Source organism: Drosophila persimilis, unplaced genomic scaffold, assembly GCF_003286085.1.
Source record: "Drosophila persimilis strain 14011-0111.01,24,50 unplaced genomic scaffold, DperRS2 tig00000985-arrow-arrow-pilon, whole genome shotgun sequence".
Classification (NCBI taxonomy): Eukaryota; Metazoa; Arthropoda; class Insecta; order Diptera; family Drosophilidae; genus Drosophila; species Drosophila persimilis.
In genome coordinates, this window is record NW_020825390.1 from 21,794 (window position 1) to 93,882 (window position 72,089).

At 45.5% G+C, this 72,089-nt stretch overlaps 2 protein-coding genes and 2 long non-coding RNA genes across 4 annotated transcripts; all 4 read right to left on the minus strand.

Moving 5' to 3' along the window:
* Nucleotides 1-7,418: 7,418 nt before the first annotated feature.
* LOC113566804 lies at nucleotides 7,419-7,578 on the minus strand. Its single transcript, XR_003409234.1, has 2 exons — nucleotides 7,525-7,578; nucleotides 7,419-7,458 (listed from the first exon to the last, which is right to left on the minus strand). It is a non-coding gene; the product is annotated as an uncharacterized LOC113566804 (long non-coding RNA).
* Nucleotides 7,579-8,083: 505 nt separating this feature from the next.
* Nucleotides 8,084-9,048, minus strand: LOC113566806. Its single transcript, XR_003409235.1, has 3 exons — nucleotides 8,986-9,048; nucleotides 8,278-8,778; nucleotides 8,084-8,210 (listed from the first exon to the last, which is right to left on the minus strand). It is a non-coding gene; the product is annotated as an uncharacterized LOC113566806 (long non-coding RNA).
* A 17,959-nt stretch (nucleotides 9,049-27,007) lies between these two features.
* Nucleotides 27,008-27,574, minus strand: LOC113566807. Its single transcript, XM_026993969.1, has 3 exons — nucleotides 27,378-27,574; nucleotides 27,114-27,296; nucleotides 27,008-27,047 (listed from the first exon to the last, which is right to left on the minus strand). Coding segments are annotated over exons 1-3 (303 nt in total). The 5' UTR covers nucleotides 27,497-27,574; the 3' UTR covers nucleotides 27,008-27,046.
* A 1,255-nt stretch (nucleotides 27,575-28,829) lies between these two features.
* Nucleotides 28,830-29,588, minus strand: LOC113566808. The gene is made up of 2 exons (XM_026993970.1): nucleotides 29,372-29,588; nucleotides 28,830-29,256 (listed from the first exon to the last, which is right to left on the minus strand). Exons 1-2 carry the CDS (start codon nucleotides 29,581-29,583, stop codon nucleotides 29,088-29,090), a joined length of 381 nt encoding a protein of 126 aa, XP_026849771.1. The 5' UTR covers nucleotides 29,584-29,588; the 3' UTR covers nucleotides 28,830-29,087.
* Between the last annotated feature and the right edge of the window lie 42,501 nt (nucleotides 29,589-72,089).

Here is a 72,089-nt window from a genome sequence, read left to right on the forward strand (position 1 = left end):
ATAACGAAATAAGTAAAATGTTAGATGAATCAGACCTAGTAAAAGCCCATATAATTCACCGGTAATAGTAGTACCAAAGAAGGGAGTAAATGAGGACGGAACTCCTAAGCATAGATTAGTAATAGACTTTAAGAAACTTAATGAAAACACCATACCGGATAGATACCCTATGCAAGATCCTTCAGTAATCCTTGCCAATTTAGGTAAGGCAAAGTATTTCTCGGCCATTGATTTAGAGTCAGGTTTCTATCAGATTTTAATGAGGGAATCAGATATTGAAAAAACATCTTTTTCCATAAATAACGGCAAATATGAATTTCTAAGAATGCCTATGGGATTGACGAACGCTCCCAGAATTTTCCAAAGGGCAATGGACGATATACTTAGAGAACAAGTTGGGAAAACTTGTCACGTCTATATGGACGATATAATAATATTTTCAAAAACTATAGAACAACATTATAAAGATCTAATTCATATAATACAGATATTGCAAAACGCTAACATGAAAATTTTCCTAGAAAAGTCTAAATTCTTTCAATTGGAAACCAAATTTCTGGGATACATTGTTTCCCAAAATATCATTAAAACAGATCCAGACAAAATCTACACAATACAAAACTATCCATTCCTAAAAATATCAGAGAGCTACGTAGCTTCTTAGGACTAACAGGGTATTACAGAAAATTTGTCCGAAATTATGCCACAATTGCCAAACCATTAACAAAATATCTGAGTGGAGTAAATGGGAAAGTTTCACGAAGGGCATCCAAGAAAACATTAATACAGCTGGATGAACCAGCAATTGGAGCATTTAATAATTTAAAGGACAGTTTAATAGCACATATTGAATTAGTACAACCAGATTACAATAAAAAATTCACATTAAACACAGATGCATCGGACATAGCAATAGGAGCAGTTTTGTCGCAAGATGGGAATCCCATAACATTTATTTCTAAAACTTTAAGAAAAACCGAGCAAGTATATGCTACTAATAAAAAGGAATTATTAGCTATTGTATGGGCATTAAAAAATTTGCGAAATTATTTATACGGAGTGAGTGGAGTTGAAATACATACAGATCACCAACCTTTGTCCTTTGCAATGTCGCAAAAAATCCAAATGTTGAAATGAAACGTTGGTATTACTTCATAGAAAGTTTCACACCAAAAATCATTTATAAGCCAGGTTCAACTAACGTAGTAGCGGACGCTTTATCTCGGATTAAAATAAATCATATGACAGATAGTGATGTCGACCAGACAGAATCAGAATCAGACATAAATACTCAGCATTCAGCAGAGAGTAGTTTTGAAAACGTCATTCAAGAGACTAGCAAGCCTCTAAACCAATTTAAACAGCAGCTACTATTAGCGCAAGGGAGATTCACAGTTCATGAGTTAGTAAGAGTTTATGAAAATACCCGACATATTATTGAATTTGATACGGTTGACAATCTGCTAATCATTTTAAAAGAATTTATTCAGCCTCAGTTAACCACAGGAATACACTGCACTTTAGAAGATTTATACCTTATCCAAAATAAGCTAAAGGAAAACTTCATAAATAAATTTCTCTTCACGAGAAAGTTCCTCCAAGATGTAGTAAATTCAGAAGATAAAGCTATAATTATAGAAGAAATACATTGCAGAGCCCATAGAGGACTAGACGAAAATTACAAACAAATTACTAAGCTGTATTATTGGCCAAACCTGCACAAAAAATTAAAAGAATATATAAAAAATTGTGAGATCTGTAACAAAAACAAATATCACAGACACCCTGTAAAATTTCCAATTGGGGAAGCTCCCATTCCAGCAAAAGAAGGAGATCAATTACACTTAGACATATACTATGCCCAAAACCTAACATTCATAGCTTGTATAGATTCTTATTCCAAATACTTGGTGGTCAAGGAAATTCAAAGTAACTTAAACATTGAAAATAAGGTAATGGAAATTTTGCAACACTTTCCGTTAGCAACATCATTAATGACTGACAACGAACCAAGCTTTACTTCAGCACAATTTAGATCATTCATACAAAGAAGTAACTTAACTATTTATTATGCTGATCCCAGACACAGCACCTCAAATGGTCAGGTAGAAAGGGTACATTCCACACTAACAGAAATAGCGCGGTGCATCAAGGATGAACTAAATCTAACAGATTATTCAGAAATAATAATAAGGGCGGCACTGAAATATAACCTGACGATACATTCAACGACCAATCAAATGCCATATGACATATTGTATAACAAAATAGAACACAGACATAATCCAATGTTACTTAAGGAAGCTCAGACCAAAATGCTTAGGCTACATAACAAAGATAGAAGAGAAAAAGATTATAAAATAGGAGAAGTAGTTTATGAAAAGAAATTCGGGGAAAGAAATTAACTTCAATCCCGATACAAAAGGCAGGTAGTTAAGGAAAATCGACCGAATAAAATTATAATCAACAATAGAAACAGAATTATACATAAAGATAACATCAAATATTCAATATTTTTTCCAGAAAATGTGTGCGAATATACTTATACTGACTTTTGTTATATTGACGACTTCGGAAGGAATTGACTATACGCATAGTGACTATCTATTGCTCAAAGACGACAGAGACGTTTACACTTATGAAAAATACGCTGAACTTTTCCATATTACTAATTTGAGTTTTTATAGAGAGATAATTGATAAAGAATCCAAATATGTCAACAAATCAATTAATTCAGACGATGAGTGGGAAATATCAATGGACTTAAGTCTATTAAAATTAATGATTTCAGAATTAGTTCCGAAACGGAATGAAAGGGTAATTATATAGCAGGCCGCCCTGATCATGACGACTTTTTGAAAATACAAAATAAAGTAAATGAATTAACTGAAAATAATAATAAACAATTTGTAATAAATTCCAAATTTTTCAAAGAAATTGAATTGCTATCAAATTCATTAAAAAATGTCATCTTCAATGAAGAAACGATACTGAGAAAGCATCGTTGAAAATTAATAACTTTTGACCTACTAAATTTAGTTGATACCATAACCCTCTTAAAAGTAAACATTTTCAATACAAAAATTTTAAATAAAAACGAAATAGAGGACGTTTATAAGCATGAAAAACATCCTGTTGAACTGTCTGATCTGCTGGACATTGCAACGGTTAAAATAATTCGAAATGCAGATTTAATAATCATTTACATAAAATATCCTCAAATTAAAGATATTTGCAAGTTTTACCATGCAAGAGCCATCTCACAAAATGATGGATGTTAGTTATAAGTGAAAAAGTTTGTGAATGTAAGGAGAAATACTATTTAATGAATAATTTTAAAAGTGAAACTTTTAACAATTACGCACAAATAAATTTAAAGAATACCTGTTTCACCAATTTACTTAATGGCTTTAAAGCCACCAATTTACTTAATGGCTTTAAAGCCAACTGCACTAAAAAAAGGGAAAAAAACAAAGAAATAGACATCATTCAGGATGGTGCCATATTAGTTTCAGGCAAAAATATCGTAGACAATACTACTTTGTTAGGATCCTATCTCCTTATATTCAACAACACAATTGTAATAAATAATATAACCCACATAAATGATAAGGGTAAAATTCTAAGATATATATCGCATCATAGATATAGCGATTTTGAATTAGTTGATTATATACAATCAAATGATAAGCAATTTTCTTTTGATAATGTTAATATTTTAAATCCCCTTATAACATTAGGTAATACGGCCTTACCATTAACAACATTATTTTTAATCATTTTGATATTGTTAATGTTATTTTACTTCGGCTATAAATTAACCAAATTTGTACTTATTAAATCAATAAGAATACCGTCAGAAGAAATAGTGGAAAGCAACATTCAAATACTGTCAGAAGAAATTAGAGCTCTATCAGAACTTCAAAATGTATCGGGACGAAACATTTAAGAATGGGGGGAGTTAACGTACCCAATTCCATTGAGCTCTTATACGAGTTGTAAACAATCTTTGGTTTTCCAAAACGAAAACAATTTCAATCTTGGGCCTCCGCCTAATTGATTTCTAAGATGTACAATCTCAAGCGCCCCCGCCGCAATCCCAATCTTTGACACTCGCCTAAATGGAAAACCAATGTTTGCCCACACCCGGCTTCTCATAAACAATCTCACTCCCGGCTTTCTGCAGATCCTGCACTTTAGGCCTTTTACAGTTCTCTCTTTGGTTGACGAAATCCAATACTCGGGATGGCGAAATCAATTGAAATGTTTATAGAAAAACGATTCCCGAAAGGGATCAACGATGCAAAGATCAGAAAGTTCAAATCAGTCTTGATCCAGCAGCGACACCGCAAAGTCTAGCTAAATATTAAGATCGCGCAATCCCTTGGCCCGGAATTCCTTTGTGACCCTCTACTTAAATCTATATCAGTGAAGTTCGAAGTAAAATAAAAACTTTTTAAAAACACAATCCGCTACCGCAGTTGTTTAATTTGCACGCGCATCTAATTACATCGAAAAAAAAAGTGACTTGTGTTTTTTGTTGTTTTATGTGGAACTTTAAATGTTTTTAAATACATGTTTAAACCGGGAAAATGAACTAAATAAACAATATGTGCCAAATAATTGCAAATAATGCAATATAATCATCTGTGATCGCGCTGTAATAGTGAAGCCAATAAACCCAACTGGAGGAAAGAGGAAGGAAAAGCAAGCTACTGAGTACCTGGACCAGGCCACCAAATGGACGCACTTGCTCCAAAACAGACGACCAACAAAATGGATGTTATGGATGCTATGGACAACTCGGCAAGAGCCGAAGCGGGTGGTGAGTGCGTTACTCAAAATAGTGCTACCTACATATCGACCAGGCCCCTGGGAGGGAACCCCTCCGCAAATGCTTCCCTCTTCGAACCAATGTTCGACTCAGAGGGGGATGCGGATCTGGCTGAGTTGGAGACGGACTCGCCAGAGTCCTCCTTGGGAGCTACGGTGCTGGAGTTCGAGCGTCGTTTCGTGGACAGGGGTTTATATGTTAGAAAATACCCGCCAATCCCACCAAAAACAGACGCCAACATACAAGAAAAACCGCCATCAAATACACGTACAAACACGCAGACAAAAAAAGCTCCCAGCGAAAGTGCAACGGGTTCCAAAAATAGCGGCGCTTTCGCACTAACAAAAGAGCATTTAAGTGCACATAAACAAAACAAGAACAAATGTTATGCCCATATGTTTTCGCGCCAAAACATTAGCGAAAACAAAAACAAGCAAACAACTCACACAAGCATCAGAGAGAGCGACGCTTGCGCTCTCTCAGCGTCCGAACCCTTGGCGCACAATCAAAACGGAGGCGCGTCACATCAAGCCCCAAAGCGTTTGCCGCCAAACTTGCACTCACACACTTATGACAAAAAGAGAGATGCTTGCTCTCTCCCGCCGAACCAATACTCAAACACAAACACGAACAATAAACCCCTGACCTACGCCAATAACAAAACAAAAACAAACACATTGACATATGCCGAAACCATAAACGGCATACAGAAAAACAATGACCAGCAACAGCAACAACGTTTGACGACAGCTGAAAGCAATAATACTAGCAGCTGCAGAAAATGCTTGCTGCCTACTCTGACTCAGGCGGACGAGCATAATACTCAGACAAGGCCTAGTACCAGAACACAGCTGGTAAAGGAATGGCTTAATAGCGTTCCCCCGCTACTGGCCAATGAAATGCCCTCGCCCCTGCCCCTTACCCCTATAGCAAAGGATATCCTGACAACAAATTCGTTTCGCTCGCCGCTCAAAAGAAGATGCGCGGCGATCGAAACGGATTCAGATGACGACCACTTTGCCTGCCTGGCACTTGACACGCCCATGTTCAAGAGTCAGTTTGCGAAAAGATTGCATCACGAGACCCGGCAGATGGAGTCAGATGTTGGCCAAATATGCTCACCGCTAAATAGTGAGGTTCCGGTTCCACCAAGTGAGGTTCAACATAGGGAGCCACAAAGTAAGGGGTCTGAAAGTCAACAGATGGAGACGGAAAACCATCAGCCTCAACACCAGCCAGACATCAATATAAATATAACGCCCGTCCAACCGTCATTACGCAGCACCAAGGTCCCTACAATCTTCCTGCCCCTGGTGCCTGCAATTGTACCCCTAATCAATAAATTGACAATAAATCCGAACGTGCGGAAATTCACGACGAAATCGATGGCCAACAGTGGACTCAGAGTCCAGTGCGACGACATGACAACATACAACGCCATACAGAACGCCCTTGCTGAAGATAGCACTCAACTGCACACACACCAGCCGCGCAGTGAAAGGGGCTACCGTGTAATAGTGCGGCATTTACACCACACTACGCCCAGCAGCTGGATAACGGAGGAGCTGGAACGACTCGGATACACTGCCCGGTTTATCCGAGGATTAAAACACCGTTTTAATGGGAGGCCTCTAAACATTTTTGAGGTTGAAATTCAGCCCAAGGCGGATGGCGGCCATGAGGCAATACTTGACGTTAAACAACTGGCCAACCAGTGCGTCTCGATAGTGAGACAAGCCAAGCCACGCGATCGTGGGCGTTTGGGCATACTAAAAATTATTGCAGACGGCCATTCAAGTGCATGAAATGCGCAGGAGATCACACCACAACAGCATGCAGGAAACACAGGCAGGAGGATCCTAAATGCGCCAATTGTAGCGGCATGCACGTGAGCTGCGACAAGGGATGTGCCGCCTACAAAAAGGCTCGTAGCCATCTAAGGGCAAACCGGCTCATCGGTGAGCAGCAGTATTAACAGCAACGCCAGCAGCCACAGCAGCAAACCGAGAAGCAACGCCCACAACAGAAACACAACAAACATCAGCGTACGCAGCAGCAGCAGCATCAGCAGCAGTCACAGCAGACGCAACGACAGGGCCGCCAACAACAACAACAGCAGCTAGCAACAATCAGCGGCAGCGGTAGGCCGTCGTACAGCCGGGTAGTACGTAGCGGAATTACTGAGCAGGAGCAGCAGCAGCAACAGCCACGAGCGGACAATCATCAACAGCAGCATCGCCGACCACAGCAACAGCAGCAGCCATATGTCCGTACTGTTGAGCAGCAACAGCCATCACAAAGGAAGCGGCCACAGCAGCAGCAGCATCAGCGGCAGCAGCGCGCAAGAGTTGTACAAGGGGCCAAAGCAGCACCAGCACCAACTCCAATAGCAGCAGCAACGCCCAACACCCGCAGGCCCTTGTATAGCCGAGGTGCTCAAGCCAATCCGGCCGAAAATCATTTGGCCAAGTTCCAACAGAAGTTGAGGGATGAGCAGCAGCAGCAACACCACCAGCAGCAACAAGAACAGCAAAAAACTCTCCCCGCAAATTTCCAGTCCCATGCCCATAAAGAAAATGCAGAATTTCTCTCAAGACTTGAGGCCAAAATCGATAGTCTATTTTCTGCAATAGTCAAATGAATAAATATCAATACAAATAAAACAAGCAAAACAACAAATAGCAGTTCACCAAACTCTTTGGACATGGTCCTGTCCTCCGCCAATGATGCCTTCTATGTTTAGTCCAGTCCCGAATAGCCAGTCAAACCAAAAAGTCAATCCAGTACAGACTATTTCCACCCACAGCGTCAGCCAGAACGGCAACTCTTTTAAAATTGCCTTCTGGAACGCGTGTGGTGTGACAAACAAGTTGAACGAGGTCGAAGTTTTCCTGAAAAGGGAAAAAATACAATTAATGATGGTCATCGAAACACGCACAAGGGCCGTCTCTGTGAGCGGATTCCACACTTACACTGCACAAAATCCGGCAAACGATCGCAGAGGGGGAGTAGCCATCCTGGTCCGGGACGATGTCACCCACTCTGCACTGCAGCCAATTTCAAAGCCATTCATCCAGAGTGCACCTGTCATCGTCTTCACTGAAAAGGAAAATAAAAAGGGAATTATTTTTGCGCCGATCTACTGTCCGCCTGTATTCAAGTGGGCGCCTGCCCATTTTACTGGATTAATAAGACATTTTGAAGAACTCTGCGTCGAAGAAACAGCATCCGGCTTTCTTGTATGCGGTGACTGGAACGCGAAGCATATGTGGTGGGGAAATGTCCGTGGATGCGCCAGAGGGAAAGCACTGATGGAGGCTGTACACACCAACAACGGCTGCAATTTGCTGGCCACCGGTGGTGCCACACACTATCCCTACGACAAAAAAAAGAGACCATCAGCGATTGACTTTGGAATCTACAAAGGAATCCACGACACTCACCTGAGTATCCGTTCAAGCTCGGATTTGGACTCTGATCACTTGCTGCTCAGGGTGGAGTTGACGATCGGCAGCGGTGGACGTAGACATCCTACGCCCACAGTCAGGAAACATCTGCTCCCAGCACGTGCCAATATCAGCCTGTTCCAAAAGTCGCTGGAACGGTTGATCAATCTCAACACCGAGATTAGAATAGCGCAGGACATTGATGACGTCGTTGACTTGTTTTTGAACAATATACGGGTAGCAGCAGCAGCAGCATCAACACAACATCAACAGCAGCACCCAAGCACACATCGAAGATGGCCACAGCAGCGTCAGCATCAACATCAGCAGCGGTCACAGCAACATCACCGGCACCATCACCTTAAGCTGGACGAGGCTACAAGCGAGCTGCTTTCCATCAAACAGCAGTGCAAGAGGATCTGGCTGGCGACCCGCACCATCGAAGCCAGACGAAACTACAGGGCGGCGCAAAATCGTCTTAACAAGGGGCTCACAATCCTGAAAAACAAAAACATCAACAAACTGTTCACAGGGATTGACAACAAAGACCGCTATCAAATGCAGAAACTTTGGAAACTGACCAGCACAATCAAAAGACAGCCGCAGCCAAACTGGCCACTGAGGCTGCCAACTATGACCGGAGGCAAGGCAAGTGTCTCGTGGACAAAGTCAACAGCCGAGACAGCCGATGCCTTTGCTACTCACCTGGAGGAGAGATTCAGCCCGATACTGTCCAATTCAGATGAAGAGCGGGCCGCAATCAACAGAGAGCGTGGGCAGAAGCAGCTACAACCGGACTAGGAAACCAGGATTCCCTTCAGACCAGTCACACTGCCTGAGCTGATGCAGATTGTGGATGCATTGGAGCAGTCCAAATCACCTGGGGGAGACAAAATCAATAACAAACTGATTAAAAATTTGCCAAAATAAGCGCTATTATATTTAATATTAATATATAACTCCATTTTCAGACTGGGCCACTTTCCAAGTCAGTGGAAACATGCCCAGATTAAAATTATTTTAAAGCCGGGCAAAAACACAGCAGACATGTGTTCCTACCGGCCAATCAGTCTATTATCTGGCCTTTCAAAGATCTTTGAAAAATTGCTGATGGCGAGACTGTTTGAGGTGGAGAATTTTGCCAAGGCCGTACCCAATTACCAATTTGGATTTCGGCGGGAGCATGGCACTGAGCAGCAGCTGGCTCGAGTCACTCAATATTGTAGTATGTGCATATATTGAGTGTACACTGTACCCAATGGTTAACAATAAATGTATCAGCAACACATTGTTGCAGTACACAAACAAAACCACTTCAAGTGAGCGTGCAATATGATCGCCGCTTATGCGCTAAGCTAAGTCAGCATTCCCACGCTGACCACTTGAAGCATATATATATACACATATGTACATACGGCTCTTGCCCTCTCGATTATGCTGATAAGACAAATATGTATGAAGCCGCTCCGCTGTTGGCGTAACCGGCAGCGCAGCTATGCGGTCTGAGTTATAAGAATAAATTCAATAAAGACATTCAAAAAACCGAAGTCAAACGGCACAGACGTGCCAGTGTTATAATTACAATAGTGACATATTACATGGCGACCGTGACAAGTGTCACGAACATGTAGATGTTCGGAAACAAAAATATGTTCAAATAAATCATAAAAAAAAAAAAAGCGGAGAGCGAGAGCGAGAGCGGACAACAACAGCAGCACCACAGCAGGCACCACTGGAAGCAGCAGTAACATCAAAAAAAAAATTAACAACGAAATGGAGCGGAACTGAACGCAGTAAGTAGAGTGGTATGTGTGGCAAAAGAGGCGGCGTAGTAAAACGCCTGAGAGCCAGAAGGGCAACACTACTCAAACTGCTAAATAGCAACGATAATTTGCCGTGGAGCACATCTGTGAAATTACACACAGAGCTCGATCACATCAAATTGTTGCTAGCAGAAAAGAAAATGAAAGAGCCAATGCACACAACCACCTACACTGCAATACAAAATATCAGTAAAATATTAATCGTAACTCCACCACCCCAAACGACAGAAATAGCAAAGGAAGACCTGCCCGAACGACTGCGAGGGACCTCTACACTCGCCGCATTGCGAGTACACCTGTGCAGCCTGCACCGGTGCCCCAACAGAGAAGCAGTAGCAGCCTGTGCAGCCAGCACCGGCCTCGTCTAGCGCAACAAGCTAGACCCGGAGCAGTGAACCGACAGCGCTTCCTAGAGCGCCCACCGCCAAACAAAATTTTTTTTTCTAAATGCCTGCGATGCATACAACTTAACTGTAAGATCTAAAATTGTAAAATTGAGCGGAATAACATCTGCCCAATTAGAGTGAGGCCTGTAAAGCCACACAAACACTAGGCAGAAAGAAATGTAAAAACTGAAAAAAAATATATATAAATTATAAATTAATTTCAACAATTAACAAAGAATTTATACAGTAGTATAAAAGAAAAAAAAAGGAAATTTGTTTTTGTATATACATATATACCCATTGTTTACACAATGGGTTTAGTAGATGTAAAATCGGTAGATTCGACAGCGAATGTAATAAACAAAGTCGAAGTCAATAACACCGACCTAAAGTTAATAACAATACTTATTGCTATTATTTTCATTATAATCATAGGCCATCTATTATATAAATTGTATAAACTACATAATAGATGCATAGAGAAACGCTATCAAAGCCGGGCAGATGACCTGGACAAAATTTAAAACAAATTTATAATGGTAACGAAAATTGGCCAAAAATAAAAGAAAAAGTCCAAAACGAATCATGAATAAAAATATATCATTATTTGATTGAAAACCTATAAATGTTTTTGCACATTTTAATAATTATTTTAAAATGAAATGGAATGGCAAAATATTAATGCCGCATTAGTTAAAATAAAAGAAAATTTTGATAAATCATACAAGTGTCTAGCACAAAATAGGAATATTTCAAACGAAACTATAAGTAGACACGCGACAATATTAGTTGCATGTTTTAACCAAGCTCGTTCCCTGATACACGACAATAAAGAAAAGTTAAATACTCAGCATTGGTCGTATGTATCAAGATTTTTGAATAGATTAAAAACAAATTTAAATAGCATCAAATCAAAATATTCACTAGACATAACTATACCTTCGATTTTGAATACTCCAGTATTAGTCGAGGAAGACACAAACACAGATTTAGAGGGCGAATCTGAAATCGCAAGCGGTTCAGATACACATATAAAAGAAGAAGACCTAGGCGACCTTACGATACCAGCGGTAATCACACTAACCAATCTAGTTGATTCTGAATCAGAGTCTATTACTGAAGTAAAAACTCTAAAAATGGCCATGTCACAACTAGAATTTCTTAAGCTAGCCGCTTCACTCATACCTGAGTTTAGTGGAAAGCCTGAGAATCTACAAAGTTTCATTGATGCTCTTAGCTTAGTGGATTCACTTAAGGGAACACATGAAACTACAGCAGTCAACCTAATAAAAACTAAACTCAAAGGCCATATTCGAAACTTAATCACCACTGAACAAACAATAGTGTCCATAATAGACAAACTAACAAGCGGTATAAAAGGCGAATCAGCCAAAGCAATATCAGCTAAATTGTTCAATCTGCAGCAAAAGCAAAAGACGGCAAGTCAATATATTCAAGAAGTTGAACAGTTGACAAGGGCTTTGCAATCGGCACATATGATTAACGGTGTATCGCAAGAATATGCCGAAGAATTGAGCCTACAAGTTGCTGTAAAATCAATCATAGGAAACAGCACAATTGACGAAGTTAGGTCTGTAATGAAATCACGAAATTTCAATACAATGAGTGAGATTACAACTGTGTTCGTCGATAGTTGCACAGACGCAGTAGGACACCCAAATACAGTCCTATATGCTGCACAACCGAGATATAATACTAACCGAGCGTATAACCGCGGAAACTACCGTGGAAACTACCAAAATAATAATTATGGCAACAACAGAGGTAGAGGCCAATATAGAGGAAACTATAGAGGCCGCGGTAACTCATACAGAGGCCATAACAATAATAGTGGCAATAACAACAATGTGAGAATTGCCCAGAATGAATCGGGAAACTCACAACAGCCCTTAGGTACGCAGCAATAGACAGTAAAAAGGTTCATTCGATTAATCTTAGTATAAATATATTCGTAACATTCACAAACGTAGCTACAGGCAAGAAATTAATATTTTTGATAGATACTGGTGCAGACATATCTCTGTTAAAAGACAATTCAGACACTTTTAATGACATAAACAAAAACAACAAAATAAATATCCAGGGAATTAATCAAGGATTAATTCAATCTAAAGGAATGACATCCTTAGAAATACAAACAACTAAATATATAATTCCACACAACTTCCATATTGTCGAATCAACTTTTTCTATACCGTGTGACGGAATTTTAGGAATAGATTTTATTAAAAAATTTAATTGTCAACTAGATTTCACACCTTCAAAAGATCTGCTCATAATAAGACCAGACAATCTAAACTACCCTATTTATGTTCCCATAAATCACAGCTCTGGTAACAATACAATAGTGTTACCAGCACGATCCGAAGTTGTCCGTAAAATTGAGTTAACTTCAAATGAAGATAGCATTTTTATTCCGAACCAGGAAATTCAACCTGGTATATATGCAGCAAACACAGTCGTAACAACTGCAAATGCATTCGTCCGTTTACTTAATACAACTAGTACCGACAAAATGATCAATATAAATAAGTTGAATTATGAACCATTAGCAAATTATGATATATCCGAAATAAATAATGAAACTAGAACGAACGATGTTATATCAAAGTTATCTAAAAATTTTCCAAAACTATTTAATAAACAATTAAAAGAACTTTGTTGTAACTACGCAGACATATTCGGACTTGATACCGAATCAATAACAACCAATAATTTTTACAAGCAGAAACTAAGATTAAAAGATAAGGAACCTGTATATATAAAAAAATTATAGAAATCCTCATAGTCAAAAAGACGAAATCCAAGCTCAAGTCGATAAACTAATCAAAGATAGAATAGTTGAACCGTCAGCCTCAGAATACAACAGTCCACTTTTACTAGTACCAAAGAAATCCATAGACAACAAAAAGAAAAAATGGCGATTAGTAGTTGACTATCGCCAAATTAATAAAAAATTACTATCCGATAAATTTCCACTTCCTAGGATCGATGATATCTTGGATCAACTAGGAAGAGCAAAATATTTCTCTTGCCTTGACTTAATGTCAGGATTCCATCAGATTGAGCTAGACGAAAACTCTAGAGATATAACATCCTTTTCAACGAGCAACGGCTCTTATCGCTTCACGCGATTACCATTTGGTTTGAAAATAGCTCCCAATTCATTCCAAAGAATGATGACTATCGCATTCTCTGGACTTGAACCATCACAAGCATTCCTCTATATGGATGACTTAATAGTAATCGGTTGTTCCGAAAAACACATGCTTAACAATTTAATTAGTGTTTTTGACATGTGTAGGAAACACAACTTGAAACTACATCCTGAAAAATGTTCATTTTTCATGCATGAAGTCACATTTTTGGGCCACAAATGCACAGATAAGGGAATCTTACCAGATGACAAAAAGTTTGACGTCATATTAAATTATCCAGTCCCACATGACTCTGATAGCGCTAGACGTTTTATAGCATTTTGTAATTACTATAACAAGCATATAACAAGATTAAATAAAAAGAATGTTCCATTTGAATGGACTAATGACTGTCAAAATGCATTTGAATATCTTAAAGCTCAATTAATAAAGCCTACTCTGTTACAATATCCAGATTTTACGAAAGAATTTTGTATAATCACCGATGCTAGTAAGCAAGCCTGTGGTGCAGTGCTAACACAAGCCCACAACGGAACTCAACTCCCAATAGCTTACGCATCGAGAGCATTTACCAAAGGAGAAAGTAACAAAAGTACGACGGAACAAGAGTTAACAGCTATTTATTGGGTAATCACCAAATTTAGACCCTATGTCTACGGAACTCATTTCATAGTAAAAACAGACCATAGACCACTAACATTTTTGTTTTCAATGACAAACCCCAGTTCTAAATTAACGCGTATGAGACTTGAATTAGAGGAGTATAATTTTACTGTAGAGTACCTAAGAGGCAAAGATAATTTTGTAGCCGATGCATTGTCACGGATAACAATATCTGAACTAAAAGACATACAAAATAAAGTCCTGAAAGTCACTACCAGGTATCAAAGTAGACAAAAATTCTGCGCAGAAAACAACAAAGTAGAGATGCCAAAGCAATCTACCGAAACAGCTTCTCAGCCCAACGTATACGAAGTCATTAATAATGATGAAGTACGTAAAGTAGTGACCTTGCATATAAAAGATATGCTATGTTTCTTTAAACATGGTCAGAAAATTATAGCAAGAATTGATATTGGAGATTTATATACTAATAATGGAAATATTGACTTAGGACAACTATTTCCAAGGCTAGAAAAAGAAGCCGGTATATTAAAAATCAGCCAATTGAAAATGGCACCGTGGGAAAATATCTTTGAAAAGGTTTCAATAGATAATTTCAAAATTATGGGCAATAAAATATTGAAAACATTGAGAGTAGCGCTACTCAACCCGGTGACCACATTAACAAATGTTAAAGAGAAAGAAGCTATATTGTCTACACTACATGATGATCCAGTACAAGGAGGTCACACAGGCATTGCAAAAACCTTGGCCAAGGTCAAAAGACATTATTACTGGAAAGGTATGACTCGCGATATAACAGAGCACATCCGGAAATGTCAGAAATGTCAAAAAGCAAAAACGACAACAAATATAAAGACCCCTTTAACAATTACAGAAACCCCGATGAAGGCTTTTGACAGAGTGATAGTGGATACAATTGGTCCACTACCCAAGTCAGAAAAAGGCAATGAATATGCAGTCACGCTCATATGTGACTTGACTAAATATCTAGTTGCTATACCTGTCGAAAATAAAAGCGCAGCAACTGTTGCAACGGCAATATTTGAATCATTTATTCTCAAGTACGGTCCAATGAAGACGTTCATTTCGGACATGGGAACGGAATATAAAAATTCAATTATAAACGATTTGTGCAAATATTTAAAAATAAAAAATATAACATCAACTGCACACCATCATCAAACTGTTGGAACAATAGAAAGGAGCCACAGAACATTTAACGAATACATACGATCCTATATATCAGTAAATAAAACTGATTGGGACGTATGGCTTCCATATTTTGTTTATTGTTTCAATACAACCCCCTCTATGGCACATAATTATTGTCCATATGAGTTAGTATTTGGTAAGACTAATAATCTACCTAAATATTTTGATAGCATAAGTAATATAGAACCTATATATAACATAGAAGACTACGCTAAAGAAAGTAGATATAGATTAGAAGTAGCATACAAAAGAGCAAGAAATATGCTCGAGTTAAATAAACAGAAAAATAAGGAATTATATGATTTAAAAACTAGGAACATAACGCTATCAATAGGAGATAAAGTTCTACTAAAAAACGAAGTAGGCCATAAGCTAGATCTTAAATACACAGGGCCCTATATAGTTGAAAAAATCGAAGATAATGATAATATAGTTATTTCCGGAAATAAGAATAAAAAACAAACAGTTCACAAAGATAGGTTAAAATCTTTTAATTCATAACAGACACAAAATAAAACAAATAAAATACAAAAAAAAAAGAAAAAAAATTTAATTATACAAGATGTGCAAAAAGATATGTATACACAAAAAAAAAAAAAAAAAAAAAAACATTAAATACATTACAAATACAAAAAAATCCTCAAAACAAAATTTTTTATATATATAAAATAAATTTAAGTAAAATAACTACATTTAATTACGTTATTTTTCAAAAGGAGGGAGATGTGGTATGTGCATATATTGAGTGTACACTGTACCCAATGGTTAACAATAAATGTATCAGCAACACATTGTTGCAGTACACAAACAAAACCACTTCAAGTGAGCGTGCAATATGATCGCCGCTTATGCGCTAAGCTAAGTCAGCATTCCCACGCTGACCACTTGAAGCATATATATATATACACATATGTACATACGGCTCTTGCCCTCTCGATTATGCTGATAAGACAAATATGTATAAAGCCGCTCCGCTGTTGGCGTAACCGGCAGCGCAGCTATGCGGTCTGAGTTATAAGAATAAATTCAATAAAGATATTCAAAAAACCGAAGTCAAACGGGATGCTGAAAATGAAACAAATATAGAAAATTATATATCACAAGCCAGTAATAAAAATAAATCGTCCACAAATAAAATTAAAGCCAAAAAAAATTTATTTCAACTACTAATTCAGGCATCTCCCCCAACAATGACCATGAGTAGATCTTCACCCCTGACGGAGCTAGAAAATAGCAATGACTTGGTCAAAAATTGGCTCAGGGATATGCCAATGACTAGGACCCTCAACACGGCAGTCATCCCTGCCCCCATTATTACCCCCGGTAAAAGATTGAATAGGGACATGGACAGCACTGACGAGGACAAATCCCCCGTTGGCACACCGAGAATGGACCTTGATCTTGACCTTAACACCCCAAAATTCCAAAGCATCGCCGCCAAAAAGTTTGCCTCCGAGTTCAAGAATGTAAAAAAGCACAACTCCACTGAGGCAAACAGGCTATCAACGTCACCTCCCAAGAAGAAAGGTAATGACACTGGGGTGTCACACGTCGTCCCTGTGCCAAACGAAAATGCTCAGCCTTGTCCACTCCACACAATGAATAGGCATAGCAAAGATCTCAATGACAGCGAAAGTAACCATATCGAACAGCCTGAGCTCCTTCCATGGCAGGTAGTGCCATCGAGCAAGAGAGTGCCTTCTATTCACATAGCTGGTGTCAAAGCTATTGTTCCCCTACTAGAACAACTAAATTATACAGCGGGTGTGGACAGCTTCAAAACGAAAAGCACCCCAGGGAACGGTATCAGAATCCAATGCGTTGATATGAACGCCCATAGGAAAATAACACAACTCCTCCACGACCAAAAGTTGCTAATGCATACGCACCAGCCAAACGGTCAGCGTGGTGCACGTTATATTCTGAGACACCTGCACTACTCGACGACGAATGAGTGGATTTCTGCTGAATTAAAAAAAAGGGCCTTCGTCGTCAGATTCTGCGCCAACATGAAGCATGTAGCTACAGGAAGGCCAATAAACATGTTCGATCTAGAGATTGAGCAGAAAAGGGATGGCTCGCATGACGAAATTCTAAAGATAAATGTATTAGGAGGACAGTCAGTGGCATTTGAAAAAAAGCTGCCACCCAGGAATCCTCTGCAATGCCACAGGTGCCAGGCCTATGGTCACACCAGAAACTATTGCCGGAACGAGCCCAAATGCATGAAGTGTGCCAGAGGCCACCTCTCAACCGAATGCACGAAGCCCAGGCACACCCCAGCCAAGTGCGCAAACTGCGACGGGGAACATGTCAGCTGCTTTAAGGGCTGTCCAGCCTTTAAAGCCGCCAGAAGCAGGCTCAAGGTGAACAAACTGATCAACGATGATAGACTCACAAAGCAAGCTTTAGGGAGGCCCAGCGCATGGGAGCAGATATCCAAACGTCCTCAAACATTCCGAGTGGCCCCCTTTCCAGCAGGTAGCCATCGCAGGGATGTGAGTGGCTGTGACGAGGGCCGAAGTGGACCAGTGAGGGGCTTCACAAACCCTTTCTCTGGCAGAAATGTCCAACCCAAGCCCAGCCACCATAGTACCGAAATCAAGAGAAGGCTTACCAAGATTAAGAACAGAGAAAAGAGAAAAGAGAAAACAAACAACCAGCCAAAAAAAGGATAAAGTAGGGAAAGGACGGATAGCTCCTATAGCCGTGGACATGAATCCCAACCCAGCCGCCAGCCATCTGGAGAAATTCCAGAATAGACTGCGAGAGGAGCAGATTGCACTCTCACAGTCCTCTAAAACAATGGCAGTGGGTCCGGCCGAACCTGAAAGCAAGCGATTTGAAGAAAGGCTGAACAAGATCGAAGCCAGCATAAGTGACATCCTGGCTGCCATCAGTCAACTAGGCAGTCTAGTGCAGAGCCTTCCCTCCAACGACAAGTCCGTGCCTCTCAGGGCAGACAGAGATAACAGCAGCCAAATGGAAGAAGACAACTAAAATGACTTATGTTAATATCACAGGCAACATTGACATCCAGCCAATAAAAATTTATTCATGCACACAAACAACAGCAGCAACAACAACAATTCCAATACGTTAAGGGTAGCCTTTTGGAATGCCTGTGGAATAAAAAATAAAATGATTAAATCAGAAACTCATATGACAAATGTGAACATACATGGTCATCGAAACAAGGGTCAAGCAGGATGCATGGAATCACCCAATTTTGCTCGACAAATCCTGGGCTGGTCCTTGATTATTGACACCTTACCACCTGAAATGTAAATAAATAAAGTTAAAATCATTACAAAAAATCATTAAAAGCCAATAAATATAACAACAAAAACTACTTACCAAATTTATCATGAATCTGAAAATAGAAAAACCTGAAAGCAAAACAAAATATAAAATAACTATTTACATAACAAATTAATTTAAATAAATACTCAAACAATTTGTAGACATCAGGAGCGGCAGCCCTTCCAAGAGACACGCTTGAAAAACCATTTACATTGGAATAAAGCTGCACCAAAATGTGGCGAAGGCCCCTCACGTCATACATGGAATCACCCAACTTTGCTCTACAAATTCTAAGCTGGTCCTTGATTGCTGACACCTTACCACCTGAAATGTAAATAAATAAAGTTAAAATCATCACAAAAAAAATCATTTAAAGCCAATAAACTACCCACCAAATCTATCATACATACATACATACAAAATAACTATTTACATAACAATCAATGTCAGTAAATACGCAAACAAGTTGTAGACATCAAGCGCAACAGCCAGTGAAAATAAAACAAATATCAGTCATCAAAAGCCAACAAATATAACAATAAATACTTACCTTTGTATGTGACACCTTACCACCAAACCAGCCAAAAATAAAACTGCAGATAAAATAAAATTTCAATTGGCGTAAAAACAATTGAAATCACTTTTTCTTTTTCACACCAATTTTCTTTAAACCTGAAAATAAAACACTATACTCTTTAAAAGTCAACAAATATAACAACATAAATTACCTAACTTGATTGCTGACACTCTATTACCAAACCTGTAAATAAAATAAAATTAAATTCAGCCAAAATACAATTTAAAACACTTACCAAATCTGCCGCAAACCTGAAAATAAAACAACCAAAGTCCTAAAAAAAAAAAAAAAGAGCCAACAAATATAACAACATAAACTACACAAAATTACATACAAATTATTACAAAGCTGAAGACAAAACCTGCCAATTAAATAAATAAAACACATATTGGTGTACGAAATTAGCTGTATGTACATAATAAATTTACATGTGTATGTCAGCAACTAAGTAAGCAGCCAGAAGACATCCCAACGCAACATCCAGTGAATCAACTTGAAAATAAAATAATTATATTCAATAAAAGCCAACAAATATAAAAACAAAAATTACTTAACTTGAATGCCGACAATTTACCACCAAACCTATAACATATAAACCTGCAAATAAAACAAAATTAAATTCAGCCAAAATACAATTCAAAACACTTACCAAATCTGCAGCAAACCTGAAAGTAAAACAAAATTTAAAACGTCAGCAACTAAGCAAGCAACCAGAAGACATCCCAACACAACATCCAGGGAATCAACTTGAAAATAAAATAATTATATTCAATAAAAGCCAACAAATATAAAAACAAAAATTACTTAACTTGAATGCCGACAATTTACCACCAAACCTACAAAATATAAACCTGCAAATAAAATAAAATTAAATTCAGCCAAAATACAATTCAGAACACTTACCAAATCTGCAGCAAACCTGAAAATAAAACAAAATTTAAAACGTCAGCAACTAAGCAAGCAACCAGAAGACATCCCAACACAACATCCAGGGAATCAACTTGAAAATAAAATAATCATATTCAATAAAAGCCAACAAATATAAAAACAAAAATTACTTAACTTTAGTGCCGACAATTTACCACCAAACCTACAAAATATAAACCTGCAAATAAAATAAAATTAAATTCAGCCAAAATACAATTCAGAACACTTGCCAAATCTGCAGCAAACCTGAAAATAAAACAAAATTTAAAAAAATAATCAGTCAAAACACAAATCAATTCACTTACTACGATAGCCATCAAACTAACCAATCAAAACCTGCAAATAAAATACAATCAAAATCAGCCAAAACAGAAATAGACTCGCTTACCAAATACAACGCAAAACTCCAAATAAACCAATTGAACCTGCAAATAGAATACATTTAATAATCAGCCAAAACACAAATTAATTCACTTACTACGATAGCTTCCAAACAAACCAATCAAAACCTGCAAATAAAATACAAACAAAACATAAACCTGAAAACAAAATAATATTAAAATCAGCCAGGAGTTTCATATTCATCCACAGAAAGAAGCATATGCGTCGCCGTTCTTCTTAGAGTTGCACCGATTGGATTCGGCCAGGAAAAGAGGGACGAGGCGATGCCGCGCTTGCGTTGCCGATGCTTGGAGGTCTCCCTGTCGTCCATGCCTCCGTTTCGCACCGGATGAGGGGTCCAGGAGCGGCGTTACAAAATTTTTATACCTAAGTCAAAAAAAAGAACAAGAAAACACAAGCCAATCTTAACTTTGTTTACAAAAGCCAGTAATCGATAACTGTATAGTATTTTTCTGTATATTTTATCAATGTTACCGTAATGTTAAAAAAATACCTAAATGTTAAAAAAATTGTAAAAGTTTCCATAAATAATGTTAAATGTTGCTAATAGTGATAAGAACATTAATAAAGATTGCGTCAGGGTCACTCTAAGTGCTCTGAGCAAGTTTATACATCAAAAAAAGCAAAAAATTAATAAAATAAAACATAAAAAAATACTACAATCAAGGGCCACTAAAGGAATTAAATAAAAGCAATTAAAAACAAACAAAGAGGTGTTGAGCAAAAAGAACAAAATTTTTCTCTGGAGATGGAAGAGACAAACATGAAGCCCAGCCCCGATTCGGACAAACCAACTGTTGCGCATAGGAAACCAACAGGTGGGTGCATCTCACTCTCGTCCAACTCGGATCTCGAGGGGTGCTCCCCTCCGAGAGCCGGGTCGAGAGCCACTTTTCCATTTTCCATAACTGTTCCCACGCAGCGTCACGGCCAGCAACATGTTGAGCCAACGTCAGACCCGCTACATATAAATGTAGCTGAAACAAACATTCCTAAACATGTTGCTGAAGACGAAGTAGAGATGACATCAGACCTGCAACATATAAATGTAGAGAACAAAAAAAAACGGGATGCTGAAAATGAAACAAATAAAGAAAATTATATATCACAAGCCAGTAATAAAAATAAATCGTCCACAAATAAAATTAAAGCCAAAAAAAATTTATTTCAACCACTAATTCAGGCATCTCCCCCAACAATGACCATGAGTAGATCTTCACCCCTGACGGAGACGTGCCAGTGTTATAATTACAATAGTGACATATTACAATATATCCTCAAGGCGTATGAGAAAAAACAAGTTTGCTCGGCAATTTTTCTGGACATTTCCGAAGCTTTTGACCGAGTATGGCATGAAGGGCTGCTGTACAAGTTGATGAAGCTGCTGCCTTTAAATTTGTACTGCATTCTGGAGAGCTACCTGGCTGAACGCACTTTTCGTGTGAGCTGCGGAGACGAGGAACTTTCAAGAATCGGGAAAATATCAGCTGGAGTCCCACAGGGCAGTGTTCTTGGACCAATATTATACACAATCTATGCCTCAGACATGCCAATGCCTCACCTCATCCCGGACAGCACTGGCTTCCATCCAGAACGGGAATCAATGCTGCTGTCCACGTATGCCGACGACATGGTGATAATGAGCGCATCTGCAATCCCAAATGCGGCAGTCAAATATAACCAAAGATACCTGACTCACTTCTCTATATGGGCCAAGAAGTGGTGCATTAACATAAATGCGAAAAAAACCGGACATGTAATATTCACACTGAGGACAATTAGATCAACGGACTTAAGGCAAACGCCGACTATAAATGGACAGGCTGTGCCACTTGACAAATCACACACATATCTGGGCATAAAATTGGACAAAAAACTCACCCTAAGCTCACACATCACGAGGATCTGCACAAAACTCCGATCAAGAGCGGCCAAACTGGACTGGCTTCCTGGCCCAAAAAGCCGGCTGCCAAGCGAAACCAAGGCTATAGTCATCAAGCAGCTCATCATGCCCATTTGGCAATATGGTCTTCCGGTTTGGGGCGCACTTACATCCGATTCCCAGCTGCGACGGGTGCAAAGCCTACAAAATAAAATCATTAGACGGGCAATGAAGGCGACAAGGTTCACCAGGAACGATGCCATAAGACAGACTCACAATCTAGACACAATCGACGAAGTGTTCCATGCGGCAAGTGGGCGCTTCGCCAACTCCTTGGCTTGCCATGTCAATCCGGAGGCTCGGAAACTATTACTGCATCCGTATGAGACACAGCGATTGCAGAGGCCACGATATCTGCAACAGCTGCTTCAACACTTCCGCCCGCTGCAACCTCGAAATCAGGATCGGAGCAGCCATCAACAACAACATCCAGATCCGGCCATCTCCGAGGAATCGCTTCCAACGCTGGTCCGTATCGAAGAGGAGGAGCTGAAAAGAAAGAGACAGGAGGAATCAGACGCCAGGCAATTAAGAAGAATCCAACAACAAAATATCATCAATCCGAACCCCGAAAGGTTCAACGAATTGATGATAAATTGCTTCAGAAAACGATACCTCAGCGGCCAAACTCCCCGAGAAAGAATAGTGGCTCTTATCTTTGGCCAGCCACTTTCTGTCCAAAGGATAATCCTGCCAGATTACGAGGGGGATCCCGATCCAGCGACGCAGCAGCATACCCAGCAGCAGACTCAGCAGCAGACGCAGCAGCAGACTCAGCAGCAGATGCAGCAGCAGACGCAGCAGCGGACCCAGCAGCAGACGCAGCAGCGGACTCAGCAGCAGACTCAACAACAGATGCAGCAGCAGACGCAGCAGCGGACTCAGCAGCAGACACAGCAAATTCTGGCGAGCAGCAACCGGCAGACGTCACATCATCGTTGCCAGACACGGGCTGCAAGCAGCAGCTCACGCACCCTGGACGACAGCCATCGACGCAATCCGCAAGAGGCACTTCTGGACCACGGACTGGAGCAAGTCCGACGGCGCCTTGAACGGGTGGTCGACGACGACGACGACGACGTCCAAATCATCTCAGATGACGACGACGACGACGTCCAAATCATCACCGATGTCCAATCCATCTCAGATGACGATGACCACAACAACGACGATGATGCCGGCCGGCACATTGCGCACACCGCCACAGTCACTCCGCACTTTGGTGCAGCAAGGCGCCGCTCACTGGGATGCCGCAATCCGGCCGCAGCTAGTCCAATACTCTTGTGTTGGTCTTTGTCGGTATTCCTGGTGAGTGTAAAAATGGTTTTAATTTGCACACCTTCATTCCATCCACAGAGAACCACAAATACTCACCTGAAGCGCGTGAAAACACGCTTGCGACACCGGGCGACACCCCTAGTTGCTCCTCTGATCCTTTCTCATGGGCGTCACCACGGCATCCGGCCTCCAGAAGGGCTCCGCGGACGAGAGTCATCACGGCTGCTGGTTGGCTATGAAAGCCAATTTGGACACGCTTGCGCTACACACATGGCGCATCCGAATCCACGCAGGGGTGGTTTTCCTGCACTTCATGGCTGCTGGCAACCATCGCCACACAAATTTGGCCGAATCCCGGGCCACCTGGAGGACCACGGCGATCGCTCCATCCACTCTGCACGGCGCTGTGCATTGTCCACGTCTCCTGCCGCACCTTACACACGCGCTCACCCAGCGCCGTACGGTTGCGCACCGTGCCAAACACTCTGCTCCAGACGACGACGATGATCCAGTACCTGCAAATAGAAATAAAATATAATTAAATTAGATTAAAATGTAAACAATTGTTCAAATATTGTCAATACTTATCTGTTTGTGACCACCTGCTGATTTATGTACGTTAATCCTGTGATTGACACATAAGGGCTGCCAGACCATTAGTTTCATGTTTTAATGTTAATGTTAATGTAATGTCAATGTAATGTCAATGTAATGTTAATGTTAATGTTAACAGCCCGCCAATTTTAAAATCACATTATTGTTGTTAGTTAAGCTTAAATGTAAATTGCCGAAGTTATGGTAATAAGAAAAGCTGGAAATAAACTCCGCCAGTAGCAAAGCTGGCGGGCGAGTGTGCGCATCGTAGGCGTGCACGCGCATCTAATTACATCGAAAAAAAAAAGTGACTTGTGTTTTTTGTTGTTTTATGTGGAACTTTAAATGTTTTTAAATACATGTTTAAACCGGGAAAATGAACTAAATAAACAATATGTGCCAAATAATTGCAAATAATGCAATATAATCATCTGTGATCGCGCTGTAATAGTGAAGCCAATAAACCCAACTGGAGGAAAGAGGAAGGAAAAGCAAGCTACTGAGTACCTGGACCAGGCCACCAAATGGACGCACTTGCTCCAAAACAGACGACCAACAAAATGGATGTTATGGATGCTATGGACAACTCGGCAAGAGCCGAAGCGGGTGGTGAGTGCGTTACTCAAAATAGTGCTACCTACATATCGACCAGGCCCCTGGGAGGGAACCCCTCCGCAAATGCTTCCCTCTTCGAACCAATGTTCGACTCAGAGGGGGATGCGGATCTGGCTGAGTTGGAGACGGACTCGCCAGAGAGTACTGTGAGCTCCTTGGGAGCTACGGTGCTGGAGTTCGAGCGTCGTTTCGTGGACAGGGGTTTATATGTTAGAAAATACCCGCCAATCCCACCAAAAACAGACGCCAACATACAAGAAAAACCGCCATCAAATACACGTACAAACACGCAGACAAAAATAGCTCCCAGCGAAAGTGCAACGGGTTCCAAAAATAGCGGCGCTTTCGCACTAACAAAAGAGCATTTAAGTGCACATAAACAAAACAAGAACAAATGTTATGCCCATATGTTTTCGCGCCAAAACATTAGCGAAAACAAAAACAAGCAAACAACTCACACAAGCATCAGAGAGAGCGACGCTTGCGCTCTCTCAGCGTCCGAACCCTTGGCGCACAATCAAAACGGAGGCGCGTCACATCAAGCCCCAAAGCGTTTGCCGCCAAACTTGCACTCACACACTTATGACAAAAAGAGAGATGCTTGCTCTCTCCCGCCGAACCAATACTCAAACACAAACACGAACAATAAACCCCTGACCTACGCCAATAACAAAACAAAAACAAACACATTGACATATGCCGAAACCATAAACGGCATACAGAAAAACAATGACCAGCAACAGCAACAACGTTTGACGACAGCTGAAAGCAATAATACTAGCAGCTGCAGAAAATGCTTGCTGCCTACTCTGACTCAGGCGGACGAGCATAATACTCAGACAAGGCCTAGTACCAGAACACAGCTGGTAAAGGAATGGCTTAATAGCGTTCCCCCGCTACTGGCCAATGAAATGCCCTCGCCCCTGCCCCTTACCCCTATAGCAAAGGATATCCTGACAACAAATTCGTTTCGCTCGCCGCTCAAAAGAAGATGCGCGGCGATCGAAACGGATTCAGATGACGACCACTTTGCCTGCCTGGCACTTGACACGCCCATGTTCAAGAGTCAGTTTGCGAAAAGATTGCATCACGAGACCCGGCAGATGGAGTCAGATGTTGGTCAAATATGCTCACCGCTAAATAGCGAGGTTCCGGTTACACCGAGTGAGGTTCAACATAGGGAGCCTCAAAGGGGGCAGCCCGAAAGTCAACAGATGGAGACGGACAACCATCAGCCAGCCATTAGTATAAACATAACACCCGTCCAACCGTCATTACGCAGCACCAAGGTCCCTACAATCTTCCTGCCCCTGGTGCCTGCAATTGTACCCCTAATCAATAAATTGACAATAAATCCGAACGTGGGGAAATTCACGACGAAATCGATGGCCAACAGTGGACTCAGAGTCCAGTGCGACGACATGACAACATACAACGCCATACAGAACGCCCTTGCTGAAGATAGCACGCAACTGCATACACACCAGCCGCGCAGCGAAAGGGGCTATCGTGTAATCAACATCAGCATCGCCGACCACAGCAACAGCAGCAGCCATATGTCCGTACTGTTGAGCAGCAACAGCCATCACAAAGGAAGCGGCCACAGCAGCAGCAGCATCAGCGGCAGCAGCGCGCAAGAGTTGTACAAGGGGCCAAAACAGCACCAGCACCAACTCCAATAGCAGCAGCAACGCCCATCACCCGCAGGCCCTTGTATAGCCGAGGTGCTCAAGCCAATCCGGCCGAAAATCATTTGGCCAAGTTCCAACAGAAGTTGAGGGATGAGCAGCAGCAGCACCACCACCAGCAGCAACAAGAACAGCAAAAATTTCCAGTCCCATGCCCATAAAGAAAATGCAGAATTTCTCTCAAGACTTGAGGCCAAAATCGATAGTCTATTTTCTGCAATAGTCAAATGAATAAATATCAATACAAATAAAACAAGCAAAACAACAAATAGCAGTTCACCAAACTCTTTGGACATGGTCCTGTCCTCCGCCAATGATGCCTTCTATGTTTAGTCCAGTCCCGAATAGCCTGTCAAACCAAAAAGTCAATCCAGTACAGACTATTTCCACCCACAACTCTTTTAAAATTGCCTTCTGGAACGCGTGTGGTGTGACAAACAAGTTGAACGAGGTCGAAGTTTTCCTGAAAAGGGAAAAAATACAATTAATGATGGTCATCGAAACACGCACAAGGGCCGTCTCTGTGAGCGGATTCCACACTTACACTGCACAAAATCCGGCAAACGATCGCAGAGGGGGAGTAGCCATCCTGGTCCGGGACGATGTCACCCACTCTGCACTGCAGCCAATTTCAAAGCCATTCATCCAGAGTGCACCTGTCATCGTCTTCACTGAAAAGGAAAATAAAAAGGGAATTATTTTTGCGCCGATCTACTGTCCGCCTGTATTCAAGTGGGCGCCTGCCCATTTTACTGGATTAATAAGACATTTTGAAGAACTCTGCGTCGAAGAAACAGCATCCGGCTTTCTTGTATGCGGTGACTGGAACGCGAAGCATATGTGGTGGGGAAATGTCCGTGGATGCGCCAGAGGGAAAGCACTGATGGAGGCTGTACACACCAACAACGGCTGCAATTTGCTGGCCACCGGTGGTGCCACACACTATCCCTACGACAAAAAAAAGAGACCATCAGCGATTGACTTTGGAATCTACAAAGGAATCCACGACACTCACCTGAGTATCCGTTCAAGCTCGGATTTGGACTCTGATCACTTGCTGCTCAGGGTGGAGTTGACGATCGGCAGCGGTGGACGTAGACATCCTACGCCCACAGTCAGGAAACATCTGCTCCCAGCACGTGCCAATATCAGCCTGTTCCAAAAGTCGCTGGAACGGTTGATCAATCTCAACACCGAGATTAGAATAGCGCAGGACATTGATGACGTCGTTGACTTGTTTTTGAACAACATACGGGTAGCAGCAGCAGCAGCATCAACACAACATCAACAGCAGCACCCAAGCACACATCGAAGATGGCCACAGCAGCGTCAGCATCAACATCAGCAGCGGTCACAGCAACATCACCGGCACCACCACCTTATGCTGGACGAGGCTACAAGCGAGCTGCTTTCCATCAAACAGCAGTGCAAGAGGATCTGGCTGGCGACCCGCACCATCGAAGCCAGACGAAACTATAGGGCGGCGCAAAATCGTCTTAACAAGGGGCTCACAATCCTGAAAACAAAAACATCAACAAACTGTTCACAGGGATTGACAACAAAGACCGGTATCAAATGCAGAAACTTTGGAAACTGACCAGCACAATCAAAAGACAGCCGCAGCCAAACTGGCCACAGAGGCTGCCAACTATGACCGGAGGCAAGGCAAGTGTCTCGTGGACAAAGTCAACAGCCGAGACAGCCGATGCCTTTGCTACTCACCTGGAGGAGAGATTCAGCCCGATACTGTCCAATTCAGATGAAGAGCGGGCCGCAATCAACAGAGAGCGTGAGCAGTCAAAACGGCAGAAGCAGCTACAACCGGACCAGGAAACCAGGATTCCCTTCAGACCAGTCACACTGCCTGAGCTGATGCAGATTGTGGATGCATTGGAGCTGTCCAAATCACCTGGGGGAGACAAAATCAATAACAAACTGATTAAAAATTTGCCAAAAAAAGCGCTATTATATTTAATATTAATATATAACTCCATTTTCAGACTGGGCCACTTTCCAAGTCAGTGGAAACATGCCCAGATTAAAATGATTTTAAAGCCGGGCAAAAACACAGCAGACATGTGTTCCTACCGGCCAATCAGTCTATTATCTGGCCTTTCAAAGATCTTTGAAAAATTGCTGATGGCGAGACTGTTTGAGGTGGAGAATTTTGCCAAGGCCGTACCCAATTACCAATTTGGATTTCGGCGGGAGCATGGCACTGAGCAGCAGCTGGCTCGAGTCACTCAATATATCCTCAAGGCGTATGAGAAAAAACAAGTTTGCTCGGCAATTTTTCTGGACATTTCCGAAGCTTTTGACCGAGTATGGCATGAAGGGCTGCTGTACAAGTTGATGAAGCTGCTGCCTTTAAATTTGTACTGCATTCTGGAGAGCTACCTGGCTGAACGCACTTTTCGTGTGAGCTGCGGAGACGAGGAACTTTCAAGAATCGGGAAAATATCAGCTGGAGTCCCACAGGGCAGTGTTCTTGGACCAATATTATACACAATCTATGCCTCAGACATGCCAATGCCTCACCTCATCCCGGACAGCACTGGCTTCCATCCAGAACGGGAATCAATGCTGCTGTCCACGTATGCCGACGACACGGTGATAATGAGCGCATCTGCAATCCCAATACACCCAGGATGCACTGTCGATGGAGATGGCGCGCTGGCCAGTGTCGTCTGTAGTGGCTGGCCTCGTTGGATTGCTGCCGTTTTGTGATGATGGCGTGACGTCACGGCCATCAGTTGGCGGCAGCATAATCGGAGCCTCCAGATTGGGCACAACTTGCAACAAAATGTTGCGGTTAGTGGCGAGCCAGCTTCTGGAGAGGTTTGATCTGTATGTGTAGTGGCAGGTAAGTGTGATTAGTGAGAGTATTGGCTATTTTGTGTTGATGCGTGAATTGATGATTTTTCTTCTTTTTTCAGTGGCAGCCTGTGGACCTGTATGTTGTTGGCGACGGCGATATGGACTCCAAATTTCGCCCATTTGGCAGGAAAAGGGTGGCGAAATTGACGTGGCAGCTGCTGGAGGGGCAGCTCTGTCGGTGGACTGGCAGGTAAGTATGTTTTATGTGTATTTTGACAATTTTGCGTAGATGTGCGAATTGACGTTTTATACCCGATACTCAAAATGAGTATTGGGGTATATTAGATTTGTGGTAAAAGTGGATGTGTGTAACGTTCAGAAGGAATCGTTTCCGACCCCATAAAGTATATATATTCTTGATCAGCATCAATAGCCGAGTCGATTTAGCCCTGTCTGTCTGTCCGTCCGTCCGTCTGTCCGTCCCCTTCAGCGCCTAGTGCTCAAAGACTATAAGAGCTAGAGCAACGATTTTTTGGATCCAGACTTCTGTGATAGGTCACTGCTACAAAAATATTTCAAAACTTCGCCCCGCCCACTTCCGCCCCCACAAAGGACGAAAATCTGTGGCATCCACATTTTTAAAGATACGATAAAACCAAAAACGCAGAATCATAGAGAATGACCATATCTATCCAGTTGCTGAATTTGGATCAGATCGGATAATTTTTATAGCCGAAAAGAAAAAAAAAACAATTTTCAGTGGCTACCCAGCGCCCGACGTCACGCTCAGACTGATTTTCTGTCTCTGTCGCACGCACTCTTTGTCGTGTCGTTTAATATTAGCGCCGTCTGCCGGAGGAGAGCCATACTGACTTAGTATCGGGTATAACTGTAGAGTTGCGGTGTCCGCAGCAACTCATAACGTTCCCCCTCGTTGCTGATGCTGTTGTTGTTGATATTGTTGTTGCTGCGGCTGTGGGCGTTCGGTCTCCGTCTCCATCTGTTGCTGTTGCTGTTCCCTCTGCTGCTCATTTGCTTTTGAATAGCGGCGTTGCTATTGGCAGAAATGTAATTTCTTCGTCATCTGTATCCGTATCGATCGCCGTGCATCTCCGTTTGAGAGGCGATCGATAGGATGAGTTCGTTATTTGCTCCTTTGTTAAGGGGGTCAAGTGTCGTCAATTGTTATACCCGATACTCAAAATGAGTATTGGGGTATATTAGATTTGTGGTAAAAGTGGATGTGTGTAACGTCCAGAAGGAATCGTTTCCGACCCTATAAAGTATATATATTCTTGATCAGCATCAATAGCCGAGTCGATTGAGCCCTGTCTGTCTGTCCGTCCGTCCGTCTGTCCGTCTGTCCGTTTGTCCGCCTGTCCGTCCCCTTCAGCGCCTAATGCTCAAAGACTATAAGAGCTAGAACAACGATGTTTTGGATCCAGACTTCTGTGATATGTCACTGCTCACTGCTCAGAGACTATTAAGGCTAGAGTAACCAAATTTGGTACACACACTCCTTTAAGATGTCACTATAAAACGTATATCTCAGAATTTCGCCCCACCCCCATCCGCCCCCACAAAGGACGAAAATCTGTTGCATCCACAATATTGCAGATTTGAGAAAACTAAAAACGCAGAATCATAGATAATGACCATATCTATTAGATTGCTGAATCTGGATCAGATCAGATCATTTTTATAGCCAAAAGGAACAAATCAATTTGCAGTGGCTACGCAGCGCCCGACGTCACGCTCAGACTGATTTTCTGTCTCTCTCGCACGCACTCTTTGTCGTGTCGTTAAATATTAGCGGCGTCTGCCGGAGGAGAGCCATACTGACTTAGTATCGGGTGTAACTCTAGAGTTGCGGTGTCCGCAGCAACTCACAACGTTCCCCCTCGTTGTTGTTTATATTTGTCATTTCTTTGCTGCTGCTGCTGTTGCTGGTCATTTATTTGTTGCATCTCTCTTTTTGGCTTGTGTGAATGTATGTGTACGTTTTGGTTTTTGTTTCGATGCGTTTGGCGGCAAACGTTTGTTGGGCTTTAGAATAGCGGCTGGCGAGAGAGCGCAGGCGTCACTCAGTCCTGGATTTGATTGCAATGCCTGGTCGCTGGCTGTTTGGCGCGAACTCAAAGGGGCTTGGCACTTGTTGTTGTGCGAATTGATGTGCTCGTTAGTAAGAGCGAGAGTGCCGCTATTTCGGCCTGCCTTTGCGGTTTTTGGCGGCGTCCCTGCCTGACTGTGTGTTAGTGTGTGGGTGATGACGTCATTTCTGGCTAGGATTGTCGGCTCAATTTGATCGCGGAGGCCCCTGTCCCTGAAGCGTCGGTCGAATTCGACCACCGTCCTCTCGAGTGAGCTCACTGGGGAGTCCATCTCCGCCAGCTTCGCATCCCCCTCGGAGTCGAGCATCGACTCGTAGCGGGACCGACCATGGGGTTTGGTGGACCACATCAGGGTCAGAGGAATGGGACACGCACTCACCGCCCTCGGCAGATGTCTGTGTAGCCGGATTGTCCATGGGGAGCGTCGTCAGATTTGGAGCAACTGCATACTGGCCTGGTCCAGTGGCGTCAAATGAGATGGTTTTCCTCATCTTTATGGTCTGCAGCTTGGTTCTGCTGCGTGGTCGAGATTGGGAAAAATGGCTTCCACTTTCACTGTCGTCGGCCCTATATTGTTTGTTATATTGTTTTGTATTGGCACAATTGTTAATTAATTAATGTTCTTAGTCCCGATCAACATATATTTATCCACGCACTATGCCCGACAAAACACAAAACAAACGAGGGGGAACGTTGTGAGTTGCTGCGGACACCGCAACTCTACAGTTATACCCGATACTAAGTCAGTATGGCTCTCCTCCGGCAGACGGCGCTAATATTTAACGACACGACAAAGAGTGCGTGCGAGAGAGACAGAAAATCAGTCTGAGCGTGACGTCGGGCGCTGCGTAGCCAATGCAAATTGATTTGTTCCTTTTGGCTACAAAAATTATCTGATCTGATCCAAATTCAGCAACTGGATAGATATAGTCATTCTCTATGATTCTGCGTTTTTAGTTTTCTCGAATCTGCAATATTGTGGATGCAACAGATTCTCGTCCTTTGTGGGGGCGGAAGGGGGTGGGGCGAACTTCTGAGATATACGTTTTATAGTGACATCTTAAAGGAGTGTGTGTACCAAATTTGGTTACTCTAGCCTTAATAGTCTCTGAGATTTGTGGTTGCCTCAGATTTTCGTCCTTTGCGGGGGCGGAAGGGGGTGTGGCGAAATTTGGACACGAAACGGTCAAGGTCCGATATCACAGGAGTGTGGATACCAAATTTGGTTGCTCTGGCTCTTATAGGTTCTGAGATCCTTGAACTCATATTTTGCAATTGGCAAAACCGACCATGAAACCTGTGTGTTAGAGTGAGACAGAGCGAGAAAGAGTGAAATTGTTTTCGTGATTCTGGCTATAATAATTATACGATCTGGTTCAGATTTTGCACTCTAGAAGATATAGTCATCTTCTACGATTCTGCGTTTCTAGTTTTCTCGTATCGTCGAAATTGTGGATGCCACAGATTTTCGCCCTTTGTGGGGGCGGAAGTGGGCGGGGCAAAGTTTTGAAATATTTTTGGAGCAGTGACATATCACAGAAGTCTGGATCCAAAACATCGTTGCTCTAGCTCTTATAGTCTTTGAGCATTAGGCGCTGAAGGGGACGGACAGACGGACGGACGGACAGACGGACAGACGGACGGACGGACAGACGGACAGACAGACATGGCTACATCGACTCGGCTATTGATGCTGATCAAGAATATATATACTTTATGAGGTCGGAAACGATTCCTTCTGGACGTTACACACATCCACTTTTACCACAAATCTAATATACCCCAATACTCATTTTGAGTATCGGGTATAAAAACACAAGTCTTTTTTTTCCAAATTAATTGCTGCGAGAGCGCACCCGTCTTTCGCTTCGACGATGCGAACACTCGCCCGCCAGCTATGCTAGTCTGGCGATCAACTTATTAAGCACTTTCCATTACCTGTATGTCGGCAATATTTGTGAAAGCTTGATTGACAAGAATAAGGTTTTTTTTTTAATTTTTGCGGGCAATTGACATTAACATGGTTCTAACAGACGTTTGACATGGAACATAAATTAACATCTGGCAGCCCTAATTTGTCATTCACAAGAATTGACGTACATTAATAGAAACAGGTGGTCACAAAGAGATAAGTATTGGACAAATTGCAACATTAATAACATTTATAGACTATTTTCATTTTATTTATTTTCGATTTCAGGTACTGGAGGAACATCGTCGTCGTCTGGAGCAGAGTGGATGGCACAGGGCGCATCCGCCTCAGCGCTGGATGTGCACATGTGATTGATGCAGCAGAACACGCATCTGCGGCATCGGAATTGGCGGAGACTTGAACTTGGAGTTGGCGTGCACGGTGATGGTAAATAGCGAGCGACTCTTCTCCTGCTGCCCACGTTGCTTCTGCCTGGAGATCTGGAGATTGGCACCGAGATGCGTCGACCAACAGAATTGGCTGAGGACGAACGTAATTTGGCTGCATCCGAGTGGCTGCTGGTCCGGACACCCAGGATGCACTGTCGATGGAGATGGCGCGCTGGCCAGTGTCGTCTGTAGTGGCTGGCCTCGTTGGATTGCTGCCGTTTTGTGATGATGGCGTGACGTCACGGCCATCAGTTGGCGGCAGCATAATCGGAGCCTCCAGATTGGGCACAACTTGCAACAAAATGTTGCGGTTAGTGGCGAGCCAGCTTCTGGAGAGGTTTGATCTGTATGTGTAGTGGCAGGTAAGTGTGATTAGTGAGAGTATTGGCTATTTTGTGTTGATGCGTGAATTGATGATTTTTCTTCTTTTTTCAGTGGCAGCCTGTGGACCTGTATGTTGTTGGCGACGGCGATATGGACTCCAAATTTCGCCCATTTGGCAGGAAAAGGGTGGCGAAATTGACGTGGCAGATGCTGGAGGGGCAGCTCTGTCGGTGGACTGGCAGGTAAGTATGTTTTATGTGTATTTTGACCATTTTGCGTAGATGTGCGAATTGACGTTTTATACCCGATACTCAAAATGAGTATTGGGGTATATTAGATTTGTGGTAAAAGTGGATATGTGTAACGTCCAGAAGGAATCGTTTCCGACCCCATAAAGTATATATATTCTTGATCAGCATCAATAGCCGAGTCGATTGAGCCCTGTCTGTCTGTCCGTCTGTCCGTCCGTCCGTCTGTCCGTCCCCTTCAGCGCCTAGTGCTCAAAGACTATAAGAGCTAGAGCAACGATGTTTTGGATCCAGACTTCTGTGATATGTCACTGCTACAAAAATATTTCAAAACTTCGCCCCGCCCACTTCCGCCCCCACAAAGGACGAAAATCTGTGGCATCCACATTTTTAAAGATACGATAAAACCAAAAACGCAGAATCGGAGAGGATGCCTATATCTTCTAGAGTGCAAAATCTGAACCAGATCGTAGAATTATTATAGCCAGAATCAAGAAAACAATTTCATTCTTTCTCGCTCTTTCTCTCTCTAACACACAGGTTTCATTGTCGGTTTTGCCAATTGCAAAATATGAGTTCAAGGATCTTAGAACCCATAAGAGCTAGAGCAACCAAATTTGGTATCCACACTCCTGTGATATCGGACCTTGACCGTTTTATGTCAAAATTTCGCCACACCCCCTTCCGCCCCCACAAAGGACGAAAATCTGTCGCATCCACAATATTGAGGATACGAGAAAACTAAAACGCAGAATCATAGATAATGACTATATCTATCAAATTGCTGAATCTGAATCAGATCAGATCATTTTTATAGCCAAAAGGAACAAGTCAATTTGCAGTGGCTACGCAGCGCCCGACGTCACGCTCAGACTGATTTTCTGTCTCTCTCGCACGCACTCTTTGTCGTGTCGTTTAATATTAGCGGCGTCAACCGGAGGAGAGCCATACTGACTTAGTATCGGGTATAACTGTAGAGTTGCGGTGTCCGCAGCAACTCACAACGTTCCCCCTCGTTGTTTATTTTGATTGTCAATTATTTGCTGTTGCTGCTGGTCATTTATTTGTTGTTTTTGCATGCCGGTATTTCCGCTATTTCGGCCTGCCTTTGCGGTTTTTGGCGGCGTCCCTGCCTGCCTGTGTGTTAGTGTGTGGGCGTAGTGGGACCGACCATGGGTCTTGGTGGACACTTCCGAGTTGGAAAGTAGGGACACGTACTCACCGGCACAATTGTTTATTAATTAATGTTCATCTTCCCGATAGACATATATTTATCCACGCACAAGACACGACAAAACAAACGAGGGGGAACGTTGTGAGTTGCTGCGGACACCGAAACTCTACAGTTATACCCGATACTAAGTCAGTATGGCTCTCCTCCGGTTGACGCCGCTAATATTAAACGACACGACAAAGAGTGCGTGCGAGAGAGACAGAAAATCAGTCTGAGCGTGACGTCGGGCGCTGCGTAGCCACTAAAAATTGATTTCTTGCTTTTGGCTACAAAAATGATCCGATCTGATCCAGATTCGGCAACCGGATAGATATGGTCATTGTCTATGATTCTGCGTTTTTAGTTTACTCGATTTTGCAATATTGTGGATGCAACAGATTTTCGTCCTTTGTGTGGGCGGAAGGGGGTGGGGCGAAATTTTGAGATATACGTTTTATAGTGAGATCTAACAGGAGTGCGGATACCAAATTTGGTTACTCTAGCCTTAATAGTCTCTGAGATTTATGAATATCCCCAGATCTGCATCCTTTGCGGGGGCGGAAGGGGGTGTGGCGAAATTTTGAAACAAACTCGTCTCGGTCCGATATATTAGGAGTGTGGATACCAAATTTGGTTGCTCTAGCTTTTATAGTCTCTGAGATCTAGGCGCTAATGTTTTACTCTAAGCAAAGCCGCCTATGCTACGTGTGTGTTAGAGAGAGACAGGGCGAGAAAAAATGAAATTGTTTTCTTGATGCTGGCTATAATAATAATACGATCCAATTCAGATTCTGCAGTCTTAAAGATATGGTCATTCTCTACGATTCAGCGTTTTTGGTTTTCTCGTATCTTTAAAATTGTGGATGCCACAGATTTTCGCCCTTTGTGGGGGCGGAAGTGGGCGGGGCGAAGTTTTGAAATATTTTTGTAGCAGTGACATATCACAGAAGTCTGCATCCAAAACATCGTTGCTCTAGCTCTTATAGTCTTTGAGCATTAGGCGCTGAAGGGGACGGACAGACGGACGGACGGACATGGCTCAATCGACTCGGCTATTGATGCTGATCAAGAAACGATTCCTTCTGGACGTTACACACATCCACTTTTACCACAAATCTAATATACCCCAATACTCATTTTAAGTATCGGGTATAAAAACACAAGTCTTTTTTTTTCCAAATTAATTGCTGCGAGAGCGCACCCGTCTTTCGCTACGACGATGCGCACACTCGCCCGCCAGCTATGCTACCCTGGCGATCAATTTATAAAGCACTTTCCATTACCTGTATGTCGGCAATATTTGTGAAAGCTTGATTGACAACAATAATGTTTTTTTTTTAATTTTTGCGGGCAATTGACATTAACATGGTTCTAACAGACGTTTGACATGGAACATAAATTAACATCTGGCAGCCCTAATTTGTCATTCACAAGAATTGACGTACATTAATAGAAACATGTGGTCACAAAGAGATAAGTATTGGACAAATTGCAACAGCCGACGCCAGTGAAAGTGGAAGCCATTTTTTCCCATCTCTACCACGCAGCAGAACCAAGCAGCAGACCATAAAGATGAGGAAAACCATCTCAATTGACGCCACTGGACCAGGCCAGTATGCAGTTGCTCCAAATCTGACGACGCTCCCCATGGACAATCCGGCTACACAGACATCTGCCGAGGGCGGTGAGTGCGTGTCCCATTCCTCTGACCCTGATGTGGTCCACCAAACCCCATGGTCGGTCCCGCTACGAGTCGATGCTCGACTCCGAGGGGGATGCGAAGCTGGCGGAGATGGACTCCCCAGTGAGCTCACTCGAGAGGACGGTGGTCGAATTCGACCGACGCTTCAGGGACAGGGGCCTCCGCGATCAAATTAAGCCGCCAATCCTAGCCAGAAATGACGTCATCACCCACACACTAACACACAGTCAGGCAGGGACGCCGCCAAAAACCGCAAAGGCAGGGCGAAATAGCGGCACTCTCGCTCTTACTAACGAGCACATCAATTCGCACAACAACAAGTGCCAAGCCCCTTTGAGTTCGCGCCAAACAGCCAGCGACCAGGCATTGCACTCAAATCCATGACTGAGTGACGCCTGCGCTCTCTCGGCAGCCGCTACTCTAAAGCCCAACAAACGTTTGCCGCCAAACGCATCGAAACAAGAACCAAAACGTACACATACATTCACACAAGCCAAAAAGAGAGATGCTCTCCCTCTCTCCCCGACTAACCAGAAGCAGAACGCAAAACGTAACACAAACAAAAACAATAACAACGAGGGGGAACGTTGTGAGTTGCTGCGGACACCGCAACTCTACGGTTATACCCGATACTAAGTCAGTATGGCTCTCCTCCGGCAGACGCCGCTAATATTAAGCGGCACGACAAACAGTGTGTGCGAGAGAGACAGAAAATCAGTTTGAGCGTGACGTCGGGCGCTGCGTAGCCACTGCAAATTGATTTGTTCCTTTTGACTATAAAAATGATCTGATCTGATACAGATTCAGCAATCTTATAGATATGGTCATTATCTATGATTCTGCGTTTTTAGTTTTTTCAAATCTGCAATATTGTGGATGCAACAGATTTTCGTCCTTTGTGGGGGCGGATGGGGGTGGGGCGAAATTCTGAGATATACGTTTTATAGTGAGATCTAACAGAAGTGCGGATACCAAATTTGGTTACTCTAGCCTTAATAGTCTCTGAGATTTGTGGTTGCCCCAGATTTTCGTCCTTTGCGGGGGCGGAAGGGGGTTTGGCGAAATTTGGACACGAAACGGTCAAGGTCCGATATCACAGGAGTGTGGATACCAAAGTTGGTTGCTCTAGCTCTTATGGGTTCTGAGATCCTTGAACTCATATTTGGCAATTGGCAAAACCGACCATGAAACCTGTGTGTTAGAGTGAGACAGAGCGAGAAAGAGTGAAATTGTTTTCGTGATTCTGGCTGTAATAATTATACGATCTGGTTCAGATTTTGCACTCTAGAAGATATAGTCATCTTCTACGATTCTGCGTTTTTAGTTTTCTCGTATCGTCGAAATTGTGGATACCACAGATTTTCGCCCTTTGTGGGGGCGGAAGTGGGCGGGGCAAAGTTTTGAAATATTTTTGGAGCAGTGACATATCACAGAAGTCTGGATCCAAAACATCGTTGCTCTAGCTTTTATAGTCTTTGAGCATTAGGCGCTGAAGGGGACGGACAGACGGACGGACGGACAGACAGTCATGGCTCAATCGACTCGGCTATTGATGCTGATCAAGAATATATATACTTTATAGGGTCGGAAACGATTCCTTCTGGACGTTACACACATCCACTTTTACCACAAATCTAATATACCCCAATACTCATTTTGAGTATCGGGTATAATAACAAAGCCAGCTGCCAGACCTACACCAACACCAATACATTGACCGACGCCGAACCTCAAATCGGCATGCAAAAACAACAAATAAATGACCAGCAGCAGCAGCAGCAGCAAAGATATGACAAATATAAACAACAACAATTGACGACACTTGAAGCCAATACTAGACGGAGCAGAAAATTCTTATTACCCATAATGACACAAGCGGACGTACAAATTAAACCGACAAGGCTTAATACCAACTCAAAATTGGTAAACGAATGGCTTACCTGTGTGCCCCCGCTAATGGGTAATGAGCACCCTATGCCCCTGCCACTGACCCCCTTAACAAAGGAGCAAATAACGGACTCATCCTATCGATCGCCTCTCAAACGGAGATGCACGGCGATCGATACGGATACAGATGATGAAGAAATTACATTTCTGCCAATAGCAACGCCGCTATTCAAAAGCAAATGAGCAGCAGAGGGAACAGCAACAGCAACAGATGGAGACGGAGACCGAACGCCCACAGCCGCAGCAACAACAATATCAACAACAACAGCATCAGCAACCAGCCAATCTGCTTGCAATGCCCGGACCACTACCATTAACTGACACCAGGGCCCCTTCACTCTTCCTGCCCCTGGTGCCGGAAATAGTCTTCCTTATCAATAAGCTCAACAGCAACCCAAAAGATAGTGAAATTCTTGACCAAAGCCATGGCCAATGGTGGGCTCAGAGTCCAATCCTGAACGCCCTTGCTGATGAAGACATTCAGCTCCACACCCACCAGCCTCGTAGCGCCAAGGGGTTCAGGTTGGTCATCCGAAATCTGCACCACTCCACACCATGCGACTGGGTAACAGAGGAGCTTAAGCAGCTGGGGTATACCACTCGGTTCATCCGAGTGGTGAAAAACAGATACAGCGGAGCCCATGAAGGACAGCGGTCATGAGGGGATCCTGACAGTAAAACAAATGTCCAGCCAACGCTTTGCGATCGAGCGACAATCTAAGCCGCGAGACCCAGCCCAATGTCATCGTTGCCAGGCATTAAGGCACACGAAGAACTACCGCGGCGGAGCACCCCACTACGGCATGCCGAAAGCCAAGGAATGTAGCCCCGAAATGCGCCAACTGCAGTGGCTCTCATGTCAGCTGCTATAAAGGATGCGACGAATTTAAAAAGGCTCGAGGTAAATTGAGGGCGAATCGACTCATTGCTGAGCAGCGTCAGCAGCATTACCAACAGCAACGCCAGCAGCCACAGCAGCCAACCGAATACCAACGTCCACAAACGCAGCGCCGAACTGCCAATCCCAGCAACAACAACAGACAGCAAACACAAGCACCAGAAGCAAGGGCATTGATATAGACTAAACTCACAATAATCACACGTACCTGCCACGCCTCCGACAGAGCTGCCTCTCCAGCAGTTGCCACACCAAATTCACCATCCACTTTCTGCCAATTGGACGAAGTTTGAGGACTCGTGGATGACGCCTCTCCCATTCAACACAAAATTCCGAGCAGCCACTGTAAATAAACAAAAAACGTCAATTCGCACATCTACGCAAAATGGTCAAAACACACATAAAACATACTTACCTGCCAGTCCACCGACAGAGCTGCCCCTCCAGCAGCTGCCTCGTCAATTTCGCCACCCTTTTCCTGCCAAATGGGCGAAATTTGGAGTCCATATCGCCGTCGCCAACAACATCCAGGTCCACAGGCTGCCACTGAAAAAAGAAGAAAAATCATCCATTCACGCATCAACACAAAATAGCCAATACGCTCACTAATCACACTTACCTGCCACTACACAGATCAACCTCTCCAGAAGCTGCCTCGCCACTAACCGCAACATTTTGTTGCAAGTTGTGCCCAATCTGGAGGCTCCGATTATGCTGCCGCCAACTGATAGCCGTGACGTCACGCCATCATCACAAAACGGCAGCAATCCAACGACGAGGCCAGCCACTACAGATGACACTGACCAGAGGGCCATCTCCATCGACAGTGCATCCTGGGTTTCCGGACCAGCAGCCACTCGGATGCAGCCAAATCACGTTCGTCCTCAGCCAATTCTGTTGGTCGACGCATCTCGGTTGGCCGGACCAGTGCCAATCTCCAGATCTCCAGGCAGAAGCAACGTGGGCAGCCGGAGCAGAGTAGCTCGCTATTTACCATCACCGTGCACGCCAACTCCAAGTTCAAGTCTCCGCCAATTCCGATGCCGCAGATGCTGCATCATCCGCTGCGGCGGATGCGCCCTGTGCCATCCACTCTTCTCCAGACGACGACGATGTTCCTCTAGTACCTGGAATAGAAAATACATAGAATTAAAATAGTCTATTAATGTCATTAATGTTGCAATTTGTCCAATACTTATCTCTTTGTGACCACCTGTTTCTATTAATGTACGTCAATTCTTGTGAATGACAAATTAGGGCTGCCAGATGTTAATTTATGTTCCATGTCAAACGTCTGTTAGAACCATGTTAATGTCAATTGCCTGTAATATTCGACGCTTGTCGTGCCGTTTATTTGAATTATGAACGGCTAACTCCCAAAATTACAGCCTAAAACTAGGCAGAAAAAAAAAAAAATTCGAGTTGCAGAGCTTGTGAGCTTTAACCATACATAGAGTATCAGCTGTTTTGCGACCAAGTGGCAACACTAAGATATGCAATTTTTCTGCTTTGCACTATATTTCATTAAATATTGCTGTGGCTGGATTCTGTATAACAGAAAAAGACCATAGAAGGTGTGGAAAAAACGTGGGTTGCTGTACCTAGTAGTCCCAGCCTCTGTCTTTTTTACCTCGTGGCCGTCAGAGTGACCGGCAGTGAAAAAAGAAGTCTGCTTGAGCTGACCCAGTTCTCTAAACAAGGTCAAGCCCAAAGTCAAAGCCTAGTGCAAGTGCCAAGTGCGGCTCAAAGTGATCATTGAATTTGAGTGGACGCGCCAGTTATATATCGCCAATACTGGGGCAGCCGTTCGACCATTTGGAAACGAGCGCCCCCAGTGTATCAACATTTTTCGAAACAGTGGTGCAATTCTGTTGAGGATTAGCACCACTAGTATCTACGTATTGAAACGCTGGTCTAGAAGATACAGATTGGTTATTCCCGGAGACCTCTTGGCCACGTGCCCGTACCACCGTTCGGTAGCCGAGGGCATGGACTTGCTCCTCAAGTAAACCCGATCGGTGTGCTCTGCAATCTTCGCCTGGACACGTTCGACCCATGGGGATGAGCTGAGTGACTCTTCAAATAAACCAGTCCCCCCCACGAGCAATCCAGTGTGCGAGGGTACCTAACCTCACGCCGCAGATGGACCGCGGTCATTGACCCCTGGCATCGGAAGCAGCTGATGTTACCTGCGCCCGGTACAATCGTGTGCCACCTTCAGACCTCGAGTGGGAACTCGGTCTCCAGCCGGGAAGCATCGAACCCGCATCGGATTTAGTTATATTCTCTATCTTTCTTTCGAAATTAGACCCGATATGCGAAACCCTGTTTTTTTTTATCCGCTTTCTGTCTAACAATGTTCTTTTGATACGGCAAAAATGTGCAAAAGCCAAGTAAATACGGTATAAACCAAAAGGGAATTCCTGTCCATGGGCTAAGTCGAACTTGAACAAATGAGTAGTGTATTAATACCAATTATTTTTACAGTTTTTGATTTTGGTTGCCACGCATTCATCTCATCATCTATGCAGATACTCATCACAATCACACACATCATCATACTCATCCACCCATCAAATCACCTCATCCAACACACAACGAAAGATCTTTCTGCGTGGGAGTCAAAGTTATTAATCGTTTCGTAAGTGATTATAAAAAAAAAAAAAAACAAGTAAGCCATCGGAAAAGAATGAATGTGCGGTAACTATTCGTTGGTCTTCAACCATGATCACGGTTTTACACACGTAGTACTCATGCCTTTAAACGACTTTCCATATACCCGATTTTTGTCTGGTTTTGGCACTGCCCAAGTACCGTAATGACATATGACGTTTCCTTGTTCATATGATGAACACGTACCTATTTCTTGCCTTTATCTATACATACTACTAATCATTTTTATAGATTTAAGAACATTATACGCTACCTCGCCCCTATGATACTCTTAATACTAGTAATACTCTATAAATGTAAGACGATACCGAGTAGCAGGCGTATATTAGGGACTAGATCCTATTAGCGTTAGGTTTGATAGGAGTTTAAATGAAGAATTATGGATTGTTTAAATAAAGTAGTTTTGGAAATGAACCGTGGCTAAATAGATTATATCGGAACCATGCAACCTCGAAAAACGGAGATGTGACCCACCGCAGTCTTTGTTGGAGGGATCCTGACGATTAATAGGTGGCCCTGAAGGATCATGGTAGGGTGGGCGTTCTCGCCAATGGGCGATACCGCAGCCGACAAAGATCTGACCGGTGATCTTCTTCGTTCACGTGTACATGCTGATCTGTCCCTTTGACCCCCCTGTATCCCGTTTCCTAGTATCCTTTCCCTACTCGTACGCGATTTTTTTTATAAATTCTTATCTCGACCATTTGCCAGAGCTATAAATGGGTAGTAAAATTTCCTCCATGCCCACACCCCGCCGACCAGAGACAAAAGCCGAAGCCAGCGCGTACTTCCTACTCCCGTTTACTTATCATCAGCTCCTCGACCCTGTACGTTGTATGCTACAGGTAAAGACAAATTTTAAATGGCAATTGGTTCGAAAAGTCTGTCACGATTTTATGGCAGGGTTTCTTAAAGAATTTGTAAATTTGGCGCCCAACGTGGGGCCCTTCTTCGGCTTGCCCCGACCAAGAAAGTTTTATAAAGTCATCAACACCAATGCGAGCTGCATCTCAATGCAGTGGCACAAGACTTATTCCTTCATCCATTAATTCCCAACAGATATACATGGTCGTGCATTGTCTGGGTGATTGACTTCGAGTAGCTGGATTGCGTAGCAGTTTCTAAAAGACTTTAAAGCCCCGCGCTCGAGGTTAATCAAATTACTAGGCATAGTAACGAACCTGTAGTATCTGGCCGGATAGGCCACTCCGCTAAATAGCGCGTTCTAATGTTTCGGTCGGATTTAGGTTTCAAAGTGGATTAGCTCTACTGCCTACCCACCAAGATGGGAGCGTGTTGTTTGGGGGATGAACTTGTCCATACCGTTGCTGATCATTGTCTGCCGTTTTGGCCTGGATCAGGTTAGTCAGTGGTTTAGAGCTACGGCCTGCCCGCGAACGAAGGCAATAGAATCGGAGATGGTATATTTCCTGGGTCAGCATAACCTTGTCTTCTTCTTCAGTTTTTCTATTGTTGTTCCGTTTTTTTTTGTTTGACAGACGTAGGTGGAATGGCTCTACTGTATTGTGGTTCTGGACGACCTACAGTTTTTGCGACCTACAGTATAAGTAGAGGGCCATCGGTTTGTCAGGGTTTCGGATTGCTCGGATATCCGTCAGTGGTGTAGAACTACCGAACGGTCCCAGTTCATCCGATGACTCATTGTACTGATTGTTGATTGTTAATAATATCACCAGAGTCAGTGGGGGACACACTCCTATTAGACGAATGTTGCATGGTTTCCGAATTTTGTGGATACAGAGTAGATATATCGATCGTTAAAAGTTAATAATCGAGAGTAGAAAAGAAAATCATATATTAGTAAAATTAGGATAGGATGTCATTGGATTGGAGTTTTGACGAGATTGATCAAAACGACCATTCCGATATTATCTGTTGTATTTGCGTAAGACAGGTAGAATATCGGACACAGCTTTTAAGAACAAGTTGTAACCACGTATTTCATTTAGTGTGTTTTAATACGAGAAGAGGTGAAAAGACCGTGTGCCCGGCGTGCAACAAGCCCCTACAATCATCTGCTCCTAGCTTAGCTGAGGAATTAGCCGTAGCGCAGGCGTCCGCCTCGAACGTAGAGTCTTCTCAGCTTCGAATGAGAACCAGATCACAGCGTGTGACAGCAGGTCCAGCTGCGAATACTGAAAATTTACCTTCCGTTGGTCCAACTGAAGTCGGTGTACCAATCATGCCAGTTCAGAGTAGCGAGCCAGCGAATGAAGCAAGCCCAGGCTTGGCTCAAATGGCACAGGCGTTGACGGACGCTATGGGTCAAATCGGGTTGTTGTCTCAAGCCATGACTCAAATGACTCAGACTATGGAAATAGGATTCCAACGTTTGGCAAGTCCAACGGTACAGCCGCCGAATGACCAAGCTGCTGGATCTTCACAGCCTAGTGGAGAAAATCAAACCTTCGAACAGTTGTTCCAAATACCAACTCGAGAATCCGTAGGTGCCCCGATAAATCAGGCTAATGAGTCTAATGTCTCGGTAACCCCATGGGGATCCCAACAGATAGCGGGACTACGACCAGATAGGATTGGACAAATAATCGCAGGATGGAAGGTGCGGTTTTCCGGAAATTCGTCCATGTCGGTGGAAGATTTCATATATCGGATAGAAGCGCTAACCAAACAGACCTTAGAGGGTAATCTCGATCTAGTGGCCAGAAACGCCATTTATTTATTTGAAGCCAGTGCGAGCGAGTGGTTTTGGCGTTACCATAAAAGCGTACCATCCGTGACCTGGCCGCAGCTAAGTACAGCCTTAAAAACTCGATTTAGAGATGGGCGTACCGATCTGGAAATTCGTACGGCAATAGTGCAACGAAAGCAGAAGCCGCACGAACTATTTGATACATTTTACGAAGCCATTGTAACCTTGTCCGACAAACTAGTCAACCCCATGTCCGAAATGTCGCTGTTGGAAGTGCTAAAGTCGAATCTCTTGGCCGATATCCAACATGAAATTTTATACATTCCCATTCTGTCAGTAGCACAATTGCGCAACATAGTGCGTACTCGCGAACGGTTTTTGCAATCAGTGGCTAAGCCTATGGGCAGCGCTGAGCCGAAGCGTAATCCTATACGACGACAGGTGCATGAAATTGTGGTACAGACAGACAAGGAAGGCGATGAGGTCGATGAAACAGAACAGCTAGATATCGGTGCAGTAACCCTTTCCTGTTGGAACTGTGGTTGTCAGGGGCATCGGTATCAAGACTGCGTAGGTGATCGCACCGTCTTTTGTTACGGCTGTGGCAAACGGGATACGTATAAACCGTCGTGCTCTAGGTGCAACGATCCAAAAAACTCGTCAAGCCGTGCACAATCGACAGGTGCACGCAAACCAAACAGTTCGAAAGCAACGAACACCATTTAATGGACGTTTCGACAGTTCCATTACTCCCTGACTTAAAAAAAACTCCCAGACATTCCTTCACCCACTTGTATTTTACCCCCAAGTGAGGACCGAATTCCATTACCGACTCGATCTCGAAAGCGATTGCTCCAATATCGGCAAACTGTCAAAACCGAGCGCTCTAACGTATTGGCGTCAGTCGTTAATACGTCTAAGGACTGGCGACCCTATGCGGAAGTCACCGTACTGGGAAGGACGCTCAGTGGACTGATGGACACCGGTGCATCCATAAGTTGCATAGGTGGGAAGTTTGCGGCCGACCTGGTTCAGAATCCGAACCAGATCAAGCCTGTGAGAGCAGCAGTACGTACGGCGGATGGGCAGAGCCAGCCAATAATTGGCAAGGTCACCACCGAAGTGGGTTTTCAAGGCCAGAAGAAAGTCTTGAAATTGTTTGTAGTCCCATCCTTGGCGCAAGACCTATATCTAGGCATAGACTTCTGGTCTCGTTTTAATTTGTTACCTGCTTTTCTAGCCAATAAATCATCCAGTCCAGAGGTGTCAAGCTTAGCATTTGATAGTACGTTACATGTGTGTTTGTCGAAGCATCAGCAAGCTCAGTTAGCAGAGACGGTCAACTTGTTTCCCTCCTTTGCGAAGCAAGGTCTGGGAAAAACCGGCTGGTTGTCGCACGATATTGAAGTGGGCAGCGCAAAGGCAATAAAGCAACGACATTATGCTGTGTCTCCAGCCGTTGAAAAGCTAATGTACGTAGAGGTAGACCGAATGTTAGCTCTTGGAGTAATCGAAGAATCAGATAGCGCATGGTCGTCACCCGTGGTCCTCGTTCGTAAACCGGGAAAGGTGCGATTATGCATCGACAGTCGGAAACTGAACGAAGTCACTGTTAAGAACGCTTATCCCATGCCATTGATCGATGGCATTCTCAGTCGGCTTCCTCGAGCTGAGTTCATTTCAAGCATCGATTTGAAGGATGCCTATTGGCAAATTCCGCTGGAAGTAAGCGCTCGTGAAAAAACGGCGTTTACCATCCCAGGGCGCCCGTTGTATCAGTACACGGTCATGCCCTTTGGGTTGTGTAATGCACCCCAAACGATGTCCAAGTTGATGGATAAAGTGATACCGCCATCTCTACGAAATGAGATATTTATTTATCTAGACGATTTGTTGGTGATCTCTGAATCCTTTGAGCAGCATATTCAAGTCCTCAATGTCCTGTCTGCCCGATTACGCGAAGCTGGTCTGACCATAAACGTGGAGAAGTCCAAATTTTGCCTAAAGGAGATCAAATACCTAGGACATATTATAGGCAACGGAACGATCCAGACAGATGTTGAGAAGGTCCAAGCGATTCAAGAGTTTCCGGTCCCCCGATCCGTGAAACAAGTCCGTAGGTTCTTAGGTCTCACTGGTTGGTACCACAAATTCATAAAAAATTATGCGGGTATCGCAGCACCAATCTCAGATACACTTAAGAGCAAGCGAAAATTTGAATGGACCGATGAAGCACAGAACGCGTTCGATTCCTTAAAATCACAGATGTGTAACGCTCCTGTGTTGCACAGTCCCGATTTTACCATTCCTTTTTCAATCCATTGTGATGCGAGTCACACAGGAGTGGGTGGTGTCCTGATGCAATCAGATGAAGATGGCAACGAGGTACCCATCGCTTTTATGTCACGCAAATTGAACCAATGTCAACGTAATTATTCCGTAACCGAAAAAGAGTGTTTGGCAGCGGTCATGTGCGTCAAGAAATTTAGAGCGTATGTAGAAGGGCATCAGTTTTCCATTATTACCGATCATGCCTCATTAAAATGGCTGATGTCACAGGCTGACCTAAACTCGAGACTAGCTCGATGGGCCCTGAAACTGCAAGGCTTCACCTTTAAGATTTTTCATAGAAAGGGTAGTCAGAACATCGTTCCGGATGCCTTATCACGAGTGCATACCGAAGACTTATCGTATATTGGCATTGATAGCCTAGTGGACCTTCAATCGGAAGCGTTTAAATCCACTGACTATCAGGAACTCATTGCGAAAATTCAAGCTAATCCAGATCGTTTACCTGATGTAAAAGTAATGGATAACCTTCTGTATCGTCGAGCTGAACACGCCACTGGTGAGCAAATTAGTGACGACATGTGCTGGAAACTGTGGGTTCCCAGAGCTCTGGTGACAGAAGTGCTTAAACAAGGCCACGAACATCCCTTAGCTTCTCACAGTGGGATCAATAAGACGCTAGAACGAGTTCGACGCTTCTATTATTGGCCAAATTTAGTGGGCGATGTAAAAGCTTTTATCAACAATTGCGAAGTGTGCAAATGTTGTAAGCACCCCAATCGTCCTCTACGTCCTCCAATGGGCAAAGCAGGAGAGACCTTTCGGCTATTTCAGAAACTTTACGTCGATTTTCTAGGTCCGTACCCCCGAAGTCGATCTGGAAATATAGGCATTTTTGTAGTACTCGATCATTTTTCTAAATTTCCTTTCCTAAAAGTGGTAAAGAAATTTACGGCGGATGCCGTAATTCGGTTCATGGAGGAAGACCTGTTTCATTGCTTTGGAGTCCCGGAAGTGATAGTGTCAGATAACGGTGTTCAATTCAAGTCACACAAGTTTAATGATCTGTTAGCGAAATACCAAATTCGACATTCGTACACCGCCGCCTACGCTCCCCAAACCAATGCCTCAGAGCGGGTAAATCGCTCAGTACTCGCTGCTATCAAAGCGTACATTAAGCCCGATCAATCCAATTGGGATGAGCAGATTAGCTTCATTACTTGTGCGTTACGGTCCAGTGTGCATGCAGCCGTCAAAAGTAGCCCATATCGTGTTGCTTTTGGCCAAAACATGATTACTGGCGGTTCCACTTATCAACTCCTACGAAACCTCAGTATGTTGGAGGACCGAACTGTGGTATTTGATCGCGACGATTCCTTCGAGCTAATTCGCAAGACCGCTGCAGAAGCAATGAAACAGCAGCATGTTCGAAACGAAAATATCTATAATCTTCGAAGCCGAGAAGTAAACTTTCAAGTGGGTCAAGAAGTTTATAGACGAAATTTTGATCAGAGTAGTTTTGTGAAAGGCTTTAATGCGAAACTGGCACCTACGTTTCGGAAAGCCCGCATTAAGAAAAGACTCGGGAACAGCTACTATGAGCTGGAAGACTTCCAGGGTCGCTTTATAGGTAAATATCACGCAAAAGATATTAAACAATAAATCGTATCAAGCACTCCAAGTGTGGATCACGCTTTGGTTAGCAAGACCCCAAAGTGTGATTTCAGCGGGGGGGTGTAATATTCGACGCTTGTCGTGCCGTTTATTTGAATTATGAACGGCTAACTCCCAAAATTACAGCCTAAAACTAGGCAGAAAAAAAAAAAAAATTCGAGTTGCAGAGCTTGTGAGCTTTAACCATACATAGAGTATCAGCTGTTTTGCGACCAAGTGGCAACACTAAGATATGCAATTTTTCTGCTTTGCACTATATTTCATTAAATATTGCTGTGGCTGGATTCTGTATAACAGAAAAAGACCATAGAAGGTGTGGAAAAAACGTGGGTTGCTGTACCTAGTAGTCCCAGCCTCTGTCTTTTTTACCTCGTGGCCGTCAGAGTGACCGGCAGTGAAAAAAGAAGTCTGCTTGAGCTGACCCAGTTCTCTAAACAAGGTCAAGCCCAAAGTCAAAGCCTAGTGCAAGTGCCAAGTGCGGCTCAAAGTGATCATTGAATTTGAGTGGACGCGCCAGTTATATATCGCCAATACTGGGGCAGCCGTTCGACCATTTGGAAACGAGCGCCCCCAGTGTATCAACATTTTTCGAAACAGTGGTGCAATTCTGTTGAGGATTAGCACCACTAGTATCTACGTATTGAAACGCTGGTCTAGAAGATACAGATTGGTTATTCCCGGAGACCTCTTGGCCACGTGCCCGTACCACCGTTCGGTAGCCGAGGGCATGGACTTGCTCCTCAAGTAAACCCGATCGGTGTGCTCTGCAATCTTCGCCTGGACACGTTCGACCCATGGGGATGAGCTGAGTGACTCTTCAAATAAACCAGTCCCCCCCACGAGCAATCCAGTGTGCGAGGGTACCTAACCTCACGCCGCAGATGGACCGCGGTCATTGACCCCTGGCATCGGAAGCAGCTGATGTTACCTGCGCCCGGTACAATCGTGTGCCACCTTCAGACCTCGAGTGGGAACTCGGTCTCCAGCCGGGAAGCATCGAACCCGCATCGGATTTAGTTATATTCTCTATCTTTCTTTCGAAATTAGACCCGATATGCGAAACCCTGTTTTTTTTTATCCGCTTTCTGTCTAACAATGTTCTTTTGATACGGCAAAAATGTGCAAAAGCCAAGTAAATACGGTATAAACCAAAAGGGAATTCCTGTCCATGGGCTAAGTCGAACTTGAACAAATGAGTAGTGTATTAATACCAATTATTTTTACAGTTTTTGATTTTGGTTGCCACGCATTCATCTCATCATCTATGCAGATACTCATCACAATCACACACATCATCATACTCATCCACCCATCAAATCACCTCATCCAACACACAACGAAAGATCTTTCTGCGTGGGAGTCAAAGTTATTAATCGTTTCGTAAGTGATTATAAAAAAAAAAAAAAAACAAGTAAGCCATCGGAAAAGAATGAATGTGCGGTAACTATTCGTTGGTCTTCAACCATGATCACGGTTTTACACACGTAGTACTCATGCCTTTAAACGACTTTCCATATACCCGATTTTTGTCTGGTTTTGGCACTGCCCAAGTACCGTAATGACATATGACGTTTCCTTGTTCATATGATGAACACGTACCTATTTCTTGCCTTTATCTATACATACTACTAATCATTTTTATAGATTTAAGAACATTATACGCTACCTCGCCCCTATGATACTCTTAATACTAGTAATACTCTATAAATGTAAGACGATACCGAGTAGCAGGCGTATATTAGGGACTAGATCCTATTAGCGTTAGGTTTGATAGGAGTTTAAATGAAGAATTATGGATTGTTTAAATAAAGTAGTTTTGGAAATGAACCGTGGCTAAATAGATTATATCGGAACCATGCAACCTCGAAAAACGGAGATGTGACCCACCGCAGTCTTTGTTGGAGGGATCCTGACGATTAATAGGTGGCCCTGAAGGATCATGGTAGGGTGGGCGTTCTCGCCAATGGGCGATACCGCAGCCGACAAAGATCTGACCGGTGATCTTCTTCGTTCACGTGTACATGCTGATCTGTCCCTTTGACCCCCCTGTATCCCGTTTCCTAGTATCCTTTCCCTACTCGTACGCGATTTTTTTTATAAATTCTTATCTCGACCATTTGCCAGAGCTATAAATGGGTAGTAAAATTTCCTCCATGCCCACACCCCGCCGACCAGAGACAAAAGCCGAAGCCAGCGCGTACTTCCTACTCCCGTTTACTTATCATCAGCTCCTCGACCCTGTACGTTGTATGCTACATGCCCGCAAAAATTAAAAAAAACGAGGGGGAACGTTGTGAGTTGCTGCGGACACCGCAACTCTACAGTTATACCCGATACTAAGTCAGTATGGCTTTCCTCCGGCAGACGCCGCTAATATTAAACGACACGACAAAGAGTGCGTGCGAGAGAGACAGAAAATCAGTCTGAGCGTGATGTCACGCGCTGCGTAGCCACTGCAAATTGATTTGTTCCTTTTGGCTACAAAAATTATCTGATCTGATCCAGATTCAGCAATCTGATAGATATGGTCGTTATCTATGATTCCCCGTTTTTAGTTTTCTCGAATCTGCAATATTGTGGATGCAACAGATTTTCGTCCTTTGTGTGGGCGAAAGGGGGTGGGGCGAAATTTTGAGATACACGTTTTATAGTGAGATCTAAGAGAAGTGCGGATTCCAAATTTGGTTACTCTAGCGTTAATAGTCTTTGAGATTTGTGAATATCCCCAGATTTGCATCCTTTGCGGGGGCGGAAGGGGGTGTGGCGAAATTTTGAAACAAACTCGTCTCGGTCTGATATATTAGGAGTGTGGATACCAAATTTGGTTGCTCTAGCTTTTATAGTCTCTGAGATCTAGGCGCTAATGTTTTACTCTAAGCAAAGCCGCCTATGCTACCTGTGTGTTAGAGAGAGACAGGGCGAGAAAAAATGAAATTGTTTTCTTGATGCTGGCTATAATAGTAATACGATCCAATTTAGATTCTGCAGTCTAAAAGATATGGTCATTCTCTACGATTCTGCGTTTTTTGTTTTCTCGTATCTTTAAAATTGTGGATGCCACAGATTTTCGCCCTTTGTGGGGGCGGAATATTTTTGTAGCAGTGACATATCACAGAAGTCTGGATCCAAAACATCGTTGCTCTAGCTCTTATAGTCTTTGAGCATTAGGCGCTGAAGGGGACGGACAGACGGACAGACGGACGGACGGACAGACGGACAGACGGACAGACAGACATGGCTCAATCGACTCGGCTATTGATGCTGATCAAGAATATATATACTTTATGGGGTCGGAAACGATTCCTTCTGGACGTTACACACATCCACTTTTACCACAAATCTAATATACCCCAATACTCATTTTGAGTATCGGGTATAAAAACGAGGGGGAACGTTGTGAGTTGCTGCGGACACCGCAACTCTACGGTTATACCCGATACTAAGTCAGTATGGCTCTCCTCCGGCAGACGCCGCTAATATTTAACGACACGACAAAGAGTGCGTGCGAGAGAGACAGAAAATCAGTCTGAGCGTGACGTCGGGCGCTGCGTAGCCACTGCAAATTGATTTGTTCCTTTTGGCTATAAAAATGATCTGATCTGATCCAGATTCAGCAATCTAATAGATATGGTCATTATCTATGATTCTGCGTTTTTAGTTTTCTCAAATCTGCAATATTGTGGATGCAACAGATTTTCGTCCTTTGTGGGGGCGGATGGGGGTGGGGCGAAATTCTGAGATATACGTTTTATAGTGAGATCTAACAAAAGTGCGGATACCAAATTTGGTTACTCTAGCCTTAATAGTCTCTGAGATTTGTGGTTGCCCCAGATTTTCGTCCTTTGCGGGGGCGGAAGGGGGTTTGGCGAAATTTGGACACGAAACGGTCAAGGTCCGATATCACAGGAGTGTGGATACCAAAGTTGGTTGCTCTAGCTCTTATGGGTTCTGAGATCCTTGAACTCATATTTGGCAATTGGCAAAACCGACCATGAAACCTGTGTGTTAGAGTGAGACAGAGCGAGAAAGAGTGAAATTGTTTTCGTGATTCTGGCTGTAATAATTATACGATCTGGTTCAGATTTTGCACTCTAGAAGATATAGTCATCTTCTACGATTCTGCGTTTTTAGTTTTCTCGCATCGTCGAAATTGTGGATGCCACAGATTTTCGCCCTTTGTGGGGGCGGAAGTGGGCGGGGCAAAGTTTTGAAATATTTTTGTAGCAGTGACATATCACAGAAGTCTGGATCCAAAACATCGTTGCTCTAGCTCTTATAGTCTTATAGAGCACTAGGCGCTGAAGGGGACGGACAGACGGACGGACGGAAAGACGGACAGACGGACATGGCTCAATCGACTCGGCTTTTGATGCTGATCAAAAATATATATACTTTATGGGGTCGGAAACGATTCCTTCTGGACGTTACACACATCCACTTTTACCACAAATCTAATATACCCCAATACTCATTTTGAGTATCGGGTATAACTAGCCAATCTGCTTGCAATGCCCAGACCACTACCATTACCTGACACCAGGGCCCCTTCACTCTTCCTGCCCCTGGTGCCGGAAATAGTCCCCCTTATCAATAAGCTCAACAGCAACCCAAAAGATAGGGAAATTCTCGACCAAAGCCATGGCCAATGGTGGGCTCAGCGTCCAATCCAGAACGCCCTAGCTGATGAAGACATTCCGCTCCACACCCACCAGCCTCGTAGCGCCAAGGCGTTCAGGGTGGTCATCCGAAATCTGCACCACTCCACACCATGCGACTGGGTAACAGAGGAGCTTAAGCAGCAGGGGTATACCACTCGGTTCATCCGAGTGGTGAAAAACAGATACAGCGGAGCCCATGAAGGACGGCGGTCATGAGGTGATCCTGACAGTAAAACAAATGTCCAGCCAACGCTTTGCGATCGAGCGACAATCTAAGCCGCGAGACCCAGCCCAATGTCATCGTTGCCAGGTATTTGGGCACACGAAGAACTACTGCAGACGGCCTTACCGTTGCATGAAGTCCGCGGCGGAGCACCCCACTACGGCATGCCGTAAGCCAAGGAATGTAGCCTCGAAATGCGCCAACTGCAGTGGCTCTGATGTCAGCTGCTATAAAGGATGCGACGAATTTAAAATGGCTCGAGGTAAATTGAGGCGAATCGACTCATTGCTGAGCAGCGTCAGCAGCATTACCAACAGGAACGCCAGCAGCCACAGCAGCCAATCGAAGACCAACATCCACAAACGCAGCAGCCGAACCGCCAATCCCACCACCATCAACACCAACCAGCAAACACAAGCACCAGAGGCAATGGCAGGCCTTCCTACAACCGAGTGGTGCGGTCTGGGAATGCTGAGCAGCAGCAACAGCCACGCGCGGCCGAACGGCAACAGCCGCAGAGTAGTCGTCGTCCTTCCCAGCATCAGCAGCCTCATACCCACGCTCCTAAACAGCAGCAGCCATCTCAAAAGATCCGGCCAGAACACCAACAGCAGCAGCATTTAAGCGGCAAACAGGGGGCGAAACCAGCAGCACTAACACCAGCAGCAGCAGCAACGCCCAACACCCGCTAGCCGTGGAGCTCAAGCCAATCCGGCTGAAAACCACCTGGCCAAGGTCCAGCAGAAGCTCAGGGACGAGCAGCAGAAACAACAAAAGCAGACACTCCACATTCAGCAACAACAGAAGCGCGATCACAATTTGGGCCGGCAGCATCAGCAGCAGCACCATCATCGCAGCCATCAATCCCAGCCACAGCAGACACCGAGTAATCCCCAGCAGCAGCCAGCCGCCCAGTGCGATGGCAAGTGTGTGGAAATGCTAAAAGAGTATGCCAATAAAATTGAAAATCTAGAGAAAAGACTGCAAGAACTCACCACACTAATTACAAACCTGACTGAAGCAAAGGGCAGTGGCTCAGCAGTGGCCAATCCGCCATCACAGACACCAGCAGCAGCAGCAGCACCAACTCCTACACGTTCTGCCGCCAACACTCAATCTGACGCCGCAGCCGTATCGGACGTCTCTGATATGGACTGCGCCCAAAAGTCGGTCCTGAGGCAGCCACTACAAACAGATGGAAAACATTAACTCACATAACAACGAAAAATGACCAATACGTACCTAAAACGTACTCACCTGACACGCCATCGACAGAGCTGCCCCACCAGCAGTTGCCACGACAAATAGATCATACATTTGCTGCTAATTTGACGAAATTTTTTGAATATATTGACGACGCTCCTGACAATACATCGCACAGATCCAAAGAAGCCACTGAAATAAAACTATATTTCGTCAATTCGCATACCAACAAAATATGGACAAAACTCACAATAATAACACGAACCTGCCACGCTTCCGACAGATCTGCCACTCCAGCAGCTGCCCCGTCATCAACACCAGACATTTGATGCCAGTTGGATTTTTAGGATTTATTGACGACGCTCCTGACACTGCACAAGTCCACAGCAGCCCCTGTAAACAAACCAAAAATGTCGTCAATACACACATCAACGCAAAATGGTAAAAACTTACACAATACATACGTACCTGCCACTCCTCCGACAGAGCTGCCTCTCCAGCAGTTGCCACACCAAATTCACCATCCACTTTCTGCCAATTGGACGAAGTTTGCGGACTCGTGGATGACGCCATTCAACACAAAATTCCGAGCAGCCACTGTAAATAAACAAAAAACGTCAATTCGCACATCTACGCAAAATGGTCAAAACACACATAAAACATACTTACCTGGCAGTCCACCGACAGAGCTGCCCCTCCAGCAGCTGTCACGTCAATTTCGCCACCCTTTTCCTGCCAAATGGGCGAAATTTGGAGTCCATATCGCCGTCGCCAACAACATCCAGGTCCACAGGCTGCCACTGAAAAAAGAAGAAAAATCATCAATTCACGCATCAACACCAAATTGCCAATACGCTCACTAATCACACTTACCTGCCACTACACAGATCAGCCTCTCCAGAAGCTGCCTCGCCACTAACCGCAACATTTTGTTGCAAGTTGTGCCTAATATGGAGGCTCCGATTATGCTGCCGCCAACTGATGGCCGTGACGTCACGCCATCATCACAAAACGGCAGCAATCCAACGACGAGGCCAGCCACTACAGATGACACTGGCCAGAGCGACATCTCCATCGGCAGTGCATCCTGGGTGTCCGGACCAGCAGCCACTCGGATGCAGCCAAATCACGTTCGTCCTCAGCCAATTCTGTTGGTCGACGCATCTCGGTTGGCCGGACCAGTGCCAATCTCCAGATCTCCAGGCAGAAGCAACGTGGGCGGCCGGACCAGAGTCGCTCGCTATTTACCATCACCGTGCACGCCAACTCCAAGTTCAAGTCTCCGCCAATTCCGATGCCGCAGATGCGTGTTCTGCTGCATCAATCACATGTGCACATCCAGCGCTGAGGCGGATGCGCCCTGTGCCATCCACTCTGCTCCAGACGACGACGATGTTCCTCCAGTACCTGAAATCGAAAATAAATAAAATGAAAATAGTCTATAAATGTTATTAATGTTGCAATTTGTCCAATACTTATCTCTTTGTGACCACCTGTTTCTATTAATGTACGTCAATTCTTGTGAATGACAAATTAGGGCTGCCAGATGTTAATTTATGTTCCATGTCAAACGTCTGTTAGAACCATGTTAATGTCAATTGCCCGCAAAAATTAAAAAAAACGAGGGGGAACGTTGTGAGTTGCTGCGGACACCGCAACTCTAGAGTTATACCCGATACTAAGTCAGTATGGCTCTCCTCCGGCAGACGCCGCTAATATTTAACGACACGACAAAGAGTGCCTGCGAGAGAGACAGAAAATCAGTCTGAGCGTGACGTCGGGCGCTGCGTAGCCACTGCAAATTGATTTGTTCCTTTTGGCTATAAAAATGATCTGATCTGATCCAGATTCAGCAATCTAATAGATATGGTCATTATCTATGATTCTGCGTTTTTAGTTTTCTCAAATCTGCAATATTGTGGATGCAACAGATTTTCGTCCTTTGTGGGGGCGGATGGGGGTGGGGCGAAATTCTGAGATATACGTTTTATAGTGACATCTTAAAGGAGTGTGTGTACCAAATTTGGTTACTCTAGCCTTTATAGTCTCTGAGATTTGTGGTTGCCTCAGATTTTCGTCCTTTGCGGGGGCGGAAGGGGGTGTGGCGAAATTTGGACATGAAACGGTCAAGGTTCGATATCATATTGTAGACGAGCTGCTGTCTGCATGAAATGCGCGGGCGGGCACCTGAAGACGGAGTGCAGCAAGCCAAGGTCCGTCAATCCTAAATGCGCCAACTGCCAGGGCGCCCACATTAGCGCCTACAAGGGCTGCAGCGCCTACAAGGCAGCCAGGCAGCGGCTCCTGGCCCACAGGGTCGCCAGGGAGGAGGAGAATCGACGGCAGCAGCAGCAGCCTCAGCCACTACGGCAACAGCCACAGCCAATTCAGCAGCAACAGCCAGCACAACGTCACCGGCAGCCACCACAACGTCACCAGCAGCCACTACAGCGACAGTTGCAGCAGCAGCAGCCACCCACACAGCCACTCCACACACAGCCGCAGCAGCAACGCCAGCGCGGTCTGGGTCGGCAGCAGCTACAGCATCGCGACCAACATCCCCAGCCACTGGCCGAGGGGCGCCAATACCGGAGGGTCCAGCCGATGCAGCCGATCCCAAATCGTGCTCCGACGCCACGCCAATCCCAGATACAGCAGCGGCCAGCAGCTCAGTGCGATGGGAGCTGTGCCCATCAACTGAAAAGAGATGCCAGAAGAATTAGAGATCTGGAAGAAAAACTGGAAGCAATTTTGATGAAATTGACAAACCTGCTGCAGGCAAGGGACGAGAGCACGGGAGGAGTGCCGCCACTACAGACGACAACAGCAGCAGCAGCATCCACACAGCCATCACCAAGACCAGCACCAAATACGCACCATGACGCCGCAGCCATATCGGACTCTGAATCCGATATGGACTGCGAAGCAATTGACGACGATGATGACGACCAATGGACCGACCACGATCCATTCGACGCGCTGGATGGCCTGGGCGAAATATGGAGGGCACAAATCGCCAGCGCACGCGAAAGCATGCGATCGGGCGGTGCCTGCTGATGTGCCCGAAGAAAAAGACGTCAATACGGACAACAACGAAAAACGGCCAAAACAAATTAAATCTACACTTACCTGCCAATCACCAGACTGAGCTGACCATCAAGAAGCTGCCTCGCCATCAACAATGACAATCTTCTGCCAATTGGGCGGAAAAGGAGGCCTCTTCTGATGACGCTGCCACCACACCATGGCCGTGACGTCACGCCACTCTCAACCAACAGCAGCCATTCCAAACGACGACGCAGATGCTGGCGCCTGTTGCCGCTCCACTGGGTCGCACCCGTCTCTCATGCCAATTATGTGAGGGCGGGATGGCCTGCTGTTGAGCCGCCAGACGCCAGCAAATCCTGCAAAAAAAGGACAATCATGTAGGAGGCTGCCAATAAAAACATAAACACTCACCTGCAAACGTCTTCACGCCATCACAAACCGGACAAGGGTCGCCAGCAACAACATCCAAACGCCGACAAGTACCTGCAAATAAAGACAAATTAAAACCAAAGCCAAAAACAAACACCTCACCTGGATGGCCGGACCAGCAGCCATTCAAAACGCCATTAAAAACTGACGACGAACGTGGCCGAGGAGGCCAGGCCAATCCACCCGACAGCGCATCCTAGTGGCCGGACCAGCAGCCACTTGGATGCGGCCAATCAACATCACAATCGACAACGCATCCTGGTGGCCGGACCAGCAGCCACTTGGATGCGGCCAATGACACACAACGTTGGCATCACATATCGATGCCAACGCCAACGACAATGCAGTTGGGTGGCCGGACCAGTGCCACTCGAGTGCAGCAGCCAACACCTACCAGCGACAGATGCAACGTGGGCGGCCGGAACAGAGCCGCTCGCCAACAACACCATCATAGCCCACGATGCACGCCATCTCCAAGTCCAGCCATCGCCACTAAAGATGCCAGGTGGTGCCACTAATCCTGCACAGGGGGACAACGGAGCCGGCCGGTATGCGGCGTAATGTTATGCATTGCGTTTGCCAAGCCGGCCGGTGCTTTGTTGTAGTTGTCCTCCTGTTAACAAAATAAATGATATTTAAGTATGTTTATTGTTGTGTAAATGTATTGTAATTATTGTTTGTTTTACCTTGTATATATCTCTGTAGTTTTGTAGTCCTTATTTGTAGTAATTGTAGATAGATTGTCCTTAGCTGTAATGTAATTTAATTAATTTTAGTTATTTATTTTAGCATATTTACCTTTCTTCTTCTATCACCCATTCCCCAATATTTGACAAGTGGCAACGCCATTAATGACCAAAATATACCACGCCAATTAGGAAAATACCGCGCCGATAACACACCAAAAAGCCAATTCAAATTCAAAATGCATTTCTCAATGCTAGTGTGTTATCGGTCGCCAACTTCGGCAATTTATGCCCAGCCAACTCCACACCCACCCCCCCACCCACTTCAAATGCCAATAAAAACCAAATGAGGCTGAGCAGGAACAAAATTTACACTGCCAGCCATCGCCACTCTGCCACACGCCCCAATAAAGCCATTACAACCGCCCACAAGATGCTATGCGGTCGTCTCTTCGGAGCTACACGCGCCCGGATCGTAAGATCCGGAAGTATAAAGTATCCGGGCGGTTATACGGGAGCAGGCATTTTTCCCCTTCCCATCCCATCCCATCCTTGACAACAGAGCAGGCAATTCACACAGCACAAAGAAAACATAAGACATGAGCCATTTGCCAACAACAAACACACAGCCACTAATGCAAACAGCCATTGCAAAATTTCATTGCCTACTTGTCGGTGCTGCTGCCCTCGGACCATTTTCATCTCACTCAATATTGGGGTGTGTGAAAGTGGAACCGGGGGTGAGAGCACCGGTAAATGACGACCGGCGATCGGGTCTCTCGAGTGTGGAGAGCATGGGAGTTGGCGGACATATGAGTGTTCCACCATGAACCTCGTCCAGGCCACTCTCATCTCATCCGCCCGCTCGAGAGGTCGCGATCGTCGGACGTATAATAATTGAATTATTCGCCGCCTCCATTAAAATAGAGACTCTCATCTCGTCCGCCCGCTCGAGAGGTCGCGATCGTCGGACGTGCCATCATTGTTTTTCGTGTCGTTTTTGCCGTGTCGCCATCTCATCTCCGTTGCCTTTCTGTGTTGCCCTGTTCTTTTCTTGTGCTGTCTGTCGTGTGCCGTGCCGTGCTGTGCCGTGCCCCCCGCTGACATGACAAAAAGTCCCTTCCCCCCCACCACCACCGCCAATACTACCGACAAACTTTCTTCTCCCCAATAAATAAATATTTTAAACGCCAATAAAAACACAAACCTAACTAGAGATACACAAACTAACTAGATACACAAACTAACTAGAGAAAACTGTGTAAAAGAGACAGAAAGTGCCAATAAATACATTAAATACAAACACACACACACTAGAGACTTTTCAATAAAATAAAGGGAACAAACAGACAGCAAATCGCCAACACACAAACCAACAACAACTATGACGAGAGGAATGGCCAGACGAGGGTCGAATAGACGCCACAGCGACGGCGGCAGAGCGGCCCGCAGAGGCGCACTAGTAGCAGCAGCAGCAGCCAACAACACCAACACCAACACCGCCAATAGCAGCAGCAGCAGCAGAGCCCTCGGCGCAGGCATCAATACCAACACAAACGCCCCAGCCAATGCAGAGCGACGTCGCCACAGTCACCCAGAGAGTGAGTACCCAGCCATTGCCATGGCCGACATATCCACGGCCACAGCCACTCCCCCCTCGAGCCCCATAAAATCAGCAACAACAGCAGCGCCAATACAAACTGCAAGTCCCGCAACCCCGCCAAAACCCAAAAACCCGCCAAACCAAAAGGGAAAGGCCGATAGGACGCCGCTCTCGCTGCCGCTTTTCCCGCCTCTCACGCTCTCGAACATTGAAAACCGTTCGAGAGCAACGGGAGAGGGAGAAGTCGGAGGAGAGCCGGCAAGCCGACGCGCAGGAGCGGAGCGCCAAAACGGCCAACGGGCAGCAACACACACATACACGACCGGATCGAACCCGTTGCGAATCGAACTTGGTTCGAGTTCGAGCAACGGGTCGATCCAAGCCATAGCCCAGTCAGCACCTATACAAACAGCAACAACTACACAACCACAACCACAGCCAATCCCACCAACACCGAAACGACGCCGCGCCCTCATCGACAGTGAGAGCGACGATGAGGTTGAGGCTGAGACGAAGCAGGCCAGACGACGAGGCCGCCATCACCATCATCACCAGCAGCGACCGCCAATCAAGAGGCCTATTAAAAAGAGGCAAACCATGGAGGAGCTGGAGGCCATTGTCCAGCAGCAGCTGAGGCAGCACGAGCTGCGGCAGCAACAGCAAAAGCAGCAAAAACGGACAACAAAAACCGCAACACAGTTGCCGCTCCTGCCTCTCTGCCGCAATCTGCACAGCCAACACATGCCCATGCCCCTGCCTCTGCCTCTACCACTACTAATACAAATGCTGACAATACCAATACAAATAATGACGCCAACGCAATGACAAATACAATCACCAACACCGTCACCGCCACTAACACCAGCACCAACGCCACAACCAACACCAACACAACTACTGCCACTCCCAATACAAACACCCTTGCCATTGCCAATGACATCCGGCACGGCGAGTTCGGGCATCAGCCTGTGGAGGACAGAGGATTGAGGATCCTCATCCGAGGTCTTCCTCATTCCACGCCCTCTGACTGGTTCCGGGACTGCATGCAGGCCGAGGGGTACACGGTCCGGTATGCTCGGGCGATCACCGATCGGTTCGATCGCAGCCGCCAATACAACCTCTTTGAGGCTGAGATCGCCCCCAAACCGGACCGTGGCCAATACGATGTGTTGAAGCTGCGACGCCTGGGTGGGAGGCCCGTCACGGTTGAGAGACTTGGAGTCTCCCGTGACCCTGCCCAGTGCCATCGATGTCAGGTGTTTGGCCACACCCGCGCATATTGTAGACGAGCTGCTGTCTGCATGAAATGCGCGGGCGGGCACCTGACGACGGAGTGCAGCAAGCCAAGGGCCGTCAATCCCAAATGCGCCAACTGCCAGGGCGCCCACATTAGCGCCTACAAGGGCTGCAGCGCCTACAAGGCAGCCAGGCAGCGGCTCCTGGCCCACAGGGTCGCCAGGGAGGAGGAGCATCGACGGCAGCAGCAGCAGCCTCAGCCACTACGGCAGCAGCCACAGCCAATTCAGCAGCCAATACAGCAGCAACAGCCAGCACATCGTCTCCAGCAGCCACCACAACGTCACCAGCAGCCACTACAGCGACAGTTGCAGCAGCAGCAGCCACCCACACAGCCACTCCACACACAGCCGCAGCAGCAACGTCAACGCGGTCTGGGTCGGCAGCATCGGCAGCAGCTACAGCATCGCGACCAACATCCCCAGCCACTGGCCGAGGGGCGCCAACACCAGAGGGTCCAGCCGATGCAGCCGATCCCAAATCGTGCTCCGACGCCACGCCAACACCAGCAACAGCAGCGGCCAGCAGCTCAGTGCGATGGCAGCTGTGCCCATAACCTGAAAACATATGCGGGAAAAATTAGAGAGCTGGAAGAAAAACTGGTAGCAATTTTGACGAAATTGACAAACCTGCTGCAGGCAAGGGACGAGAGCACGGGAGGAGTGCCGCCACTTCGGACAACAACAGCAGCAGCAGCATCCACACAGCCATCACCAAGACCAGCACCAAATACGCAAAATGACGCCGCAGCCATATCGGACTCCGAATCCGATATGGACTGCGCAGCAATTGACGATGATGACGACGACGAATGGACCGACCACGATCCATTCGACGCGCTGGATGGCCTGGGCGAAATATGGAGGGCACAAATCGCCAGCGCACGCGAAAGCATGCGATCAGGCGGCGCCTACTGATGTGCCCAATCGTCGTTCCCGAGACAGCCACTGCAACGAAGAAATAGATGTCAATACAGACAACAACGAAAAACGGCCAAAACACATGAAAATCACACTTACCTGCCAATCACCAGACAGAGCTGACCATCAAGAAGCTGCCTCGCCATCAACATTGACAAATTCCTGCCAATTGGGCGGAAAAAGAGGCCTCTTCTGATGACGCTGCCGCCTGACCATGGCCGTGACGTCACGCCACTCTCAACAAACAGCTGCCATTCCAACGACGACGCAGAGGCTGGCGCCTGTTGCCGCTCCACTGGGTCGCACCCGTCTCTCATGCCAATTATGTGAGGGCGGGATGGCCCGGTGTTGAGCCGCCGGACGCCAGCAAATCCTGCAAAAGAAGAAGGAGAATCAGGAAAAAAGGCTGCCAATTAAAACACAAATACTCGCCTGCAAACGTCTTCACGCCAACACCAACCAGACAAGGGTCGCCAGCAACAACATCCAAACGCCGACAAGTACCTGCAAAAAAACATAAATTTAAAAATCAAACTCCAAAAACAAAACACCATATCTGGATGGCCGGACCAGCAGCCATTCAAAAGGCCATTACAAACCGATGACGAACGTGGCCGAGGAGGCCAGGCCAATCCACCTGACAGCGCATCCTGGTGGCCGGACCAGCAGCCACTCGGATGCGGCCAACAATTGGAATCGACAACGCATCCTGGTGGCCGGACCAGCAGCCACTTGGATGCGGCCAATAACATGATTCGTTGGCATCACATATCGATGCCAATCGCCAACACACTGGACAATGCATCTCGGGTGGCCGGACCAGTGCCACTCGACTGGATGCGCCATCTCCACCTGACAGATGCAACGTGGGCGGCCGGACTAGAGCCGCTCGCCATCTCCAACTTATGCCCACGATGCACGCCAACACCAGCCAGCCAATAAACAACACACAGGGGGACAACAGAGCCTGCCGGTATACAGCGTAATGTTCGCATTGCGTTTGTTATACCCGCCGGTGCTCCGTTGTTGTTTGTCCTCCTGTTAGAAATAAAATAAATTGTAATTAATATGTTTATATGTGTGTAAATGTATGTCAATTATCGTTTATTTACCTTGTCTGCATCAATGTTTTTGTTGTAGATGTCAATCCTGTTGTTTCTGTAGTTTTTGCATGTCCGTAGTTTGTCCATAGTTTTAGTTACTTGCCTGTGATATTAGAAATAAGTTTTTGTAAATTAGTGTAGTTTTCTGTAGTTAATTGTATATTATTAGTAGTTTTCTGATTAGTTTTATTACCTTTTTCCTCTTCTTCCCCATCTATCTGCCATTCCCATATTCCCCTTGACATGTGGTATCACCAAAAATACCACGCAAATACTAGACAAAAAATGACCGATAACACACAAAAAGCCAATTCAAATTTAAAGTGCATTTCTCAATGCCCAGTGTGTTATCGGTCGCCAACTTCGGCAATTTATGCCCAGCCAATCCCACAACCACCCCCCCCACCCACTTCAAATGCCACTAAATGCCAAATGAGGCCGAGCAGGATTACAATTTACACTGCCAACCTTCGCCACTCTGCCACACGCCCCAACAAAGCCATTTCAACCGCCCACAAGATGCTATGCGGTCGTCTCTTCGGAGCTACACGCGCCCGGATCGTAAGAGCCGGAAGTATAAAGTATCCGGGCGGTTATACGGGAGCAGGCATTTTTCCCCTTCCCATCCCATCCCATCCTTGACAACAGAGCAGCCAATTCACACAGCACAAAGAAAACATAAGACATGAGCCATTTGCCAACAACAAACACACAGCCACTAATGCAAACAGCCATTGCAAAATTTCATTGCCTACTTGTCGGTGCTGCTGCCCTCGGACCATTTTCATCTCACTCAATATTGGGGTGTGTGAAAGTGGAACCGGGGGTGAGAGCACCGGTAAATGACGACCGGCGATCGGGTCTCTCGAGTGTGGAGAGCATGGGAGTTGGCGGACATATGAGTGTTCCACCATGAACCTCGTCCAGGCCACTCTCATCTCATCCGCCCGCTCGAGAGGTCGCGATCGTCGGACGTATAATAATTGAATTATTCGCCGCCTCCATTAAAATAGAGACTCTCATCTCGTCCGCCCGCTCGAGAGGTCGCGATCGTCGGACGTGCCATCATTGTTTTTCGTGTCGTTTTTGCCGTGTCGCCATCTCATCTCCGTTGCCTTTCTGTGTTGCCCTGTTCTTTTCTTGTGCTGTCTGTCGTGTGCCGTGCCGTGCTGTGCCGTGCCCCCCGCTGACATGACAAAAAGTCCCTTCCCCCCCACCACCACCGCCAATACTACCGACAAACTTTCTTCTCCCCAATAAATAAATATTTTAAACGCCAATAAAAACACAAACCTAACTAGAGATACACAAACTAACTAGATACACAAACTAACTAGAGAAAACTGTGTAAAAGAGACAGAAAGTGCCAATAAATACATTAAATACAAACACACACACACAAGAGACTTTTCAATAAAATAAAGGGAACAAACAGACAGCAAATCGCCAACACACAAACCAACAACAACTATGACGAGAGGAATGGCCAGACGAGGGTCGAATAGACGCCACAGCGACGGCGGCAGAGCGGCCCGCAGAGGCGCACTAGTAGCAGCAGCAGCAGCCAACAACACCAACACCAACACCGCCAATAGCAGCAGCAGCAGCAGAGCCCTCGGCGCAGGCATCAATACCAACACAAACGCCCCAGCCAATGCAGAGCGACGTCGCCACAGTCACCCAGAGAGTGAGTACCCAGCCATTGCCATGGCCGACATATCCACGGCCACAGCCACTCCCCCCTCGAGCCCCATAAAATCAGCAACAACCGCAGCGCCAATACAAACTGCAAGTCCCGCAACCCCGCCAAAACCCAAAAACCCGCCAAACCAAAAGGGAAAGGCCGATAGGACGCCGCTCTCGCTGCCGCTTTTCCCGCCTCTCACGCTCTCGAACATTGAAAACCGTTCGAGAGCAACGGGAGAGGGAGAAGTCGGAGGAGAGCCGGCAAGCCGACGCGCAGGAGCGGAGCGCCAAAACGGCCAACGGGCAGCAACACACACATACACGACCGGATCGAACCCGTTGCGAATCGAACTTGGTTCGAGTTCGAGCAACGGGTCGATCCAAGCCATAGCCCAGTCAGCACCTATACAAACAGCAACAACTACACAACCACAACCACAGCCAATCCCACCAACACCGAAACGACGCCGCGCCCTCATCGACAGTGAGAGCGACGATGAGGTTGAGGCTGAGACGAAGCAGGCCAGACGACGAGGCCGCCATCACCATCATCACCAGCAGCGACCGCCAATCAAGAGGCCTATTAAAAAGAGGCAAACCATGGAGGAGCTGGAGGCCATTGTCCAGCAGCAGCTGAGGCAGCACGAGCTGCGGCAGCAACAGCAAAAGCAGCAAAAACGGACAACAAAAACCGCAACACAGTTGCCGCTCCTGCCTCTCTGCCGCAATCTGCACAGCCAACACATGCCCATGCCCCTGCCTCTGCCTCTACCACTACTAATACAAATGCTGACAATACCAATACAAATAATGACGCCAACGCAATGACAAATACAATCACCAACACCGTCACCGCCACTAACACCAGCACCAACGCCACAACCAACACCAACACAACTACTGCCACTCCCAATACAAACACCCTTGCCATTGCCAATGACATCCGGCACGGCGAGTTCGGGCATCAGCCTGTGGAGGACAGAGGTTTGAGGATCCTCATCCGAGGTCTTCCTCATTCCACGCCCTCTGACTGGTTCCGGGACTGCATGCAGGCCGAGGGGTACACGGTCCGGTATGCTCGGGCGATCACCGATCGGTTCGATCGCAGCCGCCAATACAACCTCTTTGAGGCTGAGATCGCCCCCAAACCGGACCGTGGCCAATACGATGTGTTGAAGCTGCGACGCCTGGGTGGGAGGCCCGTCACGGTTGAGAGACTTGGAGTCTCCCGTGACCCTGCCCAGTGCCATCGATGTCAGGTGTTTGGCCACACCCGCGCATATTGTAGACGAGCTGCTGTCTGCATGAAATGCGCGGGCGGGCACCTGACGACGGAGTGCAGCAAGCCAAGGGCCGTCAATCCCAAATGCGCCAACTGCCAGGGCGCCCACATTAGCGCCTACAAGGGCTGCAGCGCCTACAAGGCAGCCAGGCAGCGGCTCCTGGCCCACAGGGTCGCCAGGGAGGAGGAGCATCGACGGCAGCAGCAGCAGCCTCAGCCACTACGGCAGCAGCCACAGCCAATTCAGCAGCCAATACAGCAGCAACAGCCAGCACATCGTCTCCAGCAGCCACCACAACGTCACCAGCAGCCACTACAGCGACAGTTGCAGCAGCAGCAGCCACCCACACAGCCACTCCACACACAGCCGCAGCAGCAACGTCAACGCGGTCTGGGTCGGCAGCATCGGCAGCAGCTACAGCATCGCGACCAACATCCCCAGCCACTGGCCGAGGGGCGCCAACACCAGAGGGTCCAGCCGATGCAGCCGATCCCAAATCGTGCTCCGACGCCACGCCAACACCAGCAACAGCAGCGGCCAGCAGCTCAGTGCGATGGCAGCTGTGCCCATAACCTGAAAACATATGCGGGAAAAATTAGAGAGCTGGAAGAAAAACTGGTAGCAATTTTGACGAAATTGACAAACCTGCTGCAGGCAAGGGACGAGAGCACGGGAGGAGTGCCGCCACTTCGGACAACAACAGCAGCAGCAGCATCCACACAGCCATCACCAAGACCAGCACCAAATACGCAAAATGACGCCGCAGCCATATCGGACTCCGAATCCGATATGGACTGCGCAGCAATTGACGATGATGACGACGACGAATGGACCGACCACGATCCATTCGACGCGCTGGATGGCCTGGGCGAAATATGGAGGGCACAAATCGCCAGCGCACGCGAAAGCATGCGATCAGGCGGCGCCTACTGATGTGCCCAATCGTCGTTCCCGAGACAGCCACTGCAACGAAGAAATAGATGTCAATACAGACAACAACGAAAAACGGCCAAAACACATGAAAATCACACTTACCTGCCAATCACCAGACAGAGCTGACCATCAAGAAGCTGCCTCGCCATCAACATTGACAAATTCCTGCCAATTGGGCGGAAAAAGAGGCCTCTTCTGATGACGCTGCCGCCTGACCATGGCCGTGACGTCACGCCACTCTCAACAAACAGCTGCCATTCCAACGACGACGCAGAGGCTGGCGCCTGTTGCCGCTCCACTGGGTCGCACCCGTCTCTCATGCCAATTATGTGAGGGCGGGATGGCCCGGTGTTGAGCCGCCGGACGCCAGCAAATCCTGCAAAAGAAGAAGGAGAATCAGGAAAAAAGGCTGCCAATTAAAACACAAATACTCGCCTGCAAACGTCTTCACGCCAACACCAACCAGACAAGGGTCGCCAGCAACAACATCCAAACGCCGACAAGTACCTGCAAAAAAACATAAATTTAAAAATCAAACTCCAAAAACAAAACACCATATCTGGATGGCCGGACCAGCAGCCATTCAAAAGGCCATTACAAACCGATGACGAACGTGGCCGAGGAGGCCAGGCCAATCCACCTGACAGCGCATCCTGGTGGCCGGACCAGCAGCCACTCGGATGCGGCCAACAATTGGAATCGACAACGCATCCTGGTGGCCGGACCAGCAGCCACTTGGATGCGGCCAATAACATGATTCGTTGGCATCACATATCGATGCCAATCGCCAACACACTGGACAATGCATCTCGGGTGGCCGGACCAGTGCCACTCGACTGGATGCGCCATCTCCACCTGACAGATGCAACGTGGGCGGCCGGACTAGAGCCGCTCGCCATCTCCAACTTATGCCCACGATGCACGCCAACACCAGCCAGCCAATAAACAACACACAGGGGGACAACAGAGCCTGCCGGTATACAGCGTAATGTTCGCATTGCGTTTGTTATACCCGCCGGTGCTCCGTTGTTGTTTGTCCTCCTGTTAGAAATAAAATAAATTGTAATTAATATGTTTATATGTGTGTAAATGTATGTCAATTATCGTTTATTTACCTTGTCTGCATCAATGTTTTTGTTGTAGATGTCAATCCTGTTGTTTCTGTAGTTTTTGCATGTCCGTAGTTTGTCCATAGTTTTAGTTACTTGCCTGTGATATTAGAAATAAGTTTTTGTAAATTAGTGTAGTTTTCTGTAGTTAATTGTATATTATTAGTAGTTTTCTGATTAGTTTTATTACCTTTTTCCTCTTCTTCCCCATCTATCTGCCATTCCCATATTCCCCTTGACATGTGGTATCACCAAAAATACCACGCAAATACTAGACAAAAAATGACCGATAACACACAAAAAGCCAATTCAAATTTAAAGTGCATTTCTCAATGCCCAGTGTGTTATCGGTCGCCAACTTCGGCAATTTATGCCCAGCCAATCCCACAACCACCCCCCCCACCCACTTCAAATGCCAATAAATGCCAAATGAGGCTGAGCAGGATTACAATTTACACTGCCAACCTTCGCCACTCTGCCACACGCCCCAACAAAGCCATTTCAACCGCCCACAAGATGCTATGCGGTCGTCTCTTCGGAGCTACACGCGCCCGGATCGTAAGAGCCGGAAGTATAAAGTATCCGGGCGGTTATACGGGAGCAGGCATTTTTCCCCTTCCCATCCCATCCCATCCTTGACAACAGAGCAGCCAATTCACACAGCACAAAGAAAACATAAGACATGAGCCATTTGCCAACAACAAACACACAGCCACTAATGCAAACAGCCATTGCAAAATTTCATTGCCTACTTGTCGGTGCTGCTGCCCTCGGACCATTTTCATCTCACTCAATATTGGGGTGTGTGAAAGTGGAACCGGGGGTGAGAGCACCGGTAAATGACGACCGGCGATCGGGTCTCTCGAGTGTGGAGAGCATGGGAGTTGGCGGACATATGAGTGTTCCACCATGAACCTCGTCCAGGCCACTCTCATCTCATCCGCCCGCTCGAGAGGTCGCGATCGTCGGACGTATAATAATTGAATTATTCGCCGCCTCCATTAAAATAGAGACTCTCATCTCGTCCGCCCGCTCGAGAGGTCGCGATCGTCGGACGTGCCATCATTGTTTTTCGTGTCGTTTTTGCCGTGTCGCCATCTCATCTCCGTTGCCTTTCTGTGTTGCCCTGTTCTTTTCTTGTGCTGTCTGTCGTGTGCCGTGCCGTGCTGTGCCGTGCCCCCCGCTGACATGACAAAAAGTCCCTTCCCCCCCACCACCACCGCCAATACTACCGACAAACTTTCTTCTCCCCAATAAATAAATATTTTAAACGCCAATAAAAACACAAACCTAACTAGAGATACACAAACTAACTAGATACACAAACTAACTAGAGAAAACTGTGTAAAAGAGACAGAAAGTGCCAATAAATACATTAAATACAAACACACACACACAAGAGACTTTTCAATAAAATAAAGGGAACAAACAGACAGCAAATCGCCAACACACAAACCAACAACAACTATGACGAGAGGAATGGCCAGACGAGGGTCGAATAGACGCCACAGCGACGGCGGCAGAGCGGCCCGCAGAGGCGCACTAGCAGCAGCAGCAGCAGCCAACAACACCAACCCCAACACCGCCAATAGCAGCAGCAGCAGCAGAGCCCTCGGCGCAGGCATCAATACCAACACAAACGCCCCAGCCAATGCAGAGCGACGTCGCCACAGTCACCCAGAGAGTGAGTACCCAGCCATTGCCATGGCCGACATATCCACGGCCACAGCCACTCCCCCCTCGAGCCCCATAAAATCAGCAACAACAGCAGCGCCAATACAAACTGCAAGTCCCGCAACCCCGCCAAAACCCAAAAACCCGCCAAACCAAAAGGGAAAGGCCGATAGGACGCCGCTCTCGCTGCCGCTTTTCCCGCCTCTCACGCTCTCGAACATTGAAAACCGTTCGAGAGCAACGGGAGAGGGAGAAGTCGGAGGAGAGCCGGCAAGCCGACGCGCAGGAGCGGAGCGCCAAAACGGCCAACGGGCAGCCACACACACATACACGACCGGATCGAACCCGTTGCGAATCGAACTTGGTTCGAGTTCGAGCAACGGGTCGATCCAAGCCATACCCCAGTCAGCACCTATACAAACAGCAACAACTACACAACCACAACCACAGCCAATCCCACCAACACCGAAACGA

Coding starts and splice junctions, on each gene's coding strand:
- LOC113566807 (XM_026993969.1), bottom strand. CDS start 27,496: ATGACAGGTGCACTCTGGATGAATGGCTTTGAAATTGGCTGCAGTGCA. Junction 27,297..27,377: donor TTTGCCGGATTTTGTGCAGT/GTAAGTGTGGAA, acceptor TTCCCTTTTCAG/GAAAACTTCGACCTCGTTCA.
- LOC113566808 (XM_026993970.1), bottom strand. CDS start 29,583: ATGGCCGTGACGTCACGCCATCATCACAAAACGGCAGCAATCCAACGA. Junction 29,257..29,371: donor CCAGTGCTGTCCGGGATGAG/GTGAGGCATTGG, acceptor TCGTCTCCGCAG/CTCACACGAAAAGTGCGTTC.